Source organism: Poecilia reticulata, chromosome 14, assembly GCF_904066995.2.
Source record: "Poecilia reticulata chromosome 14, P_reticulata-male-v2, whole genome shotgun sequence".
In the NCBI taxonomy this organism is placed as follows: domain Eukaryota; kingdom Metazoa; phylum Chordata; class Actinopteri; order Cyprinodontiformes; family Poeciliidae; genus Poecilia; species Poecilia reticulata.
In genome coordinates, this window is record NC_088843.1 from 25584069 (window position 1) to 25656157 (window position 72089).

The 72089-nt window shown below is 37.9% G+C and overlaps 2 protein-coding genes across 2 annotated transcripts; one reads left to right on the forward strand and one right to left on the reverse strand.

The window, feature by feature from the left end:
• The first annotated feature begins 21744 nt into the window (after nt 1-21744).
• On the forward strand, nt 21745-26686 carry LOC103461043 (heart- and neural crest derivatives-expressed protein 1). Its single transcript, XM_081615664.1, has 2 exons — nt 21745-22726; nt 25554-26686. Exons 1-2 carry the CDS (start codon nt 22238-22240, stop codon nt 25647-25649), a joined length of 585 nt encoding a protein of 194 aa, XP_081471790.1. The 5' UTR covers nt 21745-22237; the 3' UTR covers nt 25650-26686.
• A 2189-nt stretch (nt 26687-28875) lies between these two features.
• Nucleotides 28876-35531, reverse strand: sap30l (sap30-like). Its single transcript, XM_008428461.2, has 4 exons — nt 34782-35531; nt 33508-33630; nt 32519-32617; nt 28876-30309 (listed from the first exon to the last, which is right to left on the reverse strand). Exons 1-4 carry the CDS (start codon nt 34965-34967, stop codon nt 30181-30183), a joined length of 537 nt encoding a protein of 178 aa, XP_008426683.1. The 5' UTR covers nt 34968-35531; the 3' UTR covers nt 28876-30180.
• Between the last annotated feature and the right edge of the window lie 36558 nt (nt 35532-72089).

Sequence of the window (72089 nt, forward strand, 5' to 3'; positions counted from 1 at the left end):
CCAGAGATAACCGGGATGTAACCTGGAGGAATAAATGTTGTGATTCTGGGTGTCTTCTCCTGACCTTGGCTTTTATTTAACAACCGCCAGCATGGTGGTCTGATTGCAGTTTGATGCTACAGTGCTGCCTTTCTCACAACATTGTATGTGGCTTTGGTTGATCTTTAGTCGCTCCTATTTATAGCATTTTTATGGACTTCAAAAAAGATGTCTTTCAGGAAGATGATGTTCAATCCATCTAGAAAACTTGAATCTCTCTCCTCCCTCCATTGTTGGTTACATTTGTGCTACTGACTGGTTTGTATTATACATGAATTGTCCTCATGCTCAAAACATGTGTCACATATATAACAGCAAGATATAAGAAGATAACAAATATATATTTACAAATAAAAATGACAAAAATAGTACAGTACAGTGATTTAGGGAAGTAATGGTGTAGAAAGTAAAGGAATGTCATCCATCATTAAGGCAACATTTTTTGAAGTGCACAAGCCACAGCAGCAGAAAGGAAGTAGCATGCATTTTTTGGCTCACCTTAAAATCATGGTCTGTGAAACGCTTCAGCTCAGCATCATGCAACACAAACACAATATCTGGGTTATGAAATGCTGCTCCACAGTCCCAGCCTCCTATTTAAAACTAACAGCATCAAAGCCCCACTTTGCTTGTTTTACTCACATTATCTATACATAAAGAGAAAATGACAATAACATTCTGCTCAAGAAGCATGTTCATCTTTTACTGAAACTAAAATCAGCAGGTGTTAGTTCCATGTTTTATTTTAGTCTTTCATGCTGTACATCATCAGAAATTTGTTTTTGAATTGTCTGCTATTTTAGCTGAAACTTTTTAGATTTGCTAGTATTTGCTAATAAAGTATCATTTAATTCTTGATGTGTTTAATGTGTTCAATCAATCAATCAATCAATCAATCAATCAATCAATCAATCAATCAATCAATCAATCAATCAATCAATCAATCAATCAATCAATCAATCAATCAATCAATCAATCAATCAATCGAGTTTATTTGCAGAGTACATTTCAGCAGTTCAGAGTGCTTCATAAAAACAAAAAACATCATAAACACATCAGACAATCACCAATTGTGAAAAAAAATTATAGACATTCCATTTTGTGAAACGTCAGGATTAAAATCATAAATACATCCAATAAGTTGGTCTGGGTTCCATTTAATATGGTTCACAAGCAACTCTACACGTGGACTTTTAGCCTCGATTTAAAGGAACTCAGTGTTTCGGCTGTTTTGTAGTTTTCTGGAAGGTTATTCCAGATTTGTGGTGTATAGAAGTTGAATGCTGCTTCTCTATGTTTGGTTCTGGAAATGCAGAGCAGACCAGAACCAGAAGAGCTGAGATGATACAACAACAGCAGATGTTGAATGTATTGTGGTGCTGAACTGTTCAGTGATTTGTAAACTAACAGTATTTGAAAGCTGGTGGAAGGAAGGACTTTAGGGAGCCAATGTACTGACTTTAGAACCAGGTTGATGAACTCTAACTTCCTGGTTTTAGTGAGAATGTGAGCAGCAGCAATCTGGATCAGCTGCAGCTTTATGATTGATTTATTTATTTTTGATAGGCCTGTAAAAACACTGCTGCAGTTATCAATACGACTAAAAATAAACAAGTGGACGAAAGCCCATGTGCAGCTCCCGCTTTTGCTTTCTCCAGTGTTTCGGTGCATCCTGATGCCATTCATGTCAAGCTAACATAATTCTTATGTCTAAGGTTTTGTACAATTTTGTCTTGCTCTTTCACTTTAAAACCACATGTAGATGAGACCTGTGGGCAGACAGGCATCCACTCCCCTCTCCCACGGTCTCTCGCAGCCAATAGATCAGTGTAAAACCAAACCTGTGGCGTGGGGGTCATGATATACTGTGACTCGACTTTAAGTGTGTGTACAGGTCGGAATCTCTCTGTACGTGTAGACAGAAGCACTGAGGTCGTAGGCTGACACGCAACGCCAGACGCTTCCAATTAGATGTGTGTGTCTGTTGGGGGCCTCGGGAGCTTTGGCCTTCATGAGAACAACAAGGCTGCAGAGGGGCGTGGAAGGGCACTCTGGTCTGTGTGGCAGACATATACCATTATGTTATTATACCTCTAGACTATTTTCATACATTTATAAATGCAGATCAAGTCAGTGCTTATGTTTTCTTCAAATATACAGCAGCCTCCACATTCACTGGTACCCTGTCGTTCCACACGCCACAAAAACACCAAGTTTTTTTTTTTATTTCTAGTGCAAATATCTTTGCCCACAGTAATAATTTAAAAGTAACTTTTCAGCAACATATATCACAATGTTTTAAGTTAATAATTCCTTATTATTGATGAAAGAGTATTAGTTCTACTGGCAGATTTTTAAACTTATAATATGGAAAAATGTCTTAGTAGAAGTGGAAAAATCTGCCAATTTTGCAGTACAGCAGCCAAATGATTCTTGGAAATATTTTAATTTGACTATACTTATGTACACAACTATGCATTCACCTTTTGTGAATAGGACACAAAAGGATTCCTATCTCTTTTTAATGTTTTCACAATGTAAAGCTCTTTGAGTTCAAAGAGCCCCGTTGCTGACATGTGCTATACAAATAAACTGGATTGATGAATAACACTTAGTCTTCAATTTAAAAGGAGATTTTGTATCTGGTGAACCATCTCTGTGTTTATTAATCCGTGTGTTTTGGATCAATATCCTGAACCAAAAATGTTCTTCATGATGCCATGCACACAGACAAGGCTGCTTAGGCTTCTAGCCAAAGTGAGCTAAGGCAATAGAATATTTTTTTATGCTTTAAAAGTGTTGTCCTGGAGGTAGAACATAAATTTCTCCCGTTGATGTTGAAAGAAGAGGGTAAAGCTGGGTTTAGTTTCTAAAGTGTAGCAGGCTACTGTAGATTAGAAATGTCTTCACATCCTAACAGCAGCTCTTTCAGTCAAACTATCTGCTGTGTGTTGGATTATTCATGTCAGAACCAGGGAAGGGATTCATTTAAAGATGTAATCAAACTTTCAGTCCTTGTTCACTTCAGGCTAACTGAGGCCCAGAGAAATTCACGTCAGAGTGTAGTCAAGAACCCCCTGCAGGCTGTTGATTCATGTAGAACAATAAAAATATGCGTCAGAGAAGTTGTTTGTGCTGAAATTAAGACAGGGCATTTATGATGATGTTTTGTACTTTGACTTTCACTTTCAGATGGAATCTGAGGTTAAACTTGGAGACTAGGCTTTAAGATGTTGACGCTCATTCCTCTTTAAGTTGGGCTTTTTCATTCTTGTCACATGATTCTGACAAGCCTACCATCATTTTATTCGCAAATACATTTTGTAAGCTCAAACAAATGGTTGTTACACTACAAAGCACATAACATTACTAAATACTTTTGTCTAGTTTCCAGTTCAAATATATTAGCACACTTGAAATAAGACAAAACGTAGAAGTAACATTTCAGCAGGATTTAGGAGCTTGTTTTAAGTCAGTAATTCCTAACTTTTGATAGAAAAGTGCTAGTTCCATTTTCAGATAATTTCACTTTAGGGAAAAGTCTTATTATATATGAAGTAATCTGGCAGTGGAACTAGAACTTTTTCATCAGTATTAAGGGATTATTGACTTAAAACAAGCTCCTATTTCTTACTATAAAGTTACTTGTAAGTTATGTCCAATTTAAACTGTTTATGAGATTTTTTTTCACATTTTTTGCATGTTTTGCAAAAGTCAAAACTGCTTTCTATCTTTCAACAACCCAGATCATCTTTGTGACTAACTACCTAAGCAGCAAAAGTAAAAGTTACAGCCTAAATTATGTTGGATTGCAGATTGTAGTTTAGATGGTTGGCTCCAAAAGAAAACCTGTTTGGCTGTTGTTTTGTAACGTAACTTGTTTGTGGTGCAATAAAAACTCATAATTGCAAAGTATGCCGTGCATGTATCCATGCATTCTATAGTATTTAACATGTACAGTAGCCTAAAAAAGTATTCACACATTTTCATCCATTACCCCATTGTTTTCACATTTTAGTCCCTCAAGTATGTTGCCATGGTTTTTTTTTAAATGTTGTGACATAAAATGATTGATTTAACAGAATTTTTTTCAAAAGGTTACGGTCAACATTGTGGATTTTTATATGCCTTCTTTTTGGGATAATGTAGTCTTACAAAAGAGCACATAACCAAAAAGAGACACAATTTTAACATATTTAATATTGTTCATGCTAATAAAATTTTCAAGCACCTTCTTGAAATATCACCTTTTATACAAATTTCAGTAAATAAAAGAAGAGGAAATGAAGTCTCAAGGGGGCTATGGCGAATGGCCAAAATTCAGCCAAGTTGCAGCGATTGGTCAGAGAAGAAGAAAATACAGAAAATGTTAAGGTGTCTAGCCAGATTTGTGGAAAAGTTACGATGATTGGTGAAAATTGCAAAATTTACAAACGATGAATGGACTAACTGGAAGAACTGACATTTTTCCATATTCCAAATACATGCATCAACATATTTTATTGGGATTTTTGTGACTGACCAACACTAAGTAGCACAAACTTAAGCTTATTTTGCTAAAATTAGTTTTGACTTTAATTCACATCACTGTATGGGATGGAAACTAGCACTGCATATCACAACGAATACACCATACACAATGAAGCATGGCGGTGGCAGCATTCTACTTTGGGAAATGCTTTTTGTCTGCAGAGACAAAGAGACTGGTCAGTCAGTGGGAAGATAGTCAAATTTAGTAAAACACACAGGAATACAATAAGGAAACCTGCTGGAGGCTTAAAATACTTGAGACTGTGACGAAAATGTAACTTCCACCAGGACATAAAGGAAGAAAGAGCTGCAACAGTTCAGTTCACAGTTTATTCACAGTGGTCCAGTGAAAGGTCCAGACCTTCATAAAGTTGGGGAGCTTCGACTTAAAAACAGTCTTCACCCAGTCCAAGTGAGCTTGAATGATTTTGCAAATAAGAATGAGCCAAAGATGTGCAAAGTTGATGGAAACACACCCCTGCTTAGATCTGTATTTTTAAACTCCAACTATAATCTTTCAATTTCACAATTACACACCAGTTTGTGTTGGTCTGTCAAACAAAATCTTAAGTTTGAGGTTGTAAAATGACAAAATTTGAAAAGGCTGAAGGAATTTCAATAAATTTGCAAGAGAAAAGAGCAAATACTGTATCTATAATACACAGATTGCAGCTTAAGTTCTCGTGTTTCTGTGTTCAGTTTTGAAACCAGGCATCTTGTTATGGATGTAGTCATTTTCTCATTCAAATGGAGAGTCATCCGTCGTTACGTTGGTGGTTTCATTGATGGGACTTCTCAGGATTCAAAATGGCAGCTGGAACAAAACACTGACGTCACTCACCTGGGAGTGGCGCGCAGGGAGAGACGGTGGACGCCACAACTTAACAAGAAGCTGCTCCGCTGTAATGAGCTGCTCCCTCACTTCCCAGCAGCGTTCATAATTCTGCCTCCAATATTTAGATTGGGTATAACCATTGCTTTAATGCATTTCAGCTCAGCAGCAAGCGCTTCTCATGCAAATGAGGTAAATGTGTACTTCAAATTACAGCTTGTCATTATGCATAATGCAAAGGCAAGCCCGACAATGCGCAGAGGAGGTCACACAGACAAAAAAGCACAAGCGGAATCAGAATGGAGCCCAACGAAAGTCTGCACGCGGCAAAAATGATTTCTTACTCTCTGCGGCTGTTCTGTTTGATCGGATTAGGGTACAGATGTGTTTCACAGGGGATAAATCAAAATGCTGTTATCGCTGGTAAAAACTGGAAGGGTTTCAAGAGCTGGACTGATTTCACAGAAAGGTCTGAGTAACAGCATATACATCCCAAACTTGTTCGTGTGTTTTATCAGTGTGGCCTTGTTTTATTTTGTATTGTTTGGTTGTGTACATGCAGTCTAATGCATGGCAGAGGTCATATGTTACAAGCCCTGCCATAAAAAAAAGCCCAAGGGGTAAGAGGGGGGTGGGGGTAGAAGAGAAAACCGGCCCAGGAGGAGGAGGGGAAGCGACGGCGGCAGAACAGGCGTCTGTTTTTCCTCAGGAACGAAGCTGCCGAGCGAAGTCGACACGGAAAAGCCGGGGAATGGGAAAATGGTAAAGAGCGCGGCTGAATCGCGCCTCAAGCCGAGCTCCCAAAAACCCAGCATGCAGTTCTGTTTGACCAGACTGAGTCATGTTTGTTCCTTCAGGCTCAATCAGGAAATCTATCACTGCAACAGGTTTATAAAAAAGTTTAATTCAATGTTGACTCGTCACATAAAGTCATATCGTTCCTTTTAAGCTACACATCTGACAGGGAAAAAAACTGATTTGATGATCACTGTGACAAACAGAACCCTTCATTTGTCGCTGGGTTTTATAGTTTCCGGATCATATTTGTTTGTGCTCATTTTGCATCTTCTTGTAGTCTCTATTTGATGGTTTTGTCTTTTGTGTTCATTTAATGTCAAATTCAAAGCTTTTAGTATTACATTTTTGTACTTCTTGTCTTCCTCTGCTTGCTTTACATATCTTTGTGGTTGTATGCACTCATTTGTACATTTTCACTCTCTTTGAAATTATTGTCTTTTTCAAGTTGTAAACAACCATACTTTAAAAAGAAAAGTACCAATCTGAAATTCATTTTAATCTGGATCTTTTTTGATGCATTTGAAGTGTTGGAATAATTATACAACAAACAACTGCAATGATTTTTAAAAACAACAATCTGGGGCACACACTGGAATTTACTGTGGATTCTTTCTACACCACAAAGAGTCAGGTTTGTATATAGATGCATAAATATATGGGCATTGTTATTCTTTTAAATTTACAGTTACAGAGACAAAACAATTTTTCTAGCTAGTAGTAGATTTCTTGAATGATTTTCAACACCCTTCCTGATAGAACTAGTTGATTTCATTTGAAATAGATTGTTTTCCTTTAATCGAACTGATAACCAAGGGCGTAGGAACGAGTCTGTCATTGGGGGGGACGCATATCGGAAACCTGACAGATCAGTAAATAGCTTGAGCAGAAATGTCAAACTTATTGGGAGGGACGAATGTGACTGTCTCCAATATTGGGGGGGACATGTCCCCCCCGTCCCCCCCACTTCCTACGCCTATGCTGATAACCATACATTTTTAGGACTGAAAAGCAGGCTAACAGTTAGCTGAAATATATTGATGCAATGCCAATAATGACTATTGGCTGCCATGAGTCACATGATCAACAACCAGATGTTTCCACTGTCACAAACCATGAAGAGGTAGAGGACAGGAAGTGGGTAATCATGGTGCCGCAGGTTTATTGTGTGAGCAAACTGATTCAAGTGTGATTTGAATTGTATTTATTATTTACTGGAAACACTGCAAATGTGAAATGATGTTTTTATTAGCGGAATGAAAAGTTTAAATTTATATTTAAAGTTTGTCATTGTTTGTTGCATTTATCTTTTTTTTATTATTTAGTTCTGATTGAAATAGTTTGTGTGGAATTTTGTCATGTCTTTTCATAATGTTTGCAAGTTGTTGAAGCAGTTGATTTGAATTTTGCATTTATTTTTGTTTGTGTCTTAAGGAACACCATTATGTATTTTTTGTAATGTTTGTAAAGGATTTTTATTGTAATGCTTGCTGTGGACCCCGGGGAGAATAGTCTCTACTATGATAGAGACTAATGCAGATCCTTACATAAACACATCAAATAAAAATGCTTAATGGAAACGTAGCTAATGACCGTTCAGACAAAACAAAGATATACTGTAGCTGTTTGGTCACAAGGACCAAATAGGAACTGAAAGTGCCATAGGAAGATTTTCAAAGCGTAGAACACCGTAATAACTGTTATCACATTATATCATATTATTTCACTGTCAGTGGTGGAGATGATAGACACTTAAAAATTGGACACAAAACACAACAAAACCATCTATAGTTAGAGTTAAAGCCCAAATCAATTAAAAATTTGACTAGGCTTCAAAAACAGGTTTATACAGGGACATTGGTCAATTTAAATGACCCCATCAATTCAGTACAGAAGAGTGAAATGTCCCGACAGAATTATGCCTCATACTGTACCTTACTAATGGTTACAGAAAGTCTGTTGATCCTCAGCAAACTAAACATAAAAACCTGCATATAAACCTGTGCATTACATGTATATATTAGAGAAAATAAAACAGAAATTTATCACATTTGGTTTTGTAATTCATTAAAGTTCTTTGAAATGTAATCCAACTGTTCAATAGCGGCCATGATGTGTGAATTTAAACCTGTAACTGGCACTGCACATACCCAGCAATAATGAGAGGATAATTCCCTGAAAGGCTTTGACAGAAGATAAATGAGCAGCTCTGACCTGAGGACAGTGAGGAGGAACTATGTGGACCTCAGTAATTGAGAGGGTACAAAGAAGGTCACTATGTCTTACAAATATGGAAGGGTGAAACCATTTAGAGCTTTACAGGTGAGTCTAAGGGATCCAATATACAGAGATGGAAGATGGAGATGTTTTCAGACATTTTTAAACTTGCTTTTTTGGAAATTGCTGAAAGAATATGTGGCGTCATGGTAATCACAGTGATCACTGCAAAAGCTAAATAATTAAACCTTTTCCTGGCAGAACATGAACTTTCTTCTTACATTATCCAACAAAGAACTGAATGAAAAACCTAATGGGCATTTTCTGTCCAAAAACTAAGAGAGGTTGCATTTTGCTGTAATTTGAATGTTGCGAATAAGAAGGTTGACCAGTAAGTTTCAAAGACAAACTAATTTAAAATAGCTAAAACTGAATGGACATTGAGCTAATACAGCTGAACTGCAGGTGAGACAAAGGCCTTATTTAAAACTGATCAGTTTGTCACATTTCCTTCCTTCTATTCGTTCAGCATTAAGATTAATAAAAATACTCAAAGCTTTTCAGTATTTCTGAGTGTTTGAATCTTAGTAATAAATAGCACGTCCACTCATGTTCTTCTAATACTTAATCACTTTTATCTGACGTAGAAAAGTTACTCTATGTTTTATTTTGAGGATTTTTGAAATATCTTTAATGACTTTTCTTTAAAACATCCAATGAAAATGCTCGATTATCACCATTTCTTGTCAGAGTAAACAGTTTATTTCATTTTGGACTTGAGGAATTTTTTTTCTGAAACATAACTTCATCACTAAGTATTTGATCTGTTTTGTTTGTACCAAAGAAGTCTGTGATGACATCAATTTAACTTGGGCTGTATCAAATTGGCAATGGGAACGTCCTCTTCCATTACCTCTTCTGTGACAAAAATAGCCATTTTCTTAGGTCTTCTTTGACCCTGGTGTGATGTCAATGTAGTTTCAGGGTCTTTCAGGGAAAACTGGGGTTCCACTGGCACCAGCAGGGCTTAGCCCAGATTGACCTGGAGCCTCTCATCTCCCGTTTCCCACAGGAGGACTGATCTGGGCAGCCACAAAGCACTTATGACCAGATTTATGTCCCAGCTATGCAATTCACAGGTCATTTCTGTCTGCAGTGTAATTCATAGTAGCAATAATTACCTTTACCCTGATTAGTTTTTAAAGTGTTTTCTTTTGTAACTGATGGTAAAACACCCAAAAGCACAGATTCAACTTTCTTGTATAAACTTCCTTTTCTCATTTGAAGGAAGTTTGAATATAAAATTAGAGTTCATTTTAGCAAGATTTTGAGTAAATAAGCAACACTGTAAAATTATAACTGTGATACTTTCTGTTTAGGTACTAAGTTAATAAGCTTATGCCCAGTTTTACATCCAAAACAAAACAGCAGCATCAGCAGAATTCAGGGCTGACTCTCGTAGTTTGCTTCTGATATTATTTTTAGTACTTAATAAGTTTATAAAACTCAGTTAATTGATATTTATCCACTACAATAATCAAAAAGAGTTCTTAATTATTTTAAGACACATGTTTTGTTTGATTTCCTTTCTGTTCAGACAGTTATATCTACATCTTTGCAACACATTTTACTGCTTTTCTCTATTCTTATGCAACACTGTTATAAAATGTGTAAAATTCTCAAAATACATTTGTGTGGCAATTTCATTTCTTAACAATCTCCTAACTAAAGATAACCAGGATTAACATTATTTCTGTGTGAGTTTATGACTCTGCTATAATAAAGACCAGTGGTCTAATTTGCCAGTAGCAGAGCTAATATTTAGTGTTTTTGCTAACATTTAGTGAACTTAGCTTTCCCTCAATTAATTTTCAGGATAAATTCTATACTGCTAATTTACTTGGCTGTTTTGTAAACTTTCAGTGGAATAAAGCAAACAAAAATAAAAATTTAAAATTGAGGTGAAGACAAGACATGATTGATCAACGCAACGAGCTAATGGTGGTTAGCTGAAGGCCTGCTAGTAGCTTACCACATCAACAAGATGTGATTAGTCGTCTCAGTGGGAAAGATAAAGAATGTGTTGAAACATGGCATTTTGTGACTTTGCAGCCTTTCACTGTTTTCATGTTGGTGTAGTGGAATTATTGTTAATGTTTAGTGCTTGAAGGTTGGTGCAAGTAATATTTTCTTTGGCGGTGCCTGCTTTTTATGAAGACTAATTTATTTAATAGCATTTTACACAGGGGCCCCATTCATTGTGGAGGCCACTGGTATTGCAGATCATAGGTACTGTTATAGAAAAATTGTTATAGTACTCATCATTCCAGTAGTTGGACTAATTCTTTTAGATAATGTGGTTTTAGTTCAAACCTTAACTCAAAACTTTTTTCTGTTGATGGTGATCTTGCACAACACTGGTTCTGTGAACTTTACAGTTCCTCTGCTTTGCAACACAACAGTTTATATGTTAAATAGCTGCAGAACTCCAGATATGATAAGCCGGAAAACTTCTCAGAGTAGGAATGACAGAAAATTGAGCTAATTTTCTTCCATCAAGTGTAACTGCAGCTTGTCCAGGCTTTACCGACATGGAATCAAACATTCACTTGCATATTAATGCCTAAAATGTCCTAACAAAGGTTACAAGTATCAAGAAAGTTTCGTAGAAGGCTCTGGGAGCTGCATTTGCTGAAGAATAAAAACTATATTTGGAGCGACAACTGTACAGACTACACATCAGTCGTTCACAGTCTATCATGGCGACATAAACATTCTTAATGATGTCACAAAACAGGCTCTGTTTAAGGGTCTGGAGATTAACCCTAAAGGTGTTAAAGAACATCAGGGAAAGTCCAGTCCCTGCATGGCATTCCCACGCCTGATACTGTAAAGGTCATTCTGGCACCCAACAACAAGCTTTTTTTTATAAGCATCCAATCAGAGCTCACGCTGACGTGATAAGCATCCAATCTGAGAGTGAGAGCTTGTCGTTGCATTCCACAAGGCGATCTGACACTATCATGAGGCCTGATGCCAGCTGGGACTCAGAGCTTAGCGGCTATTTAAGGATCTTTATAGATAGGAGGCAAACCGAGTGAAATCTGTCCACACGGCACTGGAATCAAAGGAGAGTTGTAGTTAAACAACAGCATATACCAACTTAAAGAACAGTTTTATTAGATATGCTGTTAGTCTAAAAACATAGAAGGTGTTGGCCTTTTATAGATTAAGATCTGCATTTATTGTATATCATATATTTTCTTCTAGGGAAACACTCAAGAATTTAGAAACTTAAGTTGGGACAATAACTCATAGAGTAAGGAAAATTTGGTTTTATGTTTTCTTTTAATCCATCCATCCATCCATCCATCCATCCATCCATCCATCCATCCATCCATCCATCCATCCATCCATCCATCCATCCATCCATCCATCCATCCATCCATCCATCCATCCATCCATCCATCCATCCATCCATCCATCCATCCATCCATCCATCCATCCATCCATCCATTTTCTTTCACCCTTGTCCCTAATGGGGTCAGGAGGGTTGCTGGTGCCGGTGCCCATCTCCAGCTAACGTTCCGGGCGAGAGGCGGGGTCACCCTGGACAGGTCACCAGTCTGTCGCAGGGCAACACAGAGACACACAGGACAAACAACCATGCACACACACACTCACACCTAGGGACAATTTGGAGAGGCCAATTAACCTGACAGTCATGTTTTTGGACTGTGGGAGAAAACCGGAGTTCTTTTAATTCAATTTAATAAAAAAAATACTTTGCTGATTCCAGAGGGAAATTAAATGCTGTTGCAACTCATAAATAAATTGTATTCCTCAAAACGTCATTGTACTTAGTGGATTAATTAAAGCTTAGTAAGAAGGGGATACTGTTTGTTTTGTGGGGTCAAAATGATCTGCTTACATGAATCAAACTCTGAATGTGATTTTTCTGGGTTCTCTGAATTTGTTCCCCAAACATACAAGTTGCACGAATACTTGAGATGGACACCATCACAGAAGGTAAACCCCTGGTGTCCGTAGACTTAGAGTACTGTTTACTGAACTCTAAATTACCAAGATTACACATGAGTAATTAAATGGTCATTAGCAGACAAATTGTAGAAGGAAGTCAGTGTTTTTCAAAGAAGGTCTGTGAATATGATGCATGCTTGAATTTTTAGACATGTTGCTCCAGAACAAACTTTGATCAGAGGTTAAAATTCAAGATCTTAATGAAAGAGCTAATTGTTCCATCAGCAAGTACAAGAGATGAAAAACAGACTTGGTGTAGTGTAGCTGAGTATAAAAGGATAATAATTTAAACCTAAAGTAATAAGAAATGCAATAACATTTGAACAAATTTTTAAAATAATTTCAGTTAAGAGTCCGTTATCCAGAAAAAACTTTTCATAAATACAGTGTGAGCGATAATTAAACTGTCTCCAACGTTGTTCAAGAAGAGTGGCGAAAAGTCCGAATCTTAAGGTCACCATATTAGGCTGTCTGTAACAACTGGTTGTCTTGGAGACATGAAAAAGCCTTTTCTGTTCTACTACAACAAAAGCAAACTTGTGGTGTTTGCTAAAACTCTACTGGGTCTTTAACTGGAACTGTCCTTTGGTCATATGCGTCAAAGACGGATTTGGCTTCAAATAATAGCATGAATGTGTAGAAAAGCATCTCCTCTTCACTGATCTGAACATATGGTTTAACACAAAACTGGTTCACCAAACTTACCGAGAATTCCTAATAATTTGGAAATTCAATGATTTTCCATCTTTTTGCTGAGCAGAGGAAAATGTCTTCAAAAAGAGCCAGGTTTGAATGATTTGCTTGTTTTCCATTGACTGTAAAACTTCAGATCATAAAACTAAAACAAAACAAAAAAAACACTGTCCTATTTTAAGACAATGTTTCTCAACCTTCAGCTGGTACTACCTTAAAAAAAGCCCAGCCTCACGTCAGACCCAGACATTTCTATCCTGGGTGGCCTCAACAGAGGAAACGAAGCTCTTGGCCTGATGTTTAACTTCCTTAATGTCACCTCTCCCACCCAAAGCCCCCTTCCAGGTAGAAACTAATGGCTGACTCGACATCTGTGGCCTATTCGCTGTTTTAATGAGCAGGAGAGTGAGGCGGAGGGTATGAATGGACAAGCAGGGACTTTAACTAGCTGCCTTCACCATTAGGAGCCTGTGGGGCAATTAGGCTCACAGGCACAATGACCCCAATACAACTGGAGTGTTACCCTACGCAATATGTCAAGCATTTATTTCCTCAGAAATTTTGTGAATTTGTTGAGTTTATGAAATCAGAAGTAGTCCTGAAGTACGATGTAAACGGACAAAACAAAACATAATTGAGAAATCCGATCTTCGGCTTGCGTGGTGCATAAATTACACGAGACAAACAATTTCAACCTCACAAAATCATGTTTCATTTTCGGTCTGACTTCAAAACTGGAACGACTCGGCTGGATTTCAGAAAAGTGGGTCCCTGAACCCGTCTCCACCTCGGGATTTGTCAGGGTCAAACCTTTTTTGCTCGTGTTTTGACTGTCAGGCCTGCTGAAACCCTTTGGGGTCGCCTGACACAGAGCAGCCCCCTCTCTGCTAAATCTACTGCAGTCAAACAACAGAGTCCATCCAGCCGGTGGTCTGCCAGCACAGAGGAGGGTCATCAAGTGAAAAGATAAAATATACTTTTTATTTCAGAGGTTTTGGATAAGGATTTGTACAGGAAAAACACCAATCATGAACAAAGACAACTTTGCATAATGTTGATTTGTATTTCATTGCATATTGTATTCTAAGATTACCTAACTGTTCTGACATATTGTTGTAGTATTGATATCAGTTTATGTATGAAACAGAAGAGTAATGTCTATAGCTTCAGATTGTAAATGACAATCTACACTATCTTGCAAAAATATTCATATACAATGAACTTCATCATTTGTCACATTAATGTATTTTAGATTGTGGAACAGCATAAAGTACAGCATATTTTTGAAAGCAGAGTTTTAAGTATTTTAAAACTCATGTTTTAAAAATAATGTCATAAGTACAGTGGATCCACAACTTCCCTCCAGAAAAGGAGAGCGTTAAAAGATTAGCTGCCAAGGCAGCTCTGGAGGAGCTGCAGAAATCCTTAGTTAAAGTGGTAGGCACGTATTAACATTGTGTTCTACAAATATGGACTTTATGGAAAGGTGGCCTGAAGAAAGTCTTCCAATTTGCAGACAGATCATTGGACTAAAACTGAACTTTTTGGTCTATCTTCACCTGTAAACATGCTAGTGGCACAGTGATGTAAATCGTAGTGAGCCTAAGCAATTTTTTAAAGAACTAGCAGAGATTTCAGTCTCTATATCAAATCAAATCAAATTTTATTTGTATAGCACATTTCAGCAAAAAGGCATTTCAAAATGCTTTACATCATAACAAACACAAAAACACAAAGTCATGCAACATAGAATCAACAATCAAAACATTGCATTAAGTCAAATGCCATCACTAAATTCATAATTGATTACGTTTCAAATACAACTAAACAGGTGGGTTTTTAGTCGAGATTTAAAGGCACTCAGTGTTTCAGCTGTTTTAGAGTTTTCTGGAAGTTTGTTCCAAATTTGTGGTGCATAGAAGCTGAATGCTGCTTCTCCTCGTTTGGTTCTGGTTCTGGGGATGCAGAGCAGAACCAGAACCAGAACCTGAGGGGTCTAGACGGTTGGTACAACAACAGCAGATTGTGGAGCTAAACCTTTTAGTGATTTATAAACTAACAGTATTTTAAAGTCTATTCTCTGAGCTACAGGGAGCCAGTGTAGGGACTTTAAAACTGGTGTTATGTGCTCTATCTTCCTGGTTTTAGTCAGAACGTGAGCAGCAGCTTCTGGATCAGCTGCAGCTGGAGGATTGATTTGTTGGACAGATCTGTGAAGACGCTGATGCAGTAATCAATGCAACTAAAGATAAACGCATGGATGAGTTTCTCTAGATCTCGTTGAGACATAAGTCCTCTAATCCTTGAGATGTTCTTCAGGTGATATAAGGCCGACTTTGTAACTGTTTTTATGTGGCTCTGAAGGTTCAGGTCAGAGTCCATCACTACTCCCAGGTTATGGGCCTGATCGCTGGGTTTAGTTGTAATAACTGAAGCTGTACGTTGACTCTAGATTGTTCCTCTTTAGGCCCTCAGACAATAAGTTCAGTTTTGTTTCTGTTCAGCTGAAGAAGGTTTTGGCTCATCCACACATTTATCTGTTCTAAGCATCTATTCGGTGATTGGATGGGTTCAGAGTCACCTGGTGACATCGTAATGCAGAGCTGTGTATCATCTGCATAGTTATGGGAGCTGATCTTATTTCCTGACTGTTATAACCTGAGAAAATGTGGTTGCAAAATATATTAGAAACATGGTTCCACCAAGTGATGCTTTGTGAAATCATAACTTTGTAGTTTGTTTGTTTGTTTTAGTCTATTGCAAAAGCCACTTTACATTCCAATAAATACTTATCCAAGGCATTTTATTCTTTTGCAAAAGTAATTATGAGCTAATTACAAAGTTTAAAAGATTGTCCTACTTTAAAAAGAAGAATTTCAGAACATTTTGCGTCCCTTCAGCTCATCACTGTCACCTCCCTGCTCCACATTCCAGCCCTTATCTTTATTGGCTGAGGACGGGCAGAATTGCCCCAGTTTAGAGGAGAGTTTTTGGAGATCTGAAATGCAAATGACCAGCGAACAGACGCGTGTGGAGACGACAATCACTTATCAATGGATAAATGACGGAAGGGAATAAACGTTTGCTGGACACTGGAGAGACAATAGATTGAGACGTGGAGAAATTACAGATCTAAAACAGAACAAACACAAAAGCAATAGCCAAAGAGTTATCTTTGAGGTTTTGTAGTAAAAATAAATGATCTGTTTAAAAGATAAGCAATAAAAGCTTAACAGTTTAAGTCAGTAATATAATATTAAAACAACAGACCATGATAAAATTAATGTAAAAGAGTTAGAGAAGCTATAACATGGATCTTCCACTGAACTCTACAGCGGATTATCTTACAAACTAAGTTAATAATTTTGTACAAATACAGCTAAGTCTCAGGTAGTAAAGTTATTTATACCACTGTCTCATTCTAACATTCACACAATGGAGCTCGACTTTCCAGCATTTCAAAAATGATAAAAACATGAACAAACCACTTAAACATTGATTTCTAACAAGTAATGACTCAAGACACTCCTTATTGTACTTCATGGGCTAAAGGACTAAGATTTTCCAAAACTGTCTTCATAATAAGCTATCAAAATATGCAGAAGATGTACCATGCAATCAAAAAAAAATCTAAGGGACCCAGTGCAGAACCTTGGAGAAAGAATAAAGTGGAGCAAATTATTATTTGACTTGTAATTTAAAGTGGATATAGATAAGAATTGTAAACATTTCAAACTACATCGGGACATATCCAGTCTCCCCGCCTGTTGAGGGATTGGAATGCTTAAGCTTAATTTTTGGGCAGCATCACAAGATTTGTCTCAGGGGAGAAAGTTTTACATATCTACCACAACAAAAAACAACTTTCCAAAATGTCACTAAAAAGGCTTATATACAAGTATTTGTGTGCCACTTTTGTATGAATGACTCAGTTCAGTCGCTTACACGAAAGCTTCATTCAGATCAGAGAAGGATTCCAGCAGGGACTTTATCTCGACTCTTCAGACAAAAGCTGATATGGGCAGACAGCACAGGAGACACCGGACCTGCATAATGCAACCAGTTCTGGTTAGTTAGTTTTTTATTTGCTCTATTTTTATATATAGGAAGCGCTCATTGAGACATCAGGTCCCCTTTCAAACAAACACACTAGATAACAATACGTTATAACAAAATGATTGACATAAAACAATGTCAATAAACCAATAAAAATAGGAACAGCTATCTTTCTCTGTTATTATTAAAATATCTTTAATCCTTCTTTAATATGCACATCTTGAGGTTTTAGTTTTATCCAAGTAGAAACACTAATAGAAATCTGTAAGTGGAGGTTACAGATGTTGGCATACGAAGCAAAGCACAGAGGCCAAAAACCAATTATTAAATCTGGAAGAGTGGACAATGAAGGCCAGTTAACCAAACGGTATAAAACGCAATGATGGGTAAAAAGTTTACATACTGCAATAGAGTCTCAGTGTCCCATGTCTCACATCTGTGAGAAGTCAAGAGGAATATTTAAGTACATAATATCACCGTCATCAGTATTACATAAGCCTGCAAAACTCTTTTTTTTTTGTTAAATGACTACATTTCTACAAAGCAGTCTTAGTTTTAGCACCTGGTTGTGAACAGGGGCTCAGTGGAAGGTTCTGTGCAGAGGTGGGTTTGATCAGTGTTGATATTAGAGAAATAAGCATGGTTGGAGATTGGAAAACGTCCGTGAATGATCCTGACTTGGACTGAATTTCCTGTGAACAGGAGATCTGCTAGTCCAGAATCAGAGCTGTAATTTCTGTCTACATGAATCTGTACATAAACTTACATAGAACTATAATAAATCCAAATAAGATGCATGTTGTGGATTTTGTCTAAACACACACCGGACTGACACTCACGGAAGAAACTGAAGTGTCCCTGTTTGACATCATAGCAAAAATAATCTGAAGGAATGAGTCAAGATTTAAGGAAGTGAGCTGTAGATTTCATCAAGTCTGGTTCATTCTTGGATAGGACTTCTAGATGCCTGAAGGAGCCATATTGAGAAGATGCTGGATGATCAGAGAGTGTCATTCTATGCTGTGGGCCGAAAAGCCACTCAGACATGAAAAAAACACATTTACATGCATTTACTGTTTGCAAATGCAATCAAGGACGTGTCATCAGGTCTGATGCAACTAAAGTTGGAGTGTTTGGCCAAAACACATTTGGAGAATAAAAAGAAAAACTTGCAATTCTGAGAAGACCATCCCAACAACTAGCAAGCCTGACCCATAACATAATACTAACACTTACATGCTTGACAGTTGGCAGTGTTTGAAAGTCATTCATCACTGTTTGAAAATCTTCATTTCAGGCCAACATTTTGTGTTATATGGTTGACACAAAGACACAACTGGAGCTTCATCTGAAAGTTTAACCAAATCATTGGTTAAATGTTTGACCCTGTATCAATTTATTAATTTTTTGATTTTCTTGATGTCTTTTAGGTGCACTGTGAAAGGGGCAATATTATGAAAAATGAACTTTTTTGAGCTTTACTTCATATTGTTATTCCCTCTTCAAAAACATACCTGGAGCATTGCCTTGATTCTTTCATACATGTTTGAGAAATACTTTCATGTCCCATGACAACCATTCAGCTGTGCTTTGCAACAGTTTCCAAGCTTCTGGGTTTCCACCTCAGAGAGTATTAAAGTCAGTGGTGACTTTACTGTTTTCAACACTGAAGTGGTCACATGAAGGCCTAAGGTTACTTTCATCAGCCAATCTTTTATTTAAGAAGAACTGTGAGCATTTTAAAAATGATGTTTTTTGTGCGTCCTTTGAACGTGGTTGTTTTCCAGTCACTCTTATTTCCTCTTCCATTAACTTCTGGATCCTTGAGGAACCTTTGAAACCTCTGAACCCTTGTGGTTGTTCCTCAGCTGCCATGCCATGCTGTCCCCACTCTGCCCAGATTCCCCAAAACTAGAAGGAAGGCAACATGTCCAACTGAAGTATTGCAATTTTAATTAGCTCTGCTGGTTTGCTTCGACGCACAACAGAGTTGGACATATTAAAGAGCCGCGGCACGATACGCAGTCGAGACCGAGGGAGCTTTGCACCGTTTTCCATGCCGACCGTGAATCAGAGAGGGAGAATATTTGTTTGGAAATGTGGACTTGAGGGTAAGCACTCTGAAGAGGAGGGGAAGCAGTGTCTATTGAAAAATCCACACGATGACACAAACAATTATGAGGAGAATCCAGAACAGAGCCAAGATGGCTCTCTGTGACCTATTTTGGATGTTTCCCCTGGCAGAGCAGCAGCCTGCAGGCCGTGGGACGAGTGGTGCATGTTGGGCCTGAAAGCATAGAAAGCATGAAGAGCCTATTACAGCTGCCCAGGTCTTTCAGCACCTGCACTGATAGTAAGGAAACGGGAAGAAAACAAGACAGAAGAACGGCTTTAGTCAGTGATGGACAGAGAGGAAGAATTTAGGCAGGAAAAGAAAGAGAGAAAGTGATGGAGAGAGATGAAGAGGGGGCTGGGTGCATAAAGGCAGGGTTATATTTCATCCCTGCATAGTGGATGTCTTAATCAACAGTGTCAGATTTGCTTTCTGGGGTCTGCATGGGCTTCTTCACACTGACAGCGAAGGTAACATGCAAAGCGGCAGGAGACGATGGGGTGTCTTCATTAAAGTGTGCATGTGTGCAGGGATCTTCCCACGATGCAACACAAGGTTTTGGTTCATGCGACTCAAAAAAGCACCAAATAATAAAAAAAAACATCACATGTTCATTTTAGCTTAGCAAGCTGCATTTAATGAGATTTTTTGTATTATTTAAAATCAGAAATGTATACAAAAGGGTTGTTAAAACTTGCAAAAAAGAAAGGAAAACTTGAAAACTGCATCGAATAAAAGAAAAGTTGAAAAAAATCTTTAATGTGAATTGTAGATACATAAATTAATTTTTTGTTTACTTTTAATTTTTGGTAATTGTATAGTGTCTGCATGTTTAATCCCTTTTATGTCGATCTCATTCTGAGACATTTTCTTATTAAAAAGAAGAAGAAAAAATACAAACAACTGTAAAACGCCTTCTAAGGGTTTCTGATTAGATTAGGGAAATGGACGGGTCTGTTTTACTTCAGGCCTGAAATTATGCAAACTCTAAATTATGCTTCTTTTTTTCTCTATTTTTCTCCTTCAAATTTCTATATATATTATTAAAGTCTGTATGCTCTGGGGAATTCCGAAGTCAAATTCCTTGTCTGTGAACTCAATCTGGGCTAATTGAACTGATTCTGATTTTCATACGTTTACAGGTTTGGTGTTAGAAAGGCAGAAGAAGACGCAGAGCTTTTTGGCATTTGAAAGATTAAAAACCTGAGATGATCTCCGTGCAGGCCTCTCCAACAGGGGGACGGGCGGATTATTTATTGGAACGGTAAAATATGCGCAAACAGGGCGCGCTGTAAACAGTGCGGAGAGGCCAGGAGAGCTTTTATGGAATAGTTACTTGTGCCCCAGCAGCAGGGTGACACCTCCTGATTTATGGCTGTATTTAGATAAGAAGCCGCCGTAAATGGTTCCCAAATAGCGTCAAGGTCACGTAATGTAATGGGATAATGTTTTTTGGGGGGCGATGGCGATAAGATGACGTGTTTAAGGTGCGAGGGCAGCCGGGGCGAGATAAAGCCGCAGGCCGCGTCAGGCTCAAAAATAGCATTGAATAATAAAAATAATAATAATAATAATAATAATAATAATAATAATAATAATAATAATAATAATAATAATAATAATAACCGCTGCTGTAACAAAACATTTTATAAAAGCGGATGTTTTAACATGGAAAATATTGATCAATCAGGAATTTCGATCAAAAAAATTATCGTTATATGGCCTTTCAAAACGTTTCCGCTTTTACTGAAAGTAATGAAATAAGGAAATGAATGTATGAAACATGGTCTAAAAACAAACAGAAAACATTTTTATTTTTGAAGTACCTACATTAAACTGAGCACATGCGATACAATGTGAAACATAAATTTTAAGATTTTTTTTTTTTAATACATGTAAAATGGACTCCAGAGACGTTGATATGTGAACACATACACAGCAAAGTTCGTTTTAAATGTGGAAGTTTTCTTCAAAGACTTGGGTAAACTAAGTGAAGAAATAAATAAATATATAGTTTAATACATAAATATATAAACAAACAAACAAATTAATATATAAATTAATATACAAATCAATTAAATAAACAAATAAATTGGTTATTGTCATAAAATCATTTCATGTTTCAAAATCAAACTAAAGCTGCTTCATATTGGAAATATCAGCTCCCTGCATGACAAGAAATTCTTACATTTAAAGAAAAATGCCAATATTAGTCATTATGCTAATAACTTGTAAGAAGAAATTGTAATAAGAACTTAATATTTTGAGAAAACATCTGTTGTGTATGAAAAGAGAGAAAAAATTAAAAAAGAAAGAAAAACTCCGCCATCCTTTAGCACCTATCTACAAGCCATGTGGATGGCCCGCAAAATGCTGTGCGCGATGAATCACAAAACTCTCCGAATTAAAACGTCAATGACCAAAACAAAACGCAAGAAATCAAACTTATGCCTGTCCATGTAAACCTGATGCCAGTGAGGCAGATGTTTTGGTCCCTGCGTTCTGGTGCCGTGATATTCTGGCACCATGTTCTTCCAAACCTCTCCAAACTCTCCTCCCATTTCCTCCATTGGTTGCCTCTTTCTCACGCTCACATCCAGCTCATATAAACCTGGGGCCTCACACCTTCAGCTGGGTCAAATTTCTCCTGCAGGTCACTGCGTCCTCTTCGGGAAAAGAAGTTTCATCCGGACGGCGGCGCATCGCTGACGTCTCATCCCTGGAATACTTTTTAAAGCTGAGCTTTTTAAGAATCTTGGACCATGTGAAATAAATCGAGTCTCTGTTGTTTTAAGCTTGTAAATGAATTTAGGAGAGTCCTCGACTCAGTTTCGAATGAGTTCTGCTCGCTGGTGATCCCCGAGCAGAGACGGTTTAGGGGGGGGGGGAGGCGAACGAGCACATTTTCTTCCCGGCACAGAATGAACCTCATCGGGGGCTACCAGCATCACCACCACCACCACCTGATGCACGAACCTTTCCCGTTCGTCCAGCGGTGCCACCAGGACGCGCCGTACTTCCAGAGCTGGGTGGTGAACCACGGGGAGGTGCCCGCGGATTTCCAGATCCAGGCGCCCTACACGCCTTCCGCGGAGCTGGGCGCGCATGGAGCTGCGCACGACGGCCGGCTCGAGGGGCTCCAGCCGGGGATGGGAAAGAGGAGGGCGTCCGGGCCGAAGAAGGAGCGCCGCAGGACGGAGAGCATCAACACGGCTTTCGCGGAGCTCCGGGAATGTATTCCCAACGTTCCCGCAGACACCAAACTGTCCAAAATCAAAACTCTGCGCCTGGCGACCAGTTACATCGCGTATCTGATGGACGTGCTGGCCAAAGACTCCGGCGAGACGGAGGGCTTTAAGGCCGAGATTAAGAAATTTGAAACGCGGGATTTGAAAAGGAAACGAGAGCTGGTGAGTTATGTTTGCTGGAGCCTCCTGGATTGTCATGAGTTTGGAAATTATTCCCAATCCGAAGCATTTTCCCCCCGTAATTCGGTGACTTATTTACGCAGCCTGTAAGTCTGAGTCAGAGTGAAAACATCTGTAGGCCTGGAAATGTTTACAGAGCGCTCTGACTAAACTGGAAAACCTCCTGAAATACGAAGCATTTTTTGCGTTCAAAGTTCTTTGTCTGTGATTTTAACTGTCAGAAATTACGCAGAAAAATTCCGAATAACATAAGGAAACTATGAGACACTGAATTAATTGATCTAAATTAAAAACGTTAGGAAATCATTTCAAAAGCTATACTTTTAAATACTTAAAATTTAAGGGAACAAAAAAACTAAACAAAACATATGTACAGTGTATTTTAAACCTGTCAAAGTAATTTTTTGCCACTTATAACCATACTAATAATAATTTTTTAAAAAAACTTAATCTCGTTGTTCGATTCCATCAGTGACATTCTAGGGATTATTTTAAACAAATTCCTAAAAATGATGAGCTGGATCAACATCAGGGTTCTTCATAAACATCTACTTCTACTGATTCACCTTTAGCTATAAAACCTGAATAACCACAAATAAACTGCACAGCTTGTAAGCTTGACTTTATTTTACATAACACATAAATGTTATGGCTGCAAAGTATCTTGACAGAACCTGATTAGATATTGTTTGAAGTTGCTATTATTAGTCAGCCTGTGACATTATTAATGGGACTGGGATGAGGAAAGCTTCGTTTGCATTATTTAGAACCAGATGAGCTGCATCAACTAAACAGGAAAATACTGAATGTGCAAACAAAACTGAACATATGCAACTTTCAAACACACAGCTGGACGGAGCACACAGGTTAAGAGCAGCTGAAGTACACTGATAAAACAGTGTACTTCAGAATAGAATTGAATCATTAAATTTGGTCTCACTGTTTATATCAATTTTATTTTGGTAGATTTGACTCAATTCAGACGTTTTGTCAGTTTAACTGATTAAAACCCTTGAATTAATTAAGTAATTTGCCAACTCATTTTAAACATCGACTTACTCCAAATTATCTGAAATACTTACATTCTCACAAATATTCTGTTTTCTTCATCGTATATCTATTGAAACAACTGGTAAAACATCATACGTCATGATCAAAACTACAACGTCACATACAACGTTCAGATTTAGTTTTGGCGCTGCTGCTAAAGCAGTTGAAGCTGGATAGAAACTTAAACAACAAAGAAACTTTCTCAACCACTAACTCAATGACTGCTCTTAATTTTTTTTTTTTATTCAGTAGATTTATTTGTTAAAACCCATATAAACCTGGCATCTTTTTGTTCTCAGATGTTATTGACGTTAACACATGACAGATACGGTTGACTTGTTAAAGGACCAACATCTTCAGTGAAATTCTAATCTAATATTTGAGTAGGATTTATTACAAACATTTAATTAAGCTGAGTATTTAATCACTATTGAGCAATTAATATATATTTATGAAATATTTATCATACCCTAGAAATCCTATTCATATTGTAGCTGAATATAAATACCATAGTCCATATCAAACTCCACATATATGCATATTCAGATATAAAGCATCTTTTAGTGTCTAACTAGCCAATATATACATCATGTCTGGTTCTGGCCAATTATGATGATCTGCATAACATTATTGACTCCGCCCACTTTTTCATTAGTGACATATTTAACTACTTACAAACGTAATAAATAATTTGTGTGTTTGGTCATTTTTAAATACCCGATAACACATTTAAGTAATTATTTTATGAGTGAATGAATTAATTTTGTTCATTATCACTCTGTAATTGCACAACAAATTCAAAAGTGCTATTAATCAATGTGTTGTACTTAAAACTTTAAAAGACAAACTCAACAAGTCAATGTTAACGGTTGATTCAATTGTGGCACTTTCAGAACTCCATAATTTTTAGCCGTGACAATGTGCTTTTAACCCATTGGTTGAATCCAGATTTAGCCAAAACAAAGCACGTAAAGCCTGGTTAGCCCATTTAACCAACCCCCGCCATCTTTCAACCACATTAAGGAATCAAATGACGTCTTTATTTCGGTATCTTTCAACTTGTATATACCAAACACAACATTTTCCTCGGTTAGAGTTCAATTGTATTTTATTATCATTCGTCCTATAAAAATGTCTATGTGAGTCTATATGTCTATATGAGTGCACATTTAGACGGAAAACAACTTTATCTTATCCATCTCTCTCTCTCTCTCTAAATATATATATATATATATATATATATATATATATATATATATATATATATATATATATATATATATATATAATTCCACTATTAAGTGGAATTTAATCCACTTAATAGTAGTGAAAATATGGTTGAAATTAAGTTTTATCGAAATTTAAGGAAAAAAAAAGACGTTGAAGTCTGGGTTTGGTTTGATCATTTGATAAACTCCAATAACTTTACGCATCCACGAACGTTTTTTACGTTATTTAGATAGAAAGTGGCGTAGAATTTTCAGTGCAAATTTAGCAAATATTTAATCAGGGAGCAGAGTCCAGATACATGTTCAAAATTCAAGTCTATGGGTTCCGTGGCCCAAGGATACGAAGTGGACCTGAACTGATGCTGGAAGTCACTGAAACGTTCAGACAGAGAGCTAGTCGTGTTTTCTCGATAGTCCAAATGACTTTACATTGATCACAGAGGAAAATGAGCAGGCGCTGCTGCTTGGAGCTGCTGCTGATGTTGATGATGATGTTGTGGATGCTGATTTCGCTGTTTTTGCCCCCACAGACCGACGGCCTGCAGGAGACTTTTGGAGGCGAAAAGAAGGTGAAGGGCCGGACCGGGTGGCCGCAGCAGGTCTGGGCTCTGGAGCTCAACCAGTGACCTCCTCAGAAAACACACACATACACACACACACACACACACTCTGACTTAGGCCGAACACACCGCTGTGCATGCGCAGTGATGCGCTAAAAGGGAGAGAATCAAAGAGCAACGCGGAAAGAAGGAAGGAGCTGCAGGAACGCTGCTCATGACTGTGTTCCCCACAATAATAATAATAATAATAATAATAATAATAATAATAATAATAATAATAATAATAATAATAATAATAATACGATAGAGATATTTGTGGTATTTCTGCTTTTTAACTGTTTCTCTTTAGATCTTCACGTCAAAGCAGATGTTGCCAAAAACATTTGTGTCCGTGTTCTCTGGCCTTCGTGTTTTTCGTCATTTCTCATCAGAGTGCGCAAAGCTTTCATTTTTTTTTATGTCTGTTGATTATTGTAATAATAACAAGGTAAGAAATGCAGTACATTTGAGACTTTTTTTCCCCACTGATTCGTAATCTTTACAGTTGAAAATGTTTAACCAATCACAAACCGTTTTCATCGTTTAAGAGACTTAACGTTTGACTGTCGCTTTTCTTCACTCGCACCTGTAAATTGCAGCAACCAGAAAGCGGCTTCGCAGCAACTTCTTCCTGATCAGGATTATTTAATTTCTAATTTAACCTGAACTTAATTTAAATTCTGACTTCCGTTTTGACTTGACGGCACTAAAAGAACATCACGCAGTAGCTTCATTCTGACTCTCAATCCGCGGTCATAACCAAGCGCTCTCCGCCGGTGGAAACTCTGCAGACTCTTGTTGTTGTTGTTGAATTAATTGAATCTACCTCAGTACTTTAAATGTCACTGTCCAGCGGGAGGAGAGGAGAGAAACCAACCGAGAGTGAGACACTAACATTAACACAGCTTTTCACTCCCGACATGTAAAACGGTCAATGTAAAGAAGAAAAAAAGAAAAAAAACGTGGAATAAAATTGTATTATTGTTCGCAATGTTAATGGAAATGTGTGTTAGATGTGAAGGTTTATTTGGTTCCATAAATAAATTGATTATTTCATGACATTATATTTGGAATTCCAGTGGTTTTGTTCATAAGCGTCAGATTTTACTGTAATAAAGTTAGATGATTTATGTGCACTCATAAGCTCTTTCAAAGGTTAGAAACTAAAGCTTATGACCAGAACTTGCATGATGATTCGAGCATTTTTTTTCTTAAAGAGATGCAAAAATGAAAATTTTACTTTTGGTCCATGTTTTTGTTGTTGCAATTCTCACTTCTGGAATCTCCACTGGTAGAAAAATAATCTACCACACTGGCAATTTATTCTGCACTTAGATCAATCTATCTTTGGCTTTTATATCTCTCAGATGTTTGTCTCAGAAAGCACTTTAAAATAACTGAAAATATTGAAAGTATTTTAAAGCGTTTTGGATGTTCTGGTTTGGCTATACATTTATTTTACAGAAAATAAACCCAAGTATTCACTGAGAAAGTTTCCAAACATTCTAAAAAGCTAAAATAAATCATTTTATTTGAGGGACCAACAGTGACCCCTAGTGGTGGTTTTATGTATCTGAAACTTTCCAGATTTTTTTCCTTTTTTAAAAAAAACTTTTTTCAAGAAGTTGTGAGCAGTCTGTATCCTACCAGACCAGCTCTGGGAAACTCTCTCTGCTGCCTTATTTTGAATAAAATACGAGATAGTTTTCTCTAAAGGCAAAAAGATATTCATCTACTTCCCATCCTCTCAAGCCAGGTGCTTCTGCCAGACAGACTATTCTGAAAGTTTATATCTATAAAGGAAATCATTTCTGTCATCTGTCCCCTCATGCTTTCTCAGGATAAGTGATTATGTAGAAGTGAATCTTATTGTTAGGAGTTGCACTTTTCTTTTGGATTAAATTGAACTCTATTGATCTGACTGTGATTGTTGTTGGGTTTGAATTCAAACTTCTGTTTCACTGTAAACTTCAGAAATAACTTTTGATGGGATCTGAAACTTCAGTTTTCATAACTTGGCAGTTTTTCCAAGTACAAAAACAAACCTCTTCATGTGATTTTAAATGTATTCATTGTAGTTTCCCTACAAACCTGTAAATACTTTTTTAAAAGCAGATGAGTCATTTTCAATAATCAAGTTAAAGTTGAATGTAAGGAGTAATACTTATATTATTCAGACCTTTTTGGTTTGATCAAATGTCTTAAACTGTCATATCACATGTAATACATGTCAACTGATCTACAAATAATATATAGTTAAACACAGGATGTGTCCAAACTTAGGAACTGTGGGGAAAAGAACTGTGGCGACCCCTAAAGAGAAAAACTGAAAGAAAAAGAAGAAGTCCAAATTCAGGGCAGCATCTTCTTGGCTGACGTAGGCCGGGTCCTTCGTTGACCCAGAAAACCAGAAGTGACCAACTATGAAATTGGATGGTTTAGACTGTACATTTTGATTTCCTCCCCTCCCCTCTTTCAATTTCCTATCGCTTAGCAACCGTGACAGTGCTAAACACAAACTGGTAAAACTGGAGCTCAAAATCTTGCTTGTAATTTTTGTACCGCATTTTAATACATTTATATTTAAAACTATTCTCCGTCTTCTGCTTCATCTGCTATCGTTATAAGAACTAAAATCCTGTGTTCGACCCACAATGAAACTTGATAGGATGGTTTAAGAAGGACGCATCAGACTCGTCTCTCATATCAGTGAAAAGAATGAATTAAAGTCGGCCGCATTCGGTGAAGCCGTCATCGGATCTGGAGAGCCGACGGTCGCATCGATGTGATGCGATATGCGACACTCGAAGGATGCGGACCCTGAATTTGACAGATACCGTGATGAGCAGTGCTTCTGAATGACTAAGGTTTTACAAAAACAACATAAATATGCAACTGTGAAGTACGCAGACAAGAAATGAGTTGTCAGTGGACTGGTATGAAAGGCAACACTAGCTAGGTAATTAGTTTAGTCTGTGGATGTTGTAGCCTCTCAACTGTAATTTTCAAACACTCAAGGTAATTTAGAGTGTTTTTCATGACTGAAAATTATTTGTAAACTGTCAAAGCCATGTTTTATTTTATTTTTATTTTAATTATATAAAAGTCTAAAAGCCTTTCAGCTGAGTGGTCATGTGCAGTAACAGGTGCAGGAGGGTTCATCCATTTTCTGTTGTTGAGTTTTTAAAACCACAGGAGTGGAACAACCACCTCCTAAAGCCTTAGAATCTCCTGAAAAAAACCCTAAAATCTCTTCTGCCTGTACAATACATTTATTAATAATATTAAGAGCAGTACGCAGCCATACTTAAATATGTTTTCTTCTGTTTTCTTTCTAATACAACAGTCAGTACAACGAGGCATGACCTGTGTGTTAATAAAGACGGATGTTATCTACATGACACTAAGAAACCTACAAGCAAAATAAAAAATAAAAAAAAACGGTACAACAGACTGGAAAACAAAACAAAGCAAAGAAAAATGCAACAGAAATCCTAAAGTGAGTTCAGTCCACAAGAACAGCTGGAGGACGACAGTTCTGAAGAATATGAAGGCTTCAGTCGGCCTGCTTTCCCTTTCTGTAAACCAAACCAGATCAGAAAGAAACTCCTCGTTTCACATTATTATTTCAGATGGAAATGAAATGTGAAGACTTTAAGAATTTCAGTAAGTCTGATATGGAGGAATGGCATCAAGACAAAGATTTCCCAGTAATCAATTCTTACAAACTGGGAGAAAAAGTTGGATAACATCTTCCTGTTACTCTTCTGAAGTACAAAAAGCCTTCGATTTCCGATTTTATCTCAGTGGAGGTTTGGGTTCATTGTTAAATATGCAGGTATCTTCAAACAACACGTAGAATAAAAGCAGAACTAAAAAGAAAACAGAACAGAAATAAATCAGTGTGTACCCACAAAACAACGTTCTACTGAGGAAAAAAAGGCTCAAAGCGCTGCACCGCTCCTCACCATCCAGTCACATTCCATCTGAAAACAGGCCAACAGAACTGGTTTCAGGTTTTTAAATTTCATTTTACACATTATTACCGATGATGTGATTAGATTTGAGCTGGAAAGCAAACCTGAGCCTGGACTGTGTCCTTTTTCAAACATTTCATTTGTTTCAACCCCTTCCCTTCCAGCCTCCTCCTCCTGAATGTGTTAACAGTCTATTCACCAGCTAAAAACAAAAAAATAATAACCAACAAAGTGTTTTTTGTTTCTCCATTTTTTAAACTCTTAAGGCAGCAATATTGTACATTTCATTCAGCTGAGTTATTTCAGGTCAGATGCTGTATTGTTTTTTTGTTTTTTTTACAGTATTACGACGTAAATCTCCGCAGTGAGCCCTGCTTCTCCACAGACCTTATGGAGAGGTCAGTGACGGTGAGAAAGCAAACTCGTCCTTCCTCCACGTCTCCTCCAGTTCTGTTTAACGTCCTGAGAGGACGGCAAAGGTTCTGGTCCGACAGTGGGAAGGGGACGGAGGCGGAGCTGCTGCTGATAGTGGTGTCCAGGTTTGGTGTGGAGCTGTTGCTGGGGTTACGGCAGAGGGAAGCTTAGTCCAGGGGTTTGCCTCCGTCGGCCTTCTGGTCCAGGCGGCTCTTGCTGCTCTTCACCATGTAGATGAAGTAGGTGAGCGTCTCCTTCTCGTTCACAGGTATATTCCTGAAGTGACGACTCACGGTCTGAGGAGAAACAGAGCAGAGGTTAAAAATGAATAAAAAGGTGGTAATTCCAGGTGAAGTTCCCGAGCTAAACCACTGCTGGACCCGGAGTTGGCTTTTAATGGAGAAATATAACAAGCTGGGTCACATCACATCATCTCAACTAGGGGTGGGCCATACAAACTTACAAGATGAAGATTAAAAAAATGGATTTTAGGTAATAAGCTGTTTAGCAGGACAGTGACTGCATAGCACAGCATTCGTGGTGCCACCATCAAATATTGTCTTGAAAAACAACCTGATCTGAAATTAGCTTCTTAGAGACACCATTTACTTAAAGGGCCAGTATTATGTAAAATCGACTTGCTTTTAGTTTTACATCTTATGTTATTTCCTCATCAAAAACATACCTGGAGTGTTGCCTTGATTCTTTCATGCATGTTTGAGAAATTCTTTAAACTCCCGTGGCAACCATTCAGCTGAGCAAAACGCCTGGGTGGACCTAACCCCACCTTTGAGCTGCAGCTCCTCCTCTGAGCAACAGTTTCCAAGCTTCCGCCTCTCAGAGCAGTATTCCCCTTCAACTCCCTCACTCAGTTCCTTCAGACTAGCCAGCAGCAACTAGCAAACACCTGGAGGAACTGCGAATCTACTGAGCTCATTACATCAGCTACTTCTCACTGCAACGCTGGTAAAACCATTGTTAAATGATTAACAGAGGCGTTGTTATGCCGTTATAGGCAGAAAGAGGAGTTTTTTCAAGAGACAGAGGCCCAATTTCAGGGTGTTAAATTGTAAAGTAACATTTATTTAAGTCATATTTATACATATGACATATACATCACTTTTATTACAACTGACAGTGGTAACTGACAGTCAGTTACTTGACTGGGGTATAAAGTGAGACTAAATACATGATACTGTCCCTTTAAAAAGTGATCTATACAACCATCTGCACAGTAACTGCACTTAATCATATTTTAAAATGTATTCATTTTTATTGGTACGCTAATGGAAACAAAACTGGAGAAAATAGTGAGAAGAACATTTGTGATCATACTGTCAGTTTTTATTTTTTTTAACATCAATAGCATATTTATCATGAAAAAGATAAGTAAAAAATTCTTATCACGGTAAGAGATTTTTCACAATAAATGATAAATGTCCATCGGTTCCAGTAAATACTTAATCCTCTCCTTTGCCTCATTAAATTTCTGCTAAGGATGCAAAGCGAAGAGACCTTATTGGACTTTATTATTACAGCTCTAAGCAGCTTTGGAGACTTCTGGACCCAGCAAATCGTTTGTGGCTTTAGTAAAAGGCTGATGAACCATTTCTCTCCATTATGTCCCAGCTAAAAACCATCTCAATATCCCAATTGTTTATTAATTAACCAAAAGAGTTTGTGGTATGTTAGCATGGATATATGTCTATGCTCAAACACTGTAGTGACAACACATATGACAACAACAGTTGTAAACTATTTACAAAGAAATAAAACCTCATAAAATATCTCAAGTGACAAAAGTATTGCTAGATTGTTTTGGTCAAAAAAATGTTCAATGCATGTTTTGCTTTTTTTGTCTCCCATAAACTGAATGCAACTGTGTGAGAACCTCGTTTGGGCGTGAACAAAATGATATGCAGAATTGAGAACACGACACATTTGGCTAAAACCATTTCAAACACATTTTATACGCATCTCGTAAATATCGACATCCTGAAAATTAAACTGCTTGTTTTTAATTGTCTATGGTGTATTATGAAATAGTTTTATGAAAGTGTGAATTTCTACTTCACTAACAGAGGACATGACAGGTCAAAGAAACATATAGCGCACCCCCTGCTGAATTATGTGGGAAATTACTTGAAATGGCTCACCTGTCCAGAATAAATGAAGGCCTGTTTTCTAACAAAAACAAACTGGAACTGACAAAAAGTTTTGAACCCAGCAGAAAACTGATTCAAGGCAGTTGGAGGTGTTAATGAAGTTCCAACTGAGTTTGAGCACAGCATGCTCTTTCTTTCTTTTAATCAACAGCAAGACAAAACTGTTATCATGCATGACAAAACTCAAAAACACAACAAGACACATTTAAGACAAATTGAAGGATCTGACCATCTGTAAAAGAGTTTGCAACTGAATATAGAAGCTGATGTGTAACTTGCTATTGATAGAACGCTGTGTGTGTGTGTGTGTGTGCGTGCGTGTGTGTGTGCTGGCGTTTACCTCTGCCAGCTGGGCCTTGTTGAGGCCGGGTCTGGTCTGCAGCTTGTAGTGTCGCTTGTAGCGTCTCAGCGTGTTCACCTGCAGCTGGAACAAATCCACCTGAAAACACCAACACAGTGATGAGAACGTTTTACGTCGAGAGGCAGGAGACGGCCTTCTGATCTGTACTTTGACCAGCGGCAACTTTGAGGAAGTGAACAATTGGTTTTACAATATAAACATGTAGGAAAGCTGTGTGAAGAAAATCCCCATGACTTCAGGTGTTTTGGTCGTGCAGCTGTGAAACCAACTCGAACCATCACCCTCCCACCACCCTGTGGTTTGAGGTGTTTGGTTGCCACCTGACATGACGCTGTGAATTGCTACTGAACATCTCTATGCTGGTCTCGTCTGTCCAAAGAAATGTGTCAGATAAAACTTTGCAAATCTAAATCTTGCTGGATCTCCTTCAACCCTTCCAAACAAATCTCTCTTGTTCAACCTTTTCCTGTCACGTTTTGAACTTTTACATGCTGAGACATGTAGTTCCTGGGCTGGAGCTCTTTGGGGGTTTTGTTGGAGTTTCCCTGAGCATCGCACACGCTAATTTTGGGCTGAATTTTCAAGGAAAATTCTAGAAATAAAAGACGTGCTTTATTTACATTGTATGTGAGTATATATTATAATCTCTTTTGACTGAAAAATATTTTGTTATTGCAATTTATTGAGCAGGTTTTCCTTGTGTTTTGTGGACTTAAATTCTGCAGTTTCTCTCTCTGAAACTAGAGTTTATTTTTAAAGCACTGAATAATAAAACTGTTATTCAGAGCATCTGAATGTTTCCATTACTTCAGATCATATGCATAATGGTAACTACCTGGTGCCCCACAGATATGCATTGAATTAAAATCTTACAATATTATCTAGTTTACTTTTGAAGCAACATTTACACACGTCAGCTGGTGTGACAGCGTTGACTAGTTGCAGCAGTCCGCTTTACCCCAGCTTACCTCAGGCACTTCCACATCGTGGTCAGGGGATTCCCCTCCATCATCACTCGTCTTCCTCTTTCTCTTGTTGCGGACGCTCTGGATGAAGTTCTTGTGAAAGTCACAGATGTAGAGATGTCGCACCTGGAAGGTAGGAAAACAACTTCAGGTCAACCATTGGAAATGAAAGCATATTTCTGCCATGATTATGGTATCATGCTATAGCAAAGATTTTAAAAAGTCATGATTTTGAGAACACTGAAGTTCCAGAAAAAGTCACTTTTTCAGCTGTTTGGAAATATTTTTATTCACAAAAAATATTACTCTAATATTAGACTAACACTGTTTTAACACAATGGGTTGACACCTGTTGCATAGCTGACAGCCGGAAAATATGATAGCAAATAAACCACCTAATTGATCGACTTATTACTCTATTAATAAGACAAGAAAAAGGTATATTTTCATCAATAAACATTTTTATGTATGCTAAAGCTGATGTTTAAAAATCCAGATGAAATACTTATATTGAATCATTCTAGCATGAAGAAATGTCTCTTCCTGATCAATTAATAAAACCACCAATATTACACTAGTGTTTGAGGAAATACAGTGAGACTGAAAGTAAGGCGTTTTAGTTGAAAGTTGGCATTTCGTAAGAATCCCATCCCATGTCGTGCCTAGTGTAGGGTTAAAAAGTTAGTTTGCAAAGTTACTCATGTTTGTGTTTTGTCGTATCAACACGGTGTTTTATTCTGTCAAACTTGTTTTATTCTGTCAAACTTGTTTTATTCTGTCAAACTTGTTGAACGTTTCTTAAGAGTAAACAGTTTCCTGCTTTGAGCATGATAAGAGCTATTGTTTTACCCGATATTGTAACTGTCTTTGCCAGTTGTGATCTAACTTGATTCATTAGTTGTTCAGTATCACTAAGAATATTCTTTAACAAATTCCCCTGTGGTTGATCAGTTGTTTATACCGATGTATTTTCATCGGCGCGAAAAACGACTAAATTTGGCCCTGCATCTTTAGAAAAGCTTACTAACCACTAAAAAAAAAATAGATGAGGCAACAAACAGAGAATAGGGGGAGTGTTAGAAAAACGTGACACGCCTGGAAGATGATGCGGGCCGACAGTGCTGTCCTGCATAACGCCTGACGGTTAAAGTCGCAGTCAACATGCGGGACTTCGTAAACACCAGCACATCGACAACAGCTGAGGACTTCCGAGTCCCAAACTACTTTTGTAACGGAAATTTCAGTAAACATTCAGGAGGAAAAAAAAGTGATCTTACACTCTTGTCGATGTCCAGCTTCAGTTTCTTCTGCGATATGCTTTTCTGAATTCTCTTGCTGAAGGAGGCGTTTCCAGCCGAGCGGCCGCAGCGCTCCCCGTCCTCGATCAGACAGCAGCTCTGGCCGTAAAACGGTGGAGCCGGCGGGCCGTCGTGGCTGTCCTCTTCTGTGCTGAACCCATTCATTCTGCGCGGTTGCGGTGAAATTCAAGTCCAAGCAATAAATATTCACCAGAACAACGTTTGTATCTGACTACACGTCGTGCTGTTTTTTTTTTGTTTGTTTGTTTTTAATCAAGGCGACCCGACAGTTGGCTAGCCAAGTAGCTAACTCGGTTTAGCGGCTAATCCCGCAGCTAACAGCCTTCGTCGTCTGTGTTTCTGACCGACTCGAACTGAGATGCCTCCGGGTTAAAAACATTCCACTCATCGGATTCACGGGAGCTAAAACAAACCGCGGCTAGCGCTATTTAGCTACTACAGTGCTAACCGGCGGAAGAAGGTGGAAGAGCCGCCGCTGAGGCTGGATGGAATTCCTTCGGTGAGAACCACCGCACTCTGTCCCTGCAGTCGCCCGTTACTCTGTCGTCAACGACCTCATCTGATTTCTTCACTATGTAGCGACAGCCGGTCACCACAATCAAAGCAACTTTAACGGAATTCTAACAGTTGACACCTCCAAAACTGCGACACTCTTTTAGAACTGCTCGGTACAATGGAACATGCTCCGTCCGTGTGGCGGAAGTTCTTGCCCTGGACGGTGATTGGCCAACTTTTTCCTGAAGGCGGGCTTAATTTATAAAATCTATATTCTTATTTGATGTAGCAAATATCAGTTTTCAACCGTTTTCTACTATGAAAAGGCGTTGAATATGGCGTTGTAAACAGTTAGATCAGATGGCCTTTTAATTACGCAGCAGCACACATAGAAAATTAAATATTTACGGTACTAAGTTTCACAGTGAAGTTATTCAAGCTTCAATATGATAGATAGATAGATAGATAGATAGATAGATAGATAGATAGATAGATAGATAGATAGATAGATAGATAGATAGATAGATAGATAGATAGATACCAACCTTCTAGATAGAATTTGGTCAAGTTTTGCCTCATTATACCATAGTTAATATTACAAGTCTTGATTATGTTTTACTCTTTTAAAGTCTACAAGAATGTGGACTTAATTAAACACGTTTGGTGAATTACTTTCTATTTCCAGCAGCAGTATACTGAACAGGACAGCATTCATTTTGGACTAAATCATAATGCAATCCTCTTGTACATCACAAGGTGGAGACAAAAGCTCACTAATAAATTTGAAAAGAAGGGCGGCAGAACAGTTCTTTAAAGATTGTGTAATATTTTTGGCATTCTCAGGAATTCTAAATTGTATAAAATGAATAATCTGGAGGGATTTATGTATCACTCTTAAATCACTACTCCAGTTTACTGAAGTTGTTAGTTCCTGAACAGCTCTTGAAGTGTCAACACAGCATTTGAATCATTTTGAGGTCTGAAGTTTAAGTGGACCATTGGACCATGCTGGCTTTCTTTTTCAGACGCTGTTGTAGACTTGCTGCTGTGTCTGGTGAGTATCGATGAGTTCAGTCCAGGATTCAGCTGTCATACAAATGACTACATTGAATCCTTGAAAACTTCCATTGAGTTCACAGTCAACTCAGATGCTTTTTTTCTCATTAACCCTTCATTTCCTAGAGTCTCTTGGAACCATCTACACGTGGTTCTACACTTAAGATCAACTATAAAAAGTCCTGACACAGAATGATGGGGTCAAAGTTGAGCCTTACTTCTCACTACCTCTGGAAGTAGTCACAAACCTCTTAAAACTACGAGCTGCAATATTAAGATGGGAAAGCCAAATGACTGCGAGAGTGGTTTGACAAAAAGAAAAGAAACAGCAGAGCTGTACCCAAATTAGTCAGAGTAGAGACAATGGATGATGCTTTGGTGTCTTTTGATAACAAGAAAAAAACAGCAGAATTTCAGATAACATGCCTACAGCTACATTCTTTGGGAGCAGATGAATTTTGTTTATTGTGAAATGATGGTTTGAAAATGGACTAGTGACTGCAAGGTCTCTAGTTCCTGTAGCTACAAAATCCAGTCCAAATCATCATTCCTTCAATACCGAGCTTGAGAGATATGTAAGTGGTTTTACCGACATCATTGGTTTTCTGCCGAACCCATTCATTTTGTGGTGAAATTTATTATAAATTTATTTTTCATTTTGTTTTTCAAGCAGCTTCTTCTCTGTAACATGTTGTAAAAGGAGAACATCTTCCCTACAACATTTAAATGTATCATTATACCCTTAACAAGTGAAAATGCACCATAATTTATCACAGATGGAGTCAAACACATTTTTTTGTAAGACAAGTCACCGGTGGGCTTTACCTGACGCACACCAGTCGTTTTTGTCAGTCAATGTTTCTCATGAAACAAAGAACCCCTTGATATTAACCATATTGTCCAACTATTACAATCTGATTGCACAGAGGAAAGTTCATAACAAACACTATGTGCTTTTGGTTTGAAGCAGTTCCCTGATCTCAGCCACATCCAATACAATGAACACGTTTCCTGAAAAAATGCCAACAAATTGATGCAAAAGCTTCTTTGTAAGAGAAGAGGCTATTATGGCAGATTGTTTCCTTGAATTTATTTTAGAAGGCAGCAATTTTAAAACCGAGCTTCTGAATACTAGTGTAATTTTGCCGTCATTTTCCAAACATGATATTTGCCCTTGTACTCACACTGCCTCATCTTGCTGAGCTGATAGTTTAATGTAGGACAACAATGTAAGAGGTCACACCATAAAAGAATGAATGAAAGAGCAAAAGGCATTTGGATATCTTATCTTTTTCTGAAAGGTTTCTTAACCCAGTAAACACTTTTTAAAGAGTATTTTTGATGGTGGCAGTGGGCAGGAATGTAATAACCTGGTGCCTCCCCTTGAGAGGAAGAAAATGCAGATTGTCCACTGACTGATTGACTTTAAAAGTGGAAGATGATGGAGCAGCATAACATTAACAGGATTCTCATACTGCTGTCATCAGGGAAATGTCTCTAAGAGGCAATAAAATGTGAAGTGGTCTCTCAGTGTATTCAAAGTTGTCCCCACACCTCAATCTGGAAGCGGGAACGACAAGCTGAGCGATATGACATCCCTGGAGACTCTGGGGAAATGGCCTGTGCTGAGAAGCTATGTTCACTGATGAGTAAATCATTGCTGCCTAAAAGCTCTGCCAGGTTCTGTGTGGGTAGAAGAAATGATTATGACATTAACATTTTGAAAAAAAAGTGTTTTAACACATTCAATCACTGAGATGATTAAAATGAAAAGGGATAGGAACGTGCCCAAAGAGTCTATTTAAAGAGAAGAAGATTATTATAAAGAGCTATCATAAAGTATGCAGATGATCCTGTCATTGTCAGAGAATTTAATTTAAAGCCTTTAATAAAACAAATCAGGCATGCATTAGTTTGTATGAATGTCCTACCTAGAAATTAATCTATCTGTAATTCAGGACAAGGCCATGAATGTGTTTATAGCCATTCATCATGGGCATGGCTGTCTTTATAATTGTGTACTTTAATGATTTATTGAAACGTTCTTGTTCCAGGTTGCAAAGATGAAGACCCAAGTGCAATTACTTTTAAAATGAAGAATATCTATCTTTCCATCCATCCATGCTATAGTTTGTTTATTGTGGAACTGGGCACGAGGTGGAGGTGGGTAGGTCTTTTTGTTTTGGCTGGATTGCTTTCTTAAATATATGTTGTGACTTTATAAAACCACCAGGCGTCATACTAGAGCAGCAGATCCTGTAGAAAACTGAGAGTAAACCGAAAGTGAAACTTAACTACGCTACAAGAAAGTGTCAGACTAAAAAAAATACTTATTCCAGTATTAATTTAAACATTTGGGATTGTGTAATATTATTTTTTTATTGTTCATATTGTTCATTGTTCAGACCTGGGAGTAACTGTTAAGCAGACTCATAATTTTTCTTCCAGATAGACATAACTGTGGTGGAGCTCTAGAAAGAATTTTGTTGAGATCCTATTTAGAAAAAGTATCTGCATGAAAGTTTTTTTTTTTTAAGATTTAGACAAAACAAGACTGTTCTGGTTCCTCTGATAACAGTCCTTTAAATCCAAAACTTTAATTAAGTGATTAAACATTGAGGGTTTGTTCCCCCACAAGAGAAGAATTAGATCTGTGCTTCAGTACAGTAATCAGGACACTAACACTGATTACTGTAAAAACGCTATCTGGACCTCAGAGTCATGTTTTCACTTCTTCTCACATCTTTTTTTATTCACAAAATGTCCTTCAGCGAACAAATTTGCTCACAGACCTGATAGCCACAAATGTTTTGATGTGTAACAAAGCCTTCAGGCCTAATATCACTGAAATACACTTAGGCACATTGTCTCCCACACACAGGGCTCTGCCTCTTCATACCTGTGCTTGCTCTTCTGCTAGTGTGTCTGAAGAGTGTATGAAAAGCAGATGCTTTTCCAGTGGACAGACTGTGACTGGAGCCAATTATTCTGCCTGTCACAAAAAGGAACGGAACATTTCCTCCACTGTCTCCACGTCTGACTTGCCATAGAATGGGAAAGGACACGGAGGTCCGCTCCGCTCAGGAGGAATATTTCAAGTACGAAACTGTCTGAACATAATGATACGGTTTCCACTGAAGGGCTGGAACACAACCTACTCAAGTTGTGGGTCAATAGAATGAGACGGATGATGTTCAGTCTGGAATCATGTTTTTGTGTGGCTGGTGGCCTTGAACAGCAAATATGTGAGGGAAAAGATTTCACAGTAAAATGTATGTTTTTAGTAAACTGATAAACCAGCTGATTTTGACTTTATAGTTCTTTGTCAATATGAAAAATATTTTTCCTTCAAACATTAGACTAATTTCTGAAGAAAAAAAACTGAATGTCACAATGACATGAAAAAATATTTGAACACATTTTACAGATGAAGCATTTAAGTTTTTTGCTTTATTTTCTAGCTTAGACAGTGGTACTGTTAATGTAGCAATAGTAATTAAAAAATAAATAAAATCTAAAACTAAGTGTAGCTTATTGCAGTAGCTCACACAAGATCCATCCATCCATCCATCCATCCATCCATCCATCCATCCATCCATCCATCCATCCATCCAGTGGCGCAAAAAGTGGGTATGCAGCGTATGCAACGCATAGGGGCGCAGCACCAGAGGGGGCGCCAAAACCCCGTCTGGAGGGGGCGGCGCGCCGATGATGTTTTCCCGTACACTAATGCGCGCCTTACGCTCCTTCACCTCGCGCACATAACGAGGTAAATGTAGCGAGTTTTACCCTTCACGTATCGTCGCCTCGGGGGAGGGAGGGGGGGGTGCTGAGTGAGCGTCGCTCCTTCACCCTGACGTCCCGTCCCTCGGTCGGGGGGGGGGGGGGGGCGCCGATCTATGTTTTTGCATCCACCTGAATAATGTGTAGTTGCGCCACTGCATCCATCCATCCATCCATCCATCAAATGCCCTTGTCCCTAGTGAGGTTGGAGGGGTGATGGTGCCTATCTCCAGCGGTCAACAGATGAGAGGTGGGGTACACCCTGGACACCTGGTCGCCAGTCCATTGCAGGGCCTCAGACAGTATTGTACATAAAAAGCTTTTAACCTTAAATTTGGGTACATTTATTTTTTAGAGGGAAAACATCTATATAAATTACTTCTAACAAATTCGTAGCCGTGATTTTGATCTTGGTGTTAGCTCTAAAAGTTCTCTAAAACTACAGGAAGTTCATCTTTGGAGATAAAATGAACAAATCATGGAGCAAAAGTACCGATAAGCATTGCAACATTCACCAACTGGACTGAGTAACACTCAAAGATGCTGATGGATTGAATCTGTCAGGAATGGCTGATCATGACTGATGATTTTGTAACCATTTAAGCACAAAATCACAGTCACACACCAGGGTCATCGCATCTGCAGCCAGAGAAACACTTTAAAAGTTTTTGAAATCGATTGGGAAATGTGATGGATAAGCCTGGAAGATGGCCTAAGTTTATCAATGTCACCATGTGAAGAATTAGGATACCAAGTCTCCATAGCAACAATTTGATGCTATGTACATTTCAACTTGATATTAAGAGAAATAATATATCCTACTTTTCCAAAAGTATGTCACTTTTGTTAAACCTTTCTGTGACTACCATAAATAATCAGTTTTGGACAGACAAAACCAATATTGAATATTGGAATTGATGTTAAATAAATAATGAATATAGTAAAGGAACTGTGATGCTATGGCTCTGCATTGGAGTCCTTATAAGAGTACAGTTCATCATTTGATACACCAAGACCTTTTAAATAGAAATCTGGTGGCCTTAAGAAGAAAACAAAAAACTATAACGTCATAATGTCTATCAGCAAAGCAACAAATGGCCAAATCATTGCAAAAAGGGTTCATCAGGCACAAAATCAACTTTCCCAAATTTAAAGTTGATTAAATTTGGGAAACCTGCAGGCTGAGACACATGACTATGGACCACAAGAGAAACTGTGAAATAAAGAATTGATAAGATCCTTTGGTCTGAATGTTTCAACCTTGTAAGAGAAGACTAGCTGCTTTCCAGATATCAAAAGGTACAGAAAGTATTCCAAGAAGAGGAGCCAATAATGAGAGGGCAGCAACCAAATAAATAAATAAATCTCAAATGTTAGAGGTGGGACCACCACTGCTGTTTGCAGATGTTGCTTGTGCGTCAGATTTACAGCCGTACCAGAAACACAATGATAAGGTCTCATTTTTTTGTTTTTTGTTAAAATCTATGTAATTAATTGCTTGAAATAATTCAAATACTTGCCTTATAAAAACATATACATTTATAAATGTACATAAATATATAATATGTAATATATACTATGTAATATATTTATGTAGTTTTGTGACACCCTGATATTTTCAGTGACTCCAGCTGGAGCCCCTACAAAATGTTTTCTGGAGCCTTGGTAATTCCGTTGGACATTTTTTTTTACAGCTTGGAAACAGTTTATCTTTGTACTTCAATATAAGACAGGTGGCACGTAAAAAAAAAAAAAGTCAAGAAAACATGTTTGTGAATTAGGGACACATTAACTATTTCTATGACCAGTTTACCAGGAGCCCTTGTTCATTGATTTTTAGAATTAAAGTCCTCCAGAGAGTTTTCCAGCCCAGAGGCATTCAGCTCGAAGCAATTCCAACTTGATGACTGTCTCAGTCATAAAAAAAACCACTCAACGTGTATTGATTAAAATACAGTGGGAAAAAATATATATATTAAAGAAGCATCAATACGTGTATGGCCACCAATGGCTTCACTGCTCTGTTGGTAATGAAATCTAAAATATCAGGTCACACTGAGCTGCACAGGTCAGGGATCTGAAATCTGGCTGGAAAACACAGAATGAAATAACGATTCATTCATGATCAATTTCTAAGTTATGTTTACTGTTTACAATTTTCGGTGCATAACTGAGCATGTGAAACGGAGCCTCCTTGCCAAGCAGGGTGGCACTTTGACTTATTGCTTTCTGACCTTTCATGGCATTTGGAAAGGGCAACTCCACAGACAGATGGTGCATACTCATATGCAAATTGATAATGTTAGGTGAAGGCAGCGGCAGAAGGCTGTCTCAGTAATTCAAACAATTTGCTCTGCGCCATGATAATGCTGTTTGTTGAGTGCGCTGTACTCGCTTTATTTGTTAGTTGTTGAATTTCTATTTGCCTGAAAGCTATCTTCATGGGAGAAGAGAAGGTACATCAGAACCAATATTTTAACAGAAGACAGCAACATAAAAATGTCATAAGTTAAAAATTTGACTTGTGTTTTGTTTGATAAAAGATCTTGCAAAAATATTCATACCTTCAAGTGTTCACTTTTTCCTATTTATATATACATTTTAATGCATTTTATTGGGATTTTATATGAAAGGCCAACACAAAGTAGTGCACAATTGTAAAGTTGAAGACAAATGACGCAGAGTTTTTATGATTTATTGTAAATATAATCGGAAAAGTATGGCTTACTTTCTTATCCATCCATCCATCCATCCATCCATCCATCCATCCATCCATCCATCCATCCATCCATCCATCCATCCATCCATCCATCCATCCATCCATCCATCCATCCATCCATCCATCCATCCATCCATCCATCCATCCATCCATCCATCCATCCATCCATCCAGTCACTGGTTAGGTTAAGATGTAGATAATATAGAAAAAACATTCTCTATGAGTAAATTCACATTTTTGTCAGAATACAATGAAAACACAGAATTTTGTAAAATGCGGCTGCACCGATGGATAATTGTTTGGTGAAAAGGTCATGTTTCTGCTGACCTTGGACTTTGAAATTGGTTTAATTTCAGGGAAATTAAAACAATTTCTCTGAAAATTGCTCAGAGATAATTTTCTCTAAAAACATATTTAGTTCCTGACCCCAGCTACCTGTGAATCTTTTTCGGTGCATACTGATTCAGTTGTGAAATCACAGTTGAACGTGTTTGGTTTTACCTTCAGAATATAGAGTTCATTCAAATAAATTTCTTGCTTTCTTGCTAAAAAAAAAATCTGTTACAGAATATTTCATCTGGTTTTAAATCCAACGTGTTTTTTTATTTATTTTATGAGTCACTTATGAGCAGACTATGATTTGCACAGGTCTCGTAAACTGGATTATTAACATTCCTGCAAATGAACCGTTTTGTATTAACCTCCCTTCTATATGCAGGACAAAACTCAGGACCTGCATCTTAAACAGCAACCTGAAAAAAAAAGCTAATTTAACCAGACCGAATTCTAATATAGCACCATGACGCCTCTGCTCAATCCTCCCTGCCACCCAAACATGAGCCAAACATATATTACTCTGTTGTGCCCACATTTCTCTAAAGGCAGTCTATCCCTGTTCTGAATGCCAGAAAGGAAGACAGGAGCTCATTCCTTTCTCATTCACCTTGTCTGTTCCAGCCAGAGTTGTGACAATTCAATCTGTTCACCGTCTTTCCAGATGATTTATGGATGCACCCCTGTAACCTCGCAATGTGGGGGGGATTTACATTGATCGAGCAGTCCTGTCCTTTCAACCTTCTCTATCCTCTCTTGTCAAAAAAACTAAATTTGTAGGGGAAAAGTGGCATCATTGGTTTAATTTTAAAAACATTAATACTAAATGTGAAACCCAAACTTATTAGACTCTAAAATTATTTTTTAGACAAGTCTTGTATCTGCAATAAGTTTGGAACCTATAAAAAAATAAAACCAGCACAGGATCATGGGATGGATTTCAGTCATGCATCATCTATACCTGCCGAATCCTGTTAGGGCAGCGGAGTGCGACTGGGGGGTAATCTCTGGGCATCCATCCATCCATCCATCCATTTCATTTATACATTTTATCAATCTACCCATCTATCAATCCATCACATGGACTGGGAAATCAGTAGATTGTACATTATGGTAATAATCCACAAATGAGAAAATGCAGATTTCACATTTGGTTTTTGTGTTAAGACAGAATAACATAATAAAGTACTGTTCCAACATCACCTTAATAAAAGTTTGACATAGTATCATCATCATCATCATCATCATCATCATCATCATCATCATCATCATCATCATCATCATCATCATCATCATCATCATCATCATCATCATCATCATCATCATCATCATCATCATCATCATCATCATCATCAATAACTTTATTAATATAAAGATAAATGAAAATATCAAACCAAATGAGAAAGCTAAACATACAACTATGCAACAATGTAAATAAATGAAAAAAATTCAGGACATAGTAAACAAAGCAGTAAAACAGATCAAAAGTTTTGTAAAATCTCAGTTGAGTTGAATGTTTTAAGTGTAGAATTTATTTATTTTTTGCTTTCACATTTTGCCTGGCTGCTGCAGAATTTATTGGCATATCAAAAAAATTCAACCTCATTAAACTCTACAATGTTTGCTGCACATGTGTGCCACTTCTACAGTTTGGTACCAATCTGACCCTATGATAATATCAGTTAATCTCACATCAGGATGCTGAATACTTTAAACTGGAAGCAAAACTGATGCAATGAGTTCATTCCTAGTAAATGTGGTTATTGATTATCTCATTATCTGGAAGATTTTATGGAATTTTATTCACAGGCAGTGATTTGATTCCTTTAAATGAAAATTAATAATTAATATGAAAATGAACAGTGACATCATGCTAAATCTAATGAATTTCGCTCCTTCGACCCCAAATTACCTGTGTTGTTATGAACAGAAGTTAATCAATTTCTACACACATGATTTAAAGCTGTGATATAATATGAAGTTCCAAAAACAGTCTCTTTCTTTTCGCACAAATTTAGACAAAACACATTTTTTAAAATACATGACACAATGTGACAATAGAAGAGCAGAAACATCTGCTTTTTATTACTTTGCACTTGGAATATGCTCTGATGAAAGGTGGCCAGTGAAAGGTATCCAGGGATCCAACAAAATTAAAATATTTATCTGAGTTTTTCTTTTTATTGCTTTCCTCAAAGTTAAACTCCTTGAAATCATTTAGAAACAGAATTACTTCTTAAACATCAAGGATTTAGCTTTTAGTTTTAGAAATGTCTGCACTGCTGACAACCAGCTTCAATCTGACATTAAAAGTAATTAAAAAGTCATCAGATGTGTCATTTTTCAAGCTTTAAATCTCTGTCTCTTCTTCTCTCACTGCTGTTATTAAAATAAACTGGCGAGTTGAAGAAGAGTTCATCCTCCTGCCTGAGAAAATCTCCTCCTGCCTCACTGAGATTCATGTTAAATACTGTGAGTGTCAGAAAACTGGAGGAAACACTTAAAAAGTTCAATTGATTGACCAGTTAAGTTAGTCAGCTCTCATTCTTGTTAGGGCGGAGAGAATGAACTCTGGCTGAAGATTAACCCTTACTATACATACATTTTACAATATTTTTCTATAAATGCCAATAAGTTGCTAACACAAAGTTAATTACATGTTACTTGATTTGGTTTTACATTTACTGAAAATGTTTCTCCAACATTTCTACAAGTAATTCTAGAAATTAACTTATGTTTAAATATCCAAAATGCAAAAATACTGTGCTGAATATCTGAGCTAAAATTTCAATGCACAGAGGCAAACTTTAAATATTTTCTTATTAACTGCTATGGTCATGGTCACATTCTCTCTCCATTTGTTCTCTATCATCCTTCTCAATATTCTTTTATATGGTACTTGACAGCTTCATGACTTTTTTTTTTCTAAGGCAGAGATCCTACATAAATGAAAAGTCAAATTGGGGCTGTGAGTGACACAGGACCGCTCTCACTGCAGAACAGAAAATTAGATTAGGTTTCATGAGGTTTTGGGAGAAAATTGAGAAGTCAGCAACAATGAAAAGCTCAGCTGGACTTTTATAAAAAGCCAAGTATTGCATCTCATCTCAGGGGAGAAAATGAGGAGGCAGGGGCCAAAACACCATGGAGGAGTAAATGAATTGCAGTGCTAGATTGGAAAGCGCGTTTAAATGAACTGCTTGTTTTTTTTCTTTCTGTTTGATCAAAGGCAGGAACTCTGTAGAAAAACAAGATTTTCCTCATAACTAAACAGATAGAACCTGTGTGACTATTATTTCCATGACAATAAATAATGAGTACAAAGGCTTTTTTCTTTGGGTCCAAAGCATGAAAAAAAAAAAGCACAATTAGCTGAGAGTCAAGGTTGGGTTGTGAAACTAAAAAAATGTGTTAATCATATATTAGTCATGATTTAGCAAGAAGGTCATTCCTATCTTATACAGGAACTTGTTGGTTTGATATAAATCATTTGAATGCCTCTTTGTGTGCTTAATCAAGTTATCTTTTTCCAATATTAAAATTTTGTCTGTGAGGGAGAAAAAATATTTTTTAAGCACTGTCAAAAAGTATAATTCCATATTTTGAATTGAATTGTTCAAACAGATTACCTGTTTTATGTTTCTGCTGTGTCACCAATTTGAAACAACACAGAAAAGAGTACAAATCACACAACTTTACCACGAGTGTTTGAAACCTTCTGTTGGATTTGGATTTGTTGACCAAATCCCATACATTTATTATTTTAAGGAGAAATTTGTCAGATAACACATTACATTTGAAGAACTGCTACTATAGCTGCAAACACAACCCCAACCTGCAAATGTTCCAGCTAAATTATCAGACCCTTATTTTAGACCATTACCACTTGCTAAAAGTCACAGAACAACCACACCAATTAAAAATATCCTTTAATGAGGCCAAAATACCACCAGCCCACTCAAACTAACTTGACATTTAAACTTAATTTGTTGGGTTAATTAGCATGAAACGTCCACAGGAAAAGGGCACTTCTAAAAAGAAAACCTTTGTCTTTAAAAGGGCCATACTTGAGGCTAAATACAGTTTCAGCACTTTCAGTATGATAGCAACGTAGATACGTTTAGAAGGTCTATTTGAGACTCTATAAATTTGATCCTTAATTTGAATATGAGTAACGTTCTTGTCCATCAATTTATACAAAATGTTCAAGTGCAACTTTTGTCTTGTCATGTTCTCCATTTTTTCACTTCTGTCCAATAGATTTTTAATTTCTCTATATTATTTAACAGAATTCCTATAAAGCCCAGAACATTATTACTATTATTTATTTCCCATTTACTCTGTAAACTCTCTTTTGTGTATTTACCTCCTTGAGAAAGACAAAGTGAATATTACAAAATTACTTTTTATGAAAAGACCAGCCTGCATTAGCTGAATGTACTTTATAACTGCAGTTAAATTATATTTTTAAGAGGAAAAAGGGCTGCTTTTAGATCATAGCAATACCAACTCAGAGGGGAATAAAAGGTATTAGCAGCTAAGCTGAAATGAGAATTTTATCACTGTAATTTACCAACTTGACTATACAACACAGAAAGTTATTAATATTATATTTTTAAGTTAACTTGTGCCCATTTGAAAGTAGGCTAAGTTTAAGGGTAATAGAGTAATTTTTACAGCTACACTTTCATTTTTACCATTCTTAAAAATCAGTTTATTGAACTGAAGGTGACAAATTGTAGTTATGGAAATACAATATTTACAATGTTTCCTTAAAACTTTGCTCCTCAGCAGTGTAAAGCCTGTTTTCTGTTGTCTCTCTTCTCTGGCCATTCTGAAACCAGTCAGGCACATAATTGTCGTAATAAGTATGGTGTATAGCTGCCATCCTTGTTGTTGCAAAGAATGATGCTTAATTAGAGACGATTGATTGCCACAATAACAAAGGTTCCTTTGGCAATCATTTGTGTGCTGCAGTCTTATGTCTCTACTTCCGTCAAAAGCAGATCTGTTTTTACTTTCTTTCTTTTTTTTAAATAAAGATCAGACAAAAACATTGCGTGACCTGAGTCTCCTTGGAAATCTGTTCTCAACACCCGTCATCTGTTTCATCAAGCTCAAAATATGGGGACTGGACCACAGGCCACTATTTACACTGACAGAAAAATCAAGAGGTGCTGTCATTTTGACAGATATCAATAGTGATGTGCAGTCCACAAAAACACACCATTAGTAGTAAAGGCTGCTTTTTATTGTGTAATAATATTCACAGGTTAATAGAATAAGCTTGGTGAAGGTGAAATTGATCCACTTACTCTAAAAATCAAATCAAGAAAGTGTTTTTTTTTCTTAAAAGAAATACATAGGAGGCACTGAAAAAGTAGTACTCAATCTTTGTAGTTTTTTTGTGTTATAGCACTAGCTTAGAAGTTGAATTACCCCATTAATGTGACTTTAACGTCTTGCTGTTTCACAGTTACAGGATCTGAGGCTTTGGCTTCATTAGTGAACCTCAAGGTGACAGTCATCTGCACTCACGGAATGAGCTGTCAAATATTGTTTGTAAGCTCAGTCAAACACAGCATCATCCCCAGGCAGCTGTGAAATATTGCAAGAAATTGGAGCTGGAAAATGACGTTCAGCAATCAAAATCAATCTCTATTTTGTGAATTAGTTGGCTTGTCTTTCCACTGACCTTCGTCAGTCCAAATCAAATTTGACTCTCAAAGATTTTCCATTTTACCTGACTGACATTACCACAGTGGGACCGAGACAGGCAGCAGGAAGAGTAATTTTTCACTTTGTGTGCCGTGACGTTTTGCTGTGCCCTCTACAATTAACAGGCTTAAATATTAGTATGGTGTGTTGATACGTCTGTGTTGATATCATAGTTATGAAGTTATTAATGTAGTTTAATCAATGCCACTAAAATTACTAGAAAAATATGTAAATACAGTTTCTTTGTGTTAGCTGGTTCAAAGAATCCTAAAACACCCTTAAGAGATACAGTTACTATAAAGGTGATATTCTAGCTAAAGTTAAAGGGGCAGTATTATGTATTTTCCAGGGTGGAAATGTATAGCACTGTGTTACATTCAGTTGTCATAAAAATGTTTTATGTATCAAATATGACTTAAAGTTTATTAATCAATGACTCAATTCTGGCTGCTCACCTCTGTAAAAACAAACCTTTTCCTTAATTGAGGTGTTATTAACTCAACTTGACTAAAATTAATTGTATTTACTTGGATATGATTCTAAACTATAATATATGACTGCTTTGTATGAGCTGGATTCATAAAAAAATTAACGTGGAGCAAACTGGATTTATATATAATTGGACATAATTGGGGTTGTTTGTATTCTGTAAAGCTTCATGTTAGCTTGGTCCATATTTGCTGCATGTGACCAAACTTCTATCCAAATTGGAGCATTGGAGCATTCTCTGCAGCACTCTAACACAGCTTATGTCCAATCCAATCACGCCAGACCGTCTTTGTAGTGGAGTGAGATGGAGATAGAAGACTTGGACCCTCTAAAACCACAATTCAATTAATCTGAGAGCTTTCCCAAGCCCTAAGAGATGGGGAAGAGGAAGTTGCAGATGGGACTCAGGTCCTGTCACGGTAATAAATTGCTCATTGAATAATTTCATTCTGAATCACAAGTCAAAAACATAAGCTAATGTGTTTTTTTTCTCAGAATGATGGATGAGGATAATCCTCAGCGTAGCACAGAATATTTAGTCTAAGTGACTGAAACATGAGGTGAAATGTTAATGTTTTGCAGAAATGCCCTGAAACCTCAAGTTTCCTCTTGAGGAAACTACTTCACATACTTTTGATACTTTGTGTTTTTAAATCATTACCTTGTTTATCTTACCTTGTTTATCTAGCTTTGTTAATGGATAACAATTAGTGAAAAAAATGATTTTTTAAAAAACAAAACGCACTATGTGAAAGTTTGTTGTCATCCCTTGTTTAGGACTCCTGTCAGATTTCCACTTGTAATTTCTGAGCCTCAGAAATTGCAGCTTTTTAGATCTTTTCAGCAGTTTGACAGTGTTGCTAAGGAAACTGAAAGCACAAGAGGCCCTTAATTGGCTGCTCACCCACCCAGTAAAACAGCAATTTTATCCATGTGTTGCAATTATGTCTTGCCTTTCTTTTGCTTGTTACATGTCCACTTTGTCTCTGTGAAGCTCTTTAATCTTAAGATTTTTTTCATCTTGTGGAAAACAAAAACAAAGTGAAAAGTTTGGCCTGACATTTAAGATATATTGACTTCAATGTACATGTAGTTCGACTGAACTTCTATTTAGTGAATTCTTAACCCTAAAAATTAAACTGTAGGGATGTAAAGTAGACAATCACAAACAAGCTGATAGATATATTAGTCATAGTCATTCATCACTCTCATCTGGAGAGGAAGATCTTTAATATGTTTGTTTTTGTGACAATTTGTTGAAAAGACCATAAAAGAAAGGGAATATGTAAAGATGTTGTCTCCAGCACTCCACAACAAAGCAGTGCTTAATTCCCATGACTCTAAAAAGGTTGTAGATACGCTTAAAAAATACATGAAAACAAAATATTAACTTTTTCAAGCTTTCACAAATGTTGTTCTGATCTTACTAAAGTAAATTGTTTATTTTTATGATCCTTGCAGGGCTCGAGAATGTCAAGAAGTGGGTTTGAGGTGGTGAGGAGAGACACAGGCTGAACCCAGGTTGTAGTGAAAATGATGAATTTAATGATGAAACCTCAAACAGTCCAATACAGGCGGCACGGCAGCGAGTATAGCACACAGCTAAATACCGGTAGCAACTGACAAAAAAGACTGAAAAGAGAGCTGAACCCCATCACCACGGGGACTGTGGCGACGGGAGATGGGCAGACAGTGGCTACAGGAGGTTTGGCTGGTGCAGGAGACAACGAAGAGGCTGGTGCTGGAACCAGTGATCAAGGAACGAGTATGAGGGGCCGTTTAGGACAAAATCTGTTTTGTCTTTCACACACTACAAAAAACTCACGCACACTCAAAAAATACTCAAATTGCACACAGTACTAAAATGTCACGCACGCATACAAATTTTATCTTTCTCGCACACATACACTGTACATGTCGCACACGCACACACATTTCATCTTTGTCGCACACACTAACTTGTCGCACACACAAATGTTCTTTCTCGCACACATACCCTGTACTAACATGTCGCACACGCACACACAAAATACTACAATTGCGCAATCAATTTAGAAATCAATTTAGTCATATTCAATATTCAATATGCCACAGAAGTTATGGCACCTGCCACCACTAACCTGTGGGAAATTCTTGCAGCCATGGCAGGTACCACTGGAAGCTCTATTACACCTGGCACTGCCATGATTTAAGCTTGCTTTCTCTCTTTTGTCCTTTACCATGTGCATCAGCCTTCTGTTTTGTTTTTGTTTGTTGTTTTTTTTGTTTTAAAGAGAACAGTGACTGAATATGATACAGATGCAAAATAACCCAATAAGATCACTGTGGTTCTGCCTGGTGTGACAAGCTCTGTGGTGCTGAACCACATAATGGTCCTTGGCTGAAGATGCAGAGGGAGCTCCTGCCTCAACAGTTTCTCATCAGGACACTGAAAACACCCAGCACTGCTGCTGAGCGACCGTGTGCATTTGTGTGTGTGTGTGTTCCTGAGTGAATATGATGTGTGGAGTAAAGCAAGCTGAGGAGGAGGTTGTTAGCCACTGAATGGCGGCCGAGAGATAACATGGCACCGCAGATTGGTAGCTGCTGCGCGCCTGAGGCAGACAGCTCTGCACAGTGAGGTTCATTGTTTGTGTCACTCAGTGGCGACGCTCTGAAGGAGCACAAAATAATGTCATGTTGGAGCTGGATCCAGAGAGGAAAAATCAAATAGGACAGTAACCTTACAGCACTAATTAAGTTAAAGTAACATTTCAATATGGGGGGGAAAGAGACTTTCAGCTAGCTGAATGTAAAGTTATGTACGATAGCTTACATTCAGTAAGATATTTTCAATGTAACTAACATTTGAAGATGCCAACTTCCTGTATAGAAATAGCGGAATATGTAAAATACTCAACAACTTTTTACAGTTATAATATGAGAAACCTGTCTTATGTGTGAGAATAAAAGATTCATCATTCATCCATTCATCCTTTAGTATGCCACCCTGACAGTTGCTCAAAACATTATCTGCATAGCCTTGAGGTAACAGTTTAAAGTGCAAAGTGAATGCTTTTATAAAAGTAGATACTTAGAGTATTAAATCACTTTCAATGCGATTTTTTCACATTATTTGAACTATTTGATAAAATTGCGTTTCTGAGAACTGCTTTCACAAGAGCTCACAAAAACACTCCTGAAAAAATGTAGGGGTTGTTCTTTAAACAAATAAAACAACTGTATCTGTTGATGACACTTAAATTCTCCCATATTTATTTAATTGATAATTTGAATTTTTCTCAAAATTAATAATGTATTTCTGAACTGAATTGAATTTGCAGGAAGTATTTTCCTTTGTGAACATTTGGGTGCAGAATTAGAGCCACTGACTCAAATAAAATTGAACAAACTTGTAAGAGGTTGGGTTTCTGGCAGTGGCTGATAGCTTTGTTGGCTTTTGTCGACCGGGAAGAGGAAAGGTCAGCTCTGAGGACGCTCTGAGCAGGTCTGATTGTTTGTTACAGTCTGATGCTATCGTGTTTTGTGGATGAAAACCCAGGACAGACTGAATATCGGCTGTGTAAAGGAAGACCATCATTGAAGGTTGTGTTTCTTGAGCAGGAGGTATAATCTCTGCTTTGCCTTTTTCCAGCAAAGGCTGTACTTTTCTGAAAGGCTGGTTCCTAGCAGTAAAACAGTAGAAGCAACAGTGACTGCTGTTTCTCTAACTTTAGACAACTTTGACAAAAATGTCCCTACCAAAAATTAGTGCTGTATGCGCAATTTTTGACGTGCGACCTGTGTTCCAGCCCCATATGACCTTTCCAGAAGAAACATTTTGGACTTAAACATTCATGATTTCTTTTCATTCTTTAAGTAACTAAACTGAAACAGACTTCAAAGCTGCCTAATGCTGACTGCTTTGAAAGAGCATTGTTTGGAAAAAAGATTAGTAGATTAGAACCATACATTTTTGTAAGTGAAGCACAATGACTTTACTTTTTTTTCCCCTGCTAGTCTGTGCTGATGGAGCCGGGAGGTTTTATGTGAAGCTGAAGTGCTTTTCTCCACCAAATTTGCAGAGGAGCTATAGGACCTGAATTCATTCTTTCCTGTGAGGCGCACCGTACCTGTATTCTCATTTATTTCAGCATCCATACCTCCAAGGCTGCAACCATCTGTAACACCAGACAGCTACCTCAGAGGATGACAGTTTCTGTGTTTTCATTTTTTTCCCACCTCCTTTAAATTCTTGTACACCTGGGAGGCTTCAGATGGATGGATTTTCTGTTGCTTTGGTGTAAATCTTTCATGTGTGAAATTGTCTGTGCTAAAGAAGCCATTGGATGTGTTGAAGAAGCTGTCAGCATCACAGAGGCAGCCTGAAGCGTGGTAGCAGTGGTGATTAGACATATCAATTATTTTCTGCTGATTATCATCACATTCTTGCGTTTTGCTGATGGATCTGGCAGGTACTGAGCAATTGTTATGCTGCAGTAAAGTACATTAAAATCATATTGGTTTCAGTTTTGTGAGCCCATTGAGCTGACTGAACGCAGCATCAATATTAATACAAGTCAGTTTAAGTTGAATAGATACCCTTTAAATCAGTTAGGTTTAATGTTTTACTTGTTTGCACAAACATTGAATTTGAATTTGGTTCTCTTTTACTTTCAATAAAAACATTTAAAATATGTGTTACATGTTAAACAGAAAAGCAACCTGGGGGAAGAAACTGTCCCTGTAGCGGCCCTTGTTTTTTGTTGTTGTTGTAAATGCCACTCTGCCGTGCCGATCTGAAGGGTAAAGGCGAAACTGTTGGTGTCCAGGATGTGTGGGGTCTGTAGAGATGTTAGTCACCCATTTCTTGAATCCAGACCTGTACAAGGACAGCCCTTAATGTTCATAGCAGTCTGGTCCTTTTGTGTTTTGTGGATGAAACCCTGTGTGATGGACGGACACAGGGCAGACTGTGTGGAAGATGACCAGCAGCTTATGTGGAAGGTTGTGTTTCATGAGTTGCCACAAGAAGTCCACACAGAAACTTTGTGTGAGCAACATCTCAAGTCCCAAGAAAGGATGGTTTATAGGAACTGGAACACTAAACACAGTGTTGTTGAAGATGGCCAGGGCAGGGGATGTGGGGTTGTTCTCCAGAACTCAGCTGTCATCTCCAATGTCTTGAGTGGCTGATTCATTTCCTGTCTTCAGATTTCTGGAGTTTCACAGACTGGTCCACTGAGGAGATGCCATTTGTGTAAGGAGAGAAGAGGAGGGGCCAAGAACACAGCCCTGGGGAGCACCGGTAAACAAGCTCTGAAACTTCATCTGCTGCTGCTGATCAGGCAGACACTGAAAAAAGAGAGTGGTTTTTGTGTTAATTCATTAAATGTGTTAATTTGCCAGATGTAATCAAATTGTGTCAAGTTTCATGCTTGTTTAACATGACAGCTTAATAAACGTAATAAATTTACTTGGATAAACTTTATTGAATTACTTGTGACCAGATTATGTGATATATTTAAAGTGGATCATTTGTCTTTGTTTTTCATTGAAACTCGTGATCCACAGAAAGGAGCATTAATAATAAAGATATTCTGAATCCGGTATTTTATCTAGAAGAAGGAGCAACACAGTCATTATGATACTTTGAAAAGATTTTAGACAAGCTTCCGGTGAATGTTTCACCTTTTCTCACTTCCACTTTCCCACTGCAATAAAATGCTTAAAGGCAACAAGTCAGCTAACAATTGGGAATGTTTCTTCTCTTTTTATTTCAATTTAATTAATCCTATGGAAATCTTTTGGAACATAGAATATTTACATTGTCCTTTGTCGCTGATTTTCTATATGTAAGTGCTCGGCTTTAACACCCATCACTGTTGACACGGTAACGGAGAGTATTTGTGTCTCCAGCTGTAACAGCAGCTGTCTGACTGACATTTTGGTTAGTAATTTATAAGTGGTCCAGAAACAGATGTGTGCCAGCTGCTGTCTCAGGTTTGCTCCACGGTCTCCTCTGGCAGGTTGCCACAGGCGCTGAGATACTTGCATATTCATCCACCAACTGCTCTTAGATTTGAAGACTTGCTGTAACTGAAAGCCAGCTCACTTAAAGATGATAAATATGGCACAATAAAATAAACGATGGCATTTTTAGCTTAAAAGCCCTATCAAATATATATTAGCAAAAATGTGTCTTTTTTGGTTTATTTCAAAAAGAAAGCCTTAAACTACAAATACACACAAACACACTGCTCTCATAATCCAGCTTTATTAAATTTGTGGTGTTTTAATGGAGCCTGCTTTGTTCCAGATGTCACCCTAAAGATGTTTAAAGTGAACTCGTAATGCAGCACTGATGAATCGCATGTTTCCCCAGATGAATTATTGCAGCCCTGACAGTTTAATTGCTGCAGTTTAAAGACGAATTGTGACTTAATCTCTGTCACCGTTTGCGATCTGTATTCGCTGCCAGGAGGAAATGGCATCGCTGCAAATCAAAGGCAGCCCCTCCGGCAGCTGTCCTTGTCAGGGCCTCTTTGATTGGGTACAAGTGATCCAGAGGCACTCATTCAAAAAGCTCTAATGGAGGACGGCGAGAACCGCGTTGGTGTTGCTCATTATGATTTACAGCGGCGTGATGGTCTGTCTGCAAAGTCACACGGAGAAGAATCTGTGACAATGTGCATCAGGCAGGCAGTTACTGTTATTGATAGAGAGACAGTAATGTGTATTTCATACAACTGTGGTTGTCAGCATAATGAAAAATGCATTATACTGGGAAAATATTGGCTTTGTTTTATGAGTAGTTTCATTCATAGATGGCATATCTAAAAGTAAAATACAGATAGGAGCTTTCAACTATCAGGCTCAAGTCATGCTTGTAATTATTGCGATAGCAGATCGGAATGCATGTACACAGTGTTGCTTCAGTTCATTTAGGTTTGCAGACATTGGTTCCTGCTGAGCTCTATTGTGTCTCAACAGCATTTTGATCCCTGCAGAAGCTAATATTTACACTCTCCCATATATACTGTCTTAGTCAATCGGTGCCCATAGGAAAATTACTGGCGCTCCTCTATTGTCTGCTTTGCAAATGACAGCCAACAGTGTACCAAGTAGCATTGCTCCATTGTATTTCAGCTTTCCAAGCTGCATTTTCATGGAAATATTTTAGATACATTCTATGAAAACATTTGCAAATGGGTTAATTTTTCTTGAAATTTACAGAAGTCATTCTTAAAAAAAAACCTCATTGGAATTTCAGTTCTCAATTCAAGTTCATTAAGTAAATAAAGAGACTTGGGGAAACAAAAACACAGACAATGTAAAACCTCACTGAACTTAGTTTGGATATGGTAATTCTTCTAGAATGATTATGAAGCTGGACATTTCACTCACAACTGTGAAATGAATTTGGTTTAAATAAAAGTATGCACCAGATGGTAATCTGTTAAACATTTATTGACATTTCAGTTTGAATTAACTTCAGAATGACAGCTCAAAACCAACATAATTTATCTGTGCTCTGTGTTCAGCCACAGGATTGTCAGAAAAAAAACAAAAAAAAGAAAAAACAAAACTGGTAAGATAGCTTGACAGAAAGGCACAGAGATCAGACCCAAAATGCATTCTAGAATGAGTTTGGAGTAAATCTCATAACATTAAACGTCTTTATAAAGCTTTTAAGGTCCTCGAGCTTCAAAACATCTCTACAGGATGTGGGTGGAAAGTCATCTATTCTACGCTCGGGGCAATTTGGTTCAATGGGATTTTTTAAAAACAACTTTCAAATTCAGGTTTATTTGTTTCATTTGTGCATGCTGCTGACTTTCCTCAGGGTGTAAGAAGAATATGGTGAATTTGGTAGATAAATTACACCAATTCAATGATATGAACATTTTTCCCTATTTTATTTCAACTAGGAGACAGTCTCTTTCAAGGATGTTTTATTAACCACAGAAAGGACTCCTGGGTTCGTACGACAGTGTTGTTTCTTGTTTACTGAGCAATCACCATCACTACTAATTTTCTGTCCTGTCTTTGTCTTTCTTACTGTAGAAAGTACTCCTCACATATTGATTGTATGTTTAGTTGTGAAACTTTTCTGGGTGGACCGACTGACAGAAGTGTTGCCCTTATGTGTTTACCTGTGCCTAAGCTGATGCAATTCTTTTTTTCTATAGAAAGTTCTTTTAGTCTCATGATTCTGTATCAAATAGTTTCTTTTTCGTGGAGAATTATTGGATCTTTTCCCACAAACTTTGATTTGTTTCTTCGCTTATTTTTCTGTAGAAATCACTTCTTGGATGTTTTAATGTTTAGTTGTTTTTGCTTCTTGGATGGAGTTATTGACAGAGGATTTGATGCCATTAACATGACAACACAATTACATGCTATTCCTTTAAGATCCAAATGATAAAATAATACAAGTTATTTGTGGAATACTGTAATCTGACTTTTTCAGCTACTTTAGCCCCTCATGCCCTTCAGAAACTCAGCTGACCAAGACCAGATGTCATACTTAAGGTGCTTGCATCAGTTCACACTTGTTTTAAAATCCTAAGACCAAAGCGTCACCAGGATTCAACTACAGCTGGGGTCACTGCACAGCCTGGTAGGCTGAGGCTTGTTCTACAGGAAGGCTCGCACATTAGCTAAAGCATTTGACCCGAATACATCCACTCAGGTCCCCAGTGACCGAGTCCTGCCGCTGCAGCTCTGACGCAGTCATGAGTTTCCACTGGTGTGTGACAGTGTGGCCGTTTATGGCTCCCAAAGCCCTGTGGAGACGCAAGTTAGTGGTAATTATTCAGTTGATAGCTCATGAGCAAAACTGGCCTGTCACACCTCTCCTGCTTTCCCCGGACTGGAAGAACCAGGAGCGAGGTGGGAGTGTTTGGATATTAGTCACACCGGAATGAAGCATTTTGCTGGAGAGGAAGAGAAAGGAGCAGCATTAGTGTTGAGGGATTATACGCACACATACACTCACACTGCACATTTTATTCAACTGCTGCATAAAAAGGCCTGCATGTCTGTGATAACCAGACAGTTTCTGCTACTTCATGGATTTGACAGAAATTCACATTAAACTATCTCAAGCACATGTAATAACTCTTTAACCCAGTTGATTTCACATTTAACGTCTCAGTTACAGTACAGAAACGTTCTTGCTTATTTCTGGGTGCATGGTGGTGTGGTTACAGATAGACTGTCATCAGATTTAATCTCAGTGGTGGAGTTTGCAAGTCATCTTTCTCACAGTCTGAAACCTGCATGCATGGGGTTAATCGGGAAAAGGTTGGCCTTAAAATATCAGCACAGCAAGGGTGTACCTGTTTGGCTCATTCAATTCAGGGATTGCTGCCTCCACTTGGACCCCACCAGTAAGTGCAAATAGTCATTCCTTCATGATTTTTCCTGAGTTCTTCCATAGCTTGCATCTAAAGGGAGTTATTGTAACTCCCAGTTGCAGCTGGCATCGTCCAATCTCATCATCTGGACAGCAAACTACTTTTTATCACCTTGTTTGGTTTCTGTTGAAATGTACAAAATGTATCTTCAAAATGGTTTTCTAAATGTGTACAGTTAAAATACTTGCATAAGTTTGTTCACATGATAAGTCAAAAAAACATGCTTCGCCATCATCCTCCAACTATTTCCTGTCTTCTGCTTCGTAGTTGCTGGTCATACAAGACTGAGGGATAAATACTTTGTGGTTCTTGAAGCGTTTTTGAGGCCACAAAAACTATCTCAGGAAATCTCTGCTAGCTATGATCTGATGCATTTAGATTTTTCATTCCCCTTCTTAATAAGCAGTTCCAGGTAGCTCTTAAATTTAACCTATAAATGAGGGAAGTTGATCAAATAACACACTGTTCATTTTGGCTTCACATTCTAAGACTAAAGCTGAATGACAGAGCAGTCGAGCTGTTGCCTCTCGTCTCAATGAGAAGAACCCGAGCTTCCTGACCTTCCTGTGGTATGTTTTGTCGAGTTTGCATGTTCTATCTTGGTTCTTCTACAGCTGCCTTCTAGTCTTAAATATACCTGCTGAGTCAGTTTGTCCCTCCAAAATTGTTCTTACATATATTCTGCTTTTCACCAACCGCATTACCTATGGGAAAAAAACCCTTAGGCAAAGCCGCTCTGTGAACCTGCAAGGATTGAGAGGGTAAAGAAAATGGGTGAATGGATGATTTTCAGTTTCAACTAAACATTAAACCAACTTGCTAGTCCTTGTTTGAGTACACTGGAGACTTCCAAGTGGAAATGTGAATGTCTTTCCATCACCTGACTGCATGCCCCAAAAGGCCGAATGTTTGACATCCCATGGTCCACTGTGGCAAAATATAATTACACACTTCAGCAAGTCAATTCTTTTTTTTATTTGTTTTATTTAAAACATGTTTACTGCCTCCTGTCTTGCCATGTATGCTGGGATAAAAAATGCCAGCATACTTTAAAAACTCTTACTTTAAGGGGATTTTGCTGAACCTAGAGTCCTGTCACAGGTTAAAGTTATGTGTATTGTGTACTGAATAGTACATATATGGACAGCTGTGATTCACAGTGTACTGCTGTGTCATGACTGGGTATTTATTTTTCTGTGATGTTAACATCTTGTTAACGTTAATTTTAACAGTAAAGAATAAATGGACCATTTGAGATTAAAACTACAATGCTTGAAATGATTCCTAGAGATCTAATCATCTTAATAAAAAAAATAATGAAAAAACTCTTAATGAGCATCAAGCATCCTGAGGTGAGTGAAGCTTCTTGATAGCATAGTAAGAGATTTTTATTTTTATATTTGGGTCTTTTCCACAGGATCTTAGTCACAGCTGCATTGTTTCTGTCTCACCCATGTTGAGCATATAAAACCCATGATGCTCACGCTGAAGAATTGTCTGACATGTCAAAGAAATTTGTGGAAATCTGGTTAAGCAAGTAATTGAATTGTACGTGCTGCGATTTTAAATATGTGTGTTTTCCTGTGACATTGTGTAATAGGTGAATAATGAAAGCAATTCAGAGAAACTGAATTTAGGGTTTTTATTAGTTGTAAGTTTCATAAAAGTAGAATTAACAAATAATAAACAATTTAAACACTTTAAATATGTCACACTGTTTCTGATAAAGTCAGTTTGAATTTTAAATTTGCACAACTGTAATAAATTAATGTTTGATTGTACTGTAATGTAGCTTACAATATATTTCTTCCCTAAAAGAGATATTTTTTGATAATGATGTACAAGAAATGTAATATGACACTTCAACATATAGAACTGCTGTTTATCTGATTATGCACTAACATAAATCAAAATGAACTTGATAATCCTGACAGCCTTTCAGTCTTCATAAACAGTGTCATGATAAAATGATATTAGACATCTCATCAGCACAGTCTGGAGGGGATAGAGGCTGTTTCCAGGAGATTTGTTTACCCTGAATCCCTGGTAGACTCCAAAGCAGCAGGCAGGTCACATCAGCAAGGTAATAATTTCATCAGCCTTAGCCTGAAGCAGCTGTTCTACATGATGGCTTTCCCCAGTGGAGTGGGAGAAAAAAACTCCATCACATTCATGGAGAGGAAGATTATAGAAAGCACATCAAACATACCAGGAGTGTGTGTTTTTGAGTTGAGTCAGAGGACAAACACAAGTGCGACTTCATTTAAGCATCTCTCTGCACTTATCGATCCATGACAGAAATCTTTTAAGCTTTAGAGTAAAACAAACACTATCAGTGAATATTAAATTCTTATTTATTTACCATGAAATATGAGCTTAAGCTAACAGCAGACACACTTCATTATTTTTCATTTGGAAATTGCTCCAGGTAGATTTAGAGCTTGGAAATTATACTGATGATAATGTGTAAATTTCCTTTAATGCCTCTCTCAGTAAAAACCTTGTCACATTTCTGATTACGTGTGTGCGCGCACTGGGGCAAACATGTTTATTCAGAAAAGCAGAGCACTCAAAGGAGCAGAATACAGTTTGTGCAGGTGAATTACAAGAGGAGGCTCTTCAGGCTCTAGCAGGTCTTTGAAGAACCCCTTCAGACCGAGATCTCATCAGTCGGCAAACATTCAGAGTGCGCAAACATGAATCAATGCTCACACAAAGAGGAGCAACAAAGGCTTTAGTCTGGTGTGTAAGATTGACAATCTTGTTGAGTTAAATGGACCTCTGAGTCCAGGATCTCTGATGCTCTGATTAAGCTAAAAAAACAAACAAAAAAACAAATACACACTGCACATGTACATTATTGAAAATAAAAGATTTTGCCCTTATCCTTTTAGCCTAATTAAAAAATGTTCTCAGCATTGGGAAAACAAATTAAACAAATTTCTGTAGAGAGAACTTTATCTTTGACAATATAAACACTTCACACCCAAGAAATCTGAAACCAAACACTGAACCTTTAACCCAGAGACACATTTTGCATTTCAAATATTTGAAACACACAATCTATAAAAAACTGGTATTTTCATCTCACAGTCTAAACATAAACATTTCTGGTTAGTTTTAATTAGGATTTTCTAAAATATTTCTGTTAGCTAATTACTAGAATACTTATTTTGAATGGTTTTGAAAATGATGATACTCTTCTGATAGCTTTATTTACAACATCAGAGGTAAACTGAGATATACTTGTAGAAAGCTTTTGAGTATAGACCAGAAAACACCACTTCTTTGTGTGATAATATAAAAAAAACATATATGGGAATGAGTTCAGACAGGAGGACATCTAAGAACCATGTGACCATCAAAAAGAACGCATAGATCCACAAACCCAGCGAAAGAAGTTTTTGATGCATCACTGATAAGATGAAAGTAAGCAAAATTTTCTACTGTGTTACCAATAACATGTCTGAAGGTTTCATTTGTTGATAAAACACAAAGTAAAATATCAAATATGCCTTAATATTCATTAATACGCTTTTGGGGATACAGCCAATCACCGTCAAGGAAAAAGGACACTTCTGGTTTAGTTACTAAGCAAATGCTAGCCAATAGCATATCAAATAGCATAGCTTCTATTTGTATTTTAACTTTTGTTTTTCCAAATATTATTGATATGTTCCACAGAAAAATATGCAAATAGATCTGTGCAAAGTGGGAGTCTACTGAATATTTGTTGCTTCATTGTTTTTTTTACAATGTCTGTAATTTGTATTTGAAACAGCAGCTATTGATTAGAGCTAAATAAACAAACATTAAAATACTCAGTACACAGTTCATTACAGAATTTCCAAACAGCTGTATTTTGTGTTCCTGGTTGTACCCCATATGGAAACTTAAGCATAAATTCAAGCTGGGAAGACTCTAATCAGCTCGTCGGCATCTTCTATTACCACCCCGACATCTCAGTCAACCAGCACCGGAGTGCAGCCCGCTCCAGCCAATCACCACGCAAGAGTTTCTTCAAAAGGGCAAGCAAAGCTGGGTCCATCAGCTTTTCAGTCGCGCTTCGACCCACCTCCTCCCCATCTCCTCCCCATCTCCACCCTCATCCTGCCGGACACCTTCTGGGCTCCCTCCATTCTCCCTCCTTCTTAGGCTCCACTCCACCACCAGTGTCCGGGCCTGTGGGGAAAACTACCCTGACCTCTGACCCGAGCCAATTATTCAAAGCTCATGGTGATGCTCAGCATGAACGTCTTCAGCCGGTGTCCGAGCGCCAAAAGAACGCAGTCCAATAAATCTTTTTAACTGATGTTTTTCTCTGTGTGAGTTTCTTCAGATTGAAATGCTGTTGTGTTACAATGCATTTTCTTCACAAATAAAACTTGCAAAACATGCTTTAAATTAACTTAGAATACATTTTTTAAAGATGTCAAATATTTTATTTATGTTGAACTCTGTCTTAGGGCAAGATTTGTAAAGCATAATTTTCCACAATTTAGTCAAATCGTCTAGATATTGAATATTTTATTCACACATGAGCATTACATGTATATTTGACCAATAGATGTCTCAATAAAAATGTAGATGCATTTGGCTGCTGCCATCATGTTTGAGGCTCTACAGAGACACAACATGAAAATGCATGTAAGTCACTGAATTGGAGGCGTTTATCTTTCGACACGCCTCACTGCCCAATCAGCATACTCAATTTTAGCCATGGCAGTCACAGTTTAAATGCTCATGTTATTCAGGCCATGTTTGAGGAGGTAATTTTCTGGCTCCTGTGGAGTTTTAAATTTGATATTTTCTGAAGTGATGCCTCAGCTTGCAGGAAACTTATTTTGTCAGACAGGAATAATTACAAATTTTCCACATTTGTATATTACACTCCAGGATAATTTACCATTTTCTCTAGAGATTGAATTTCAGACATGCCTTTCACTTCATTTCCTTTTTTTAAAATGTTGTTGGATATTGCCTTTGCTCCTAGGGTTTCTGAGAAACCCTTTCAGCCAAAAACAGTGTTTGGGGTTAATGAGCATCATAAGGTGCCGTGGGGTAATCGATAAGTCAGTAGATGGTAGTCCAGACAAAACAAGGTGTCCTCCAACTCTGGTGATTGAATCTGATAGGTTTCATAATAAATCCTGGTCTACTACTCTGTAGTGCCACGGGCTCTTTCACCTTAATCCCATGAAACAAATGCTTTCTGTCCCCTATTTGATAAGATGGTCTATCATGCACACTAAATCACTGCTGTCCCAACGTTAGAACTAGAGTTCAGATTCTTTTTGACTCTAGAAAAACAAAAATGTTCCACATAATGAAAATATGTAAAACACCAAATAACTGAAACTCTTCTGATTATTTTTTTGGCAACTGATGAAAAATCAGCAGTAAATAAGTAGTTCTCATCCTTTTGCTTGACTTAAAGACCAAATGCCATTAATGCCTTTACTTCTATTGTACTGACCATTTTCTGAAATTGTTTCCAATATGGGTTCCAAAAAAGCTTTGTATCTGTACACTATGTCTGCTGAATCTAAACAGTCTTACTCTGGCTTCTGTTCTGGTAATGTACACCAATTAGGCATAGACTGGGGAATTTGGAGACAAAATCAAACTTGCACAGTGCTGTGCAAGTTGAAGTCTGCACCTAGCGGGTAAGAAACAAATTCCTGCTTAAAGAGGAATTTGTTTTGCTCTATAAGCTGTTAATTTAAGTTCAATTCCTATATAATTATATTCTGAATCACAACACATCGTCTTAAGTCACGTTACAAATAAAGTTATTCCAGACACATCATTCAGTCAGTCACATCTATTCCAACTGATTCTAGTTGTCAAGTATTGAAGTCAGGTTCAGTTTATCATTTAAATTGGTTAAAAAGGTTTTTTTGTTTTTTTTATCTACAGAAACCCAGCAGGTTGCATCAAGTTATTGATTTATTGCATTCCCTCCTCTTAAGCATGCATTCAGCAACAGTGGAAAGAAAAACTCCCTTTTAACAGGAAGAAACCTCCAGTTAAACCTGACTCAGTGTGAACGGCCATCTGCCATCAGGCAGTTCCTCAACCTTTTATGTTTCCTGCTGCAGAAGATGAGGGGTATCCCTGCTTCCAAGATATGAAACAATTTGTTAGCTTAATATTTTTCAATAACAAACTAAGTGATGATAAAAGACAAGTGTTTTTAATTTGATCTATCAGTGGTCATATTGCTATGCCTGATTTTGGCCTGAAGCAAGCTTTTTAAACCTTCTTTAGATCTGTAAGACACATGCATCCTGGACATAACTCATTTCAACAACTCTGGAATATATATATATATATATATATATATATATATATATATATATATATATATATATATATATATATATATATATATATATATATATATATATATATATATATATATATATAGACCCTTGTCCCTCAGTTCGGTTGGGAGGGTTGCTGGTGCCCATCTCCAGCTAACATTCCGGGTGAGGTCACCCTGGACAGGTCGCCAGTCTGTCGCAGGGCAACACAGAGACACACAGGACAAACAACCATGCACACACACACTCACACCTAGGGGCAATTTAGACAGACCAATTAACCTGACAGTCATGTTTTTGGACTGTGGGAGGAAACTGGAGTACCCGGAGAAAACCCATGCAAAACCCATGCATGCACAGGGAGAGAATGCAAACTCCATGCAGAAAGACCGGGGCTGGGAATCGAACCCAGAACCTTCTTGCTACAAGGCAACAGCTCTACCAACTGCGCCACTGGTGCAGTTGGTAGAGCTGTTGCCTTGCAGCAAGAAGATTCTGGGTTTGATTCCCGGCCCCAGTCTTTCTGGAGACACACACACACACACACATATATATATATATATATATATATATATATATAAACAAATCATTTTATTTTTTCAGATTTCAATAAATTCCAGTTGTTTTCTAAACTTGGCAGCTTCTGACAGGAACATTCCAGTTCAAGAGGGCTTTAAATGAATCAATGAACCACAGATTCTTTTAATAAGCTTTCATAAGCTTTATGAATCATCTGTATTTATGAAATGCCAGTTATGTACGGACAGATGGATGAATGAGTTTAATTTTTAGTCCTCCGCAGTGCTGTGCAAGTTTGAGTCGGCACCTAGCGGGTAATAATTCAGTCTGGCTGCTGACAGGCACAGCCAGATCCTTTGATTTTTACCCAGTTTCATTTCCCCTTGTTCCTTTTCTGAGAAACTAATCCAGATTGTACCTGCTCTGTGGAACAATGGCAGTAAATTTTATTCATGTTCTTTACAAAGGAAATGAACACTGAGTGCAAAGATGGATCGTCCACTTAGTATGAAAATTAGCCAAAATAACATTCAAATAGGCTAACAGAGTGTGACACCTAATCTCTTTTCTGATCTCATCACAAACACTAAAGCCAGCGAGAACAACAGAACCCACTGAGCGTTTAACAGGATCACATGAAAACAGAGCACAAACAGCAGATGAAAGGCCAGTTGTTCTGTGTGAGACATCAATGATGCATGAAGAGGATGAAAAATGAAAACTGGATTAGGCCAATTTTATCACAAAGATCCAAAAAGTGCAGGTTTCAGAAACCATGAAAGACAAATCTGTATTTCGTGATAAGTCTGTCTTGGCAAAATGAGCAGCAACAAAAGCAAAGATGTATGTTAAGTCTAAATGGATTGTAATTTCAATGGAGTTCTAACAAAGAGACGACAGCTGAAATATTACTCAGTATTGAATGACGGCACAATAATATTTTTTCTGAGCAACATGTCTCAACTCACAACACTCTGAATAAGAAAGGAAACACATTAAAGTGGAAGTTTATTGTGGTTGTTTCTAGATTTCTGTTCAATATCTGACTAGTCAGGAATCCTTGTTTCAGACCAGACACTTTTTTAGGATTTTCCCAGTTTCCATGCTTTGCCATAACTGGTGCTAGACACAGTTCTTAAGTGGGTCTATAAAAGAACCAGCTGGATTTTCAAAACCCACAGAGGCAGCACTTCATTTTGTCACTAAAGACATCAACACAGTAAATGTTTGATGTATTCTGCATTTTAGGAGAGGATAGAAGTCCAAGGAGACAGTTTACCAACTCAAAGCACACTGATATGAACATCCCTACAAAGAGATGTCATCATGTTGTCATCTGAATGTAGAAACACCTGTTTAAACAACAGGCTGGGTTGTGAATAATCCTGTTCAGCTGATCTCCGCAGTGCTGGAAAGAGGGAGCTACACACAGCATTTAAACAGGATTAAAATCCTGGCTGTGGCCCTGGCCCTTACAGATGGTAATGGCCTCTACTTGTTTAGCGCTTTATCAAGTCCAGAGGATCCCAAAGCACTTCACACTATTCAGTCATTCCGGCCTACCAACAAGCAAGACAGGTGAAGCGTCTTGTCCAAGGACACAACTGAGACAGATGGAGCTGGGATTTGAACTGATTACAGGACAAACTCTAACCAAACTCTAACCAAACTAACCATCCCATGTCTCCTGTAATTCTGTCATACTCAAATGTTAGTATAACACACAATTTTCAAATTGTGACTTCATATTGACCCCTTACGAGTGACGTCACACTCTTCAGAAAACATCCCCTCTCCAGCCAAGAAACAGGCAGCTGGTAGTTTAATGTTGCTTTTTATTTGGCTGATTTCACTGTAAAAAATGGTCATAGTGTGCTGTGGGGTCAGCTGCACAGACAAGGATCCAGACCAATCTTCTCAATTTACTTTAAAGCTTTTGATGAGACACAAAGACGGTGATGGATAGCAGACATCAATTGTAACAGCTGGCAGCCATCGGTGTATTCATGGATTTGCAGCAAACCTTTTGTACAATGTAATAAGATTAATTAATGTAATGGGTAATGGGTCAATTCTTTAGTAACCATGAAGAAAATGCCTCATCATCATGTAGTTTACTATGTACAAAAAACAAAAAACAAACCAAAAAAAAAAACTGGTTAGTATCAAGACTTTTGCACCCTTTTAGGTCTGTTCTGGTGGAAGGGGAATTCAGGCAAAGTCAGAGATTTGATCAAATCAATACATGTCAGGAGGGAGAAGGTATAAGTCAGTTTATAAACTAACTACCTCTGTCTATAAGCCACAACAAGGTGGGCTACGTCCACAGACAAAGTACAATCTACGGCTTTACAATGAAAAGCAACTTGGGAAACAATTTCAGTAGCTTTGTTCAATACTACCCTCCCTCATGTCTGGTAACATAGTTGGAAAAGGTCAATATTAAGGAAAAAGCGTAACCAAACCAATCTGAACTGATGTGAAAATATAATATGTAGATTAGAGCCAAAAGTTTTGGGAAAACATCTTGTGGACTGATGTGACAAAAGTGGAACTTGAATACTCAACCTGAATAGGTGGGCTCTGTGTCTATCCATCCATCCATTTTCTGCCGCTTATTCGGAGTCGGGTCGCGGGGGCAGCAGCTTCAGAAGGGAGGCCCAGACTTCCCTCTCCCCAGCCACTTTTTCCAGCACCTCCGGGGGAATCCCAATGCATTCCCAGGCCAGCCGAGAGACATAGTCCCTCCAGCGTGTCCTGGGTCTTCCCCGAGGCCTCCTCCCGGTGGGACATGCCCGAAACACCTCACCAGGGAGGCGCCCAGGAGGCATCCTGACCAGATGCCTGAGCCACCTCAACTGGCTCCTCTCAACGTGGAGGAGCAGCGGCTCTACTCTGAGTCCCTCCCGGATGAACGAGCTTCTCACCCTATCTCTAAGGGAGAGCCCAGCCACCCTGCGGAGGAAACCCATTTCGGCTGCTTGTATCGGTGATCTCGTTCTTTCGGTCATGACCCAAAGCTCATGACCATAGATGAGGGTGGGAATGCAGATCGGCCGTGAAGCGTCTGCCGTGAAGCGGCAGACGCTGTCGATCTCCCGCCTGATCGACCGCCTGTCGATCACCCGCTCCCTTCTTCCTTCATTCGTGAACAAGATCCTCAGATACTTAAACTCCTCCACTTGAGGCAGGACAACCCCCTGACCCAGAGAAGGCACTCTACCCTTTTCCGGCTCAAGACCATGGCCTCGGATTTGGAGGCACTGAGCCTCATCCCGGCCGCTTCACACTCGGCCACGAACCACTCCAGCTAGAGCTACAGATCATGTTCCGATGAAGCCAACAGGACCACATCATCCGCAAAAAGCAGAGATGCCATCCTAAGGCCACCAAAACGGATCCCCTCAACACCTCGGCTGCACCTAGAAATTCTGTCCATGAAAGTAATGAACAGAATCGGTGACAAAGGGCAGCCTTGGCGGAGTCCAACTCTCACCGCAAACGAGCCCGACTTAGTGCCGGCAATGCGGACCAGACTCTGACACCGGTCATACAGGGACCTGACAGCCCGTATCAAAGGGCCCAGCACCCCATATTCCCGGAGACCCCCCCACAAGGTCCCCCTGGGGACAAGGTCAAACGCCTTCTCAAAGTCCACAAAACACATGTAGACTGGTTGGGCCAACTCCCATGCACCCTCCAGGACCCTGCTGAGGGTGTAGAGCTGGTCCAGTGTTCCAAGACCAGGACGAAAACCACACTGCTCTTCTTGAATCCGAGGTTCGACTATCCGACGGACCCTCCTCTCCAGGACCCCTGAATAGACCTTACCAGGGAGGCTTAAGAGTGTGACCCCTCTGTAATTGGAGCACACCCTCCGGTCCCCCTTTTTGAACAGGGGGACCACCACCCCAGTCTGCCAATCCAGGGGAACTGCCCCCGATGTCCATGCAATATTGCAGAGTCGCGTGAGCCAACACAACCCTACAACATCCAGAGCCTTAAGGAACTCCGGGCGGATCTCATCCACCCCCGGGGCCCTGCCACCAAGGAGCTTTTTGACCACCTCGGCGACCTCGTCCCCAGAGATTGGAGAGTCCAACCCAGAGTCTCCAGGCTCAGCTTCCTCATACGGCTCTGTGTTACATGTTTATATCACTACATTACTACAATACCAAACTCTGCAGAAAATGTTTCCATACCATCATTTAAGTACAATTGTGATCAGAGACATGGGAACATTAGAGCAACTGTAATGAAAGTGTAGAAGACTTGGGTGATGCGACCTTATCTTCATAGGGCCAATGGTCTAATGAAATATTGGAAAATTACTGAGGAACATAGTCACTGACTCTAGGTCTCTCCTTGAATTTAAATGAACCGTTGCCATTGCCATCTGTTGAACTGCCATTGAGGTGAATGACAGAAGAAGAGTGGGAAAGAGATTTCTAATGAGGCAGAAAAACCATGATGGAGCTGAGGTCGAGTGCAATGACCATGAGGAAGGACACATATAGTATCCTCCATCTGGAGTCCACCGCTCTGTCTGCAGCTACTCACCTGGAAAGCTCCAACTGGAGGTAGGAACTCATGCTCAAACTCCCCCTGCATTTACTGATATGCTTTTACCCTTCAGTATCACTAATTTGCTTTTGTAGCTCAAACTCAGACAAATCACATCTGAGTTAGCATGACAAAAAGCAACACATCTCTTTTTGAAACAAGATCTTAGCTTTTTAATGAGATTATGTTCACATAAAAAATGAACAACTTCAACTTATGGTATTATTAGGAAAAACAATAGCTCTCAAAAGCCTCTCTGTATGTTTTATCTTGAACACGTTACTTCTCATCTGGATGACTTCAATCAGATTAAATTTTTTAATTAAAGCTCATTTTTTTCAGTCTTTGATCCAGTGGATGAAAAACATTTACACAATACTGTTAAAAGAACAATTTATTGTGATGTAAAAAAAAAAATAACCAGGAAAATCTTTTTAATATGTTAAATATAGTAAAATATTATGCAATAATTAGTTGTGTGAAGGAACTAAACTGGAGCTGATGACATCAAATTATAAATGCAAACACATCAAATCTTACCAAATTATAAATGTAACTTTTCAGCAAGATACAGGGTCTTATAAGCACACAAAATTAAAATTTTAAGCAGCCATTTAATTGTATAATCAAGTAACCAGTCTAGTTTTCAACAATGCTGTGAGTCGATGAAAATGCAGTCAACCAATGGGATCATCTGGAATTAAGAACCATGAATAACTAAAAACTGCAAGTACTTGAGTTGATAAAATTCGCAAACAGACAGAGTTGCACACATCTGTTGATTATGAGTTAAGCTTCAAAAGCAGCAGGCGCTGACCAAACTGCTGAACAAAATATTACAAATTCAAACAAATGAAATTTGTAAAAGCAGAAATAAAGTCCAAGTAGGAGCAATAGGACTAAAAATAAAACATAAAATCCTATTGAAGAAAGAAGAAATGATTGTAATATTGCATTTTTTTCTAAACAACAAGTTGGAGACTCTTTTAGACCTTGTGATGATCAAAACAACTTAAAATTTTGAAATAAGTAAAATGTAATAAAAAAGAACGTAGATATACTAATAGTAATGCAATTTGTGAAATCAGTCCAGGCTAACGATCTTGAAACTTTTTTAATGTATTTATTTTTGGTAAATTTTCATTAACCATTCATGAGGCATTTATTGATTTAAAGTTTGACTGCTTCTCATCATTGGTGCTCGTTTCATGATATTTTGTTCTTGTTTGTAAGTGAATATGTAAATTAAACAGAATAGCAATGTTTGAGAACAAATCATGTAGTCATGAATGCACAAGAGAAATACTGTTTATGCTACACTGACAAGCTGTTTATAATAAAAGTTCAGTTCTATTTGTCTCATATTTAGCCTGTTTTTCCGTGCATTGAAATAAACTGAAACTTATGTTTTCAGACAACCAAACTGCAGACAGATAAGGAGGACTTGATGTTTTTAATTACACAGCTGAACGGTGCTTGCATTCACCGGCCCATATGCATTCCTCTGTTGCTTGCTGAGTGACTCCAAGTTCCAGCTTTTCAGCTTCATTACAAGCTGCAGCTTGACTCTTTTTACCAATCTTCAAAGTTATGTACTCTGGTACATATAACATTGTCATATCTAACTATATCATTAGATCCTGTAGTCATACATGTTTTATTTCTTATCATCAAAGATCGCCTAACTTTAATGATTGTGTGTTTGTGAAGATTTTTAGCACCCGAATTTAAGAAAACAATTGCTTACAGAAAACTAATATTTTCCTGAATAGGCAATTCCTTTCTTCTATCTCTGTCTTCATTAAGTTAACTTATATCTTATATTAATGATTGAAAAACAGATTACGTGTATATTAAAAATATG

Coding starts and splice junctions, on each gene's coding strand:
- LOC103461043 (XM_081615664.1), top strand. CDS start 22,238: ATGAACCTCATCGGGGGCTACCAGCATCACCACCACCACCACCTGATG. Junction 22,727..25,553: donor TGAAAAGGAAACGAGAGCTG/GTGAGTTATGTT, acceptor TTGCCCCCACAG/ACCGACGGCCTGCAGGAGAC.
- sap30l (XM_008428461.2), bottom strand. CDS start 34,967: ATGAATGGGTTCAGCACAGAAGAGGACAGCCACGACGGCCCGCCGGCT. Junction 32,618..33,507: donor ACGATGTGGAAGTGCCTGAG/GTAAGCTGGGGT, acceptor TGGTGTTTTCAG/GTGGATTTGTTCCAGCTGCA. Junction 30,310..32,518: donor ACAAGGCCCAGCTGGCAGAG/GTAAACGCCAGC, acceptor GTTTCTCCTCAG/ACCGTGAGTCGTCACTTCAG.